The sequence below is a fragment of the Beta vulgaris genome, chromosome 8 (assembly GCF_026745355.1).
Source record: "Beta vulgaris subsp. vulgaris cultivar EL10 chromosome 8, EL10.2, whole genome shotgun sequence".
NCBI classification, from domain to species: Eukaryota; Viridiplantae; Streptophyta; class Magnoliopsida; order Caryophyllales; family Amaranthaceae; genus Beta; species Beta vulgaris.
In genome coordinates, this window is record NC_079209.1 from 56,007,849 (window position 1) to 56,061,762 (window position 53,914).

The 53,914-nt window shown below is 35.5% G+C and overlaps 5 protein-coding genes across 8 annotated transcripts; 3 read left to right on the forward strand and 2 right to left on the reverse strand.

Annotated features, from left to right (window-relative positions):
• The first annotated feature begins 6,418 nt into the window (after nucleotides 1-6,418).
• LOC104902017 (aspartyl protease UND) lies at nucleotides 6,419-7,618 on the forward strand. The gene has a single exon (XM_019251336.3). It carries the CDS (start codon nucleotides 6,539-6,541, stop codon nucleotides 7,607-7,609), a length of 1,071 nt encoding a protein of 356 aa, XP_019106881.3. The 5' UTR covers nucleotides 6,419-6,538; the 3' UTR covers nucleotides 7,610-7,618.
• Nucleotides 7,619-9,200: 1,582 nt separating this feature from the next.
• LOC104902016 (hypothetical protein) lies at nucleotides 9,201-10,679 on the forward strand. The gene has a single exon (XM_010689659.3). It carries the CDS (start codon nucleotides 9,446-9,448, stop codon nucleotides 10,589-10,591), a length of 1,146 nt encoding a protein of 381 aa, XP_010687961.2. The 5' UTR covers nucleotides 9,201-9,445; the 3' UTR covers nucleotides 10,592-10,679.
• Nucleotides 10,680-18,508: 7,829 nt separating this feature from the next.
• LOC104902018 (equilibrative nucleotide transporter 8) lies at nucleotides 18,509-20,491 on the forward strand. The gene is made up of 2 exons (XM_010689661.4): nucleotides 18,509-19,022; nucleotides 19,654-20,491. Exons 1-2 carry the CDS (start codon nucleotides 18,509-18,511, stop codon nucleotides 20,352-20,354), a joined length of 1,215 nt encoding a protein of 404 aa, XP_010687963.2. The 3' UTR covers nucleotides 20,355-20,491.
• A 1,060-nt stretch (nucleotides 20,492-21,551) lies between these two features.
• Nucleotides 21,552-32,225, reverse strand: LOC104902020 (CRM-domain containing factor CFM2, chloroplastic). Of its 4 annotated transcripts, none has more exons than XM_048634511.2 (15): nucleotides 30,990-32,225; nucleotides 29,673-30,192; nucleotides 28,967-29,097; nucleotides 27,803-28,114; nucleotides 27,572-27,728; nucleotides 26,630-26,922; nucleotides 26,294-26,353; nucleotides 26,170-26,211; nucleotides 25,387-25,617; nucleotides 24,967-25,285; nucleotides 24,075-24,205; nucleotides 23,139-23,983; nucleotides 22,930-23,027; nucleotides 22,129-22,389; nucleotides 21,552-21,790 (listed from the first exon to the last, which is right to left on the reverse strand). In XM_048634511.2, the coding sequence occupies exons 1-12, from the start codon at nucleotides 31,713-31,715 to the stop codon at nucleotides 23,789-23,791; spliced, it is 3,117 nt and encodes a 1,038-aa protein (XP_048490468.1). In that variant the 5' UTR covers nucleotides 31,716-32,225; the 3' UTR covers nucleotides 21,552-21,790; nucleotides 22,129-22,389; nucleotides 22,930-23,027; nucleotides 23,139-23,788. The 4 variants fall into 4 exon arrangements, with proteins under 4 accessions (XP_048490468.1, XP_048490467.1, XP_010687967.2 ...); XM_048634510.2 differs by having other exon boundaries at nucleotides 21,552-21,802; XM_010689665.4 differs by lacking the exon at nucleotides 21,552-21,790 and having other exon boundaries at nucleotides 21,812-22,389; nucleotides 23,511-23,983.
• A 1,330-nt stretch (nucleotides 32,226-33,555) lies between these two features.
• On the reverse strand, nucleotides 33,556-35,982 carry LOC104902021 (hypothetical protein). Its single transcript, XM_010689669.4, has 3 exons — nucleotides 35,330-35,982; nucleotides 34,162-34,334; nucleotides 33,556-33,943 (listed from the first exon to the last, which is right to left on the reverse strand). The coding sequence occupies exons 1-3, from the start codon at nucleotides 35,864-35,866 to the stop codon at nucleotides 33,799-33,801; spliced, it is 855 nt and encodes a 284-aa protein (XP_010687971.2). The 5' UTR covers nucleotides 35,867-35,982; the 3' UTR covers nucleotides 33,556-33,798.
• Nucleotides 35,983-53,914: the final 17,932 nt, after the last annotated feature.

The following is a 53,914-nucleotide window of genomic DNA, read 5'->3' on the forward strand; positions in this document are numbered from 1 at the left end:
ATTAGAGTAGTAGTATTCTTAAAGATCTCCACATTGACTTTTTTTTACACAAACATATTTCATTTTCATCATGAAGTATTTTTCAATAAGCCGTCTTGATTTTTGACGCTATTTATATACTGTATATGATTTTATGGGGGTGTTTGGGGGAGAGAGTTTTAGAGAGAGTTTTAGAGGTTTGGAGAGAGTTTAGAGTTTTGACCAATAAAAACTCTAATTTGGGTGTTTGGTGAGAGAGAGGATTAAATAGAGTTTTGTACCGAAAACTCTGATCAAAACTCTCTTTTGAAAAAGCTGGGTAGAGGAGCTTTTTCATGAGAGTTTTGAAGAGAGAAAAAACAAATGACTATTTTGTCCATATAATTAATACTAAAATTTGTTTTAAAAAAAACATATGTCCATAAATGTCATTTTACATGCTCTAAAAAGTACAAAACTCTAAACAATCAGCTAAGTGTTACCAAACACCTTTACACAACAATTATTTAAATCAGCAGTCAAATCCTCTGAACAAAAAAGTAATCATCTAACCACAAACTCTAAACTCTAAACTCTAATTACCAAACAGGGCCTATATGTTTCTTGTAATTTAAACTTAAAAGAAAAGATACAATTATAAGCATAAAGTTTTTATTAAATGTCACATTATTTATTAATTAACCTTTTAAAGTCAAATGTTGACTTTATTAATAAATTATTATCAAAATTAATTAATTTGTGTTTCTTATTAACTTTGGCTTATTTTAATTTGTGTTTCTTGAGAGGGTTTATGTTCATAAGGTCAAGGTGACGGTGTAGTTGGAAACCTTATGTTCAAGGAAGCTCTATTAATATAGCCCTTCTCTTTATTTGCTAAGGGAGGAAAACAACAGACAAAAAAGGAGTTGCTTTACAGTTTAGATACAAGCCCGGAGGAACTCATTCAAAAAAGTCAAATCATATTGCGAGATTGTCAAACTCAAGCTCGTGATATACACAATTATATTTCTCGAAGATCGAATCAGTGTATATACATTAGAGATTGTATTCAAATATTTATATTAATAAAGTTTGTATTTGTTTCATGTCTTTTGAATTTGTATCTTGTAGATATACAATTTGTGTTTATAATAGTCATATGGGATCTTGTTAGATTCGTCTCAATGTATATTTTCCAAATATCAACTTTTTGTAATTTTTGCTTATTGATAATTAAGATATAAATAAAGGTTCAAAATATATAATGTCTCGACAAGTATGGCTAAAGGAAATGGTTTAACTAAAAAAAACAGAAGAAGTAAGATGTTGTACGTTAAACTTGTGTTAATGTATTCAATATATCTATTTTTATAATTTTTTATTAATAAATAATTAGATACATTGATAATAAGAATTCCTATTGACAAGTATACAAGTCAAAATGATACTATAGTATCCATCTATAGGTGTAAAAAAATCTCATATATGGGTTTATGTTTTTTATTAATAGCAAATAATTGGAGTAATAACTTAGACGCGAATTAATGTGGACTTTAGTGGTCTTTGCCAAATGTCACACAATTAAATGATTCCACCACCAAAGTAACCTCATTATTTTTGTCCTACTACGAGGAGTTTTCCATCGCCTTTGACGAGTGCACTAATTTCCCGCGGGAGTTTATATGGGCAGCATCTCTTCCCGTTGGGATTATTTACATACCCAAGCCTCGAATCCGAAACCTTGATTAAGAAGTGAGAGGCTCTTAACCACTCACGCCAACACCAGTTGGTAACCTCATACTACCTCCGTATTTTTTTAGTTGCAACATTTGGTTTGTGACACTATTCATCAACCAACTTTAATGAACTATCTCGCATTATTATATAAGAAAAAACATAGTCAAGTGGGGTCTTGTTAGATTCGTCTCAATGCGACAACTCCAAATATCAAATTTTTATAATTTTTACTTACACCCAATAAGAGATATTAATGTTCAAAGAATCGTCTCGACAAATGTGAAAAAGCAAATTATGCAACTAAAAAAATACAGAGGTAGTATATACATCATCGATGACTCATTTGTATGTATAGAGAATCTCATATATGGATTAAAATATAAACTCATTATAAGGAATATTTTTTAGTAACACCATATATGAATTATTAACAACCTCGTTTATATCAATTGGTAAACCATGTCCATCATCAACTACTAAATTTTAGCACTCAATCGACAACAATATTAATTCTTCTTTGAAAGATCAAAAGGCATTTTTATTTATCAATGTACATACCCTGTCAAATTTTAGGAGTACATTCATTATATTGTACAGTGTCATATGCATAATATAGCCAGGATAAGACTTTTTTTATTTATTTAGAGCTATCTCCATTTGCTAATTTTGCGAATGTGAAATCTTCTTACAAACAAGCAAGAATATAGCCTTGATTGCAATATATTCGAGTTTATAATAAAAGTTGTATATTTCTTCATACAAACCTAATCTAATAGGTTATCATATGTCGTCGCGTTCCTTATGCTTCCAAAAAGTTAATCTTAAGTTTACTCTTGTTATTGTATTTTAATTGTTATATGCTCTTATTACATACTCCCACCATTCGCGCCATATCTCCGTGGACAAGAGAGTAATATGATTTACAGATTAGGTACACATCGGAAATTCTAGGTTGTTAACTGTTGGAATATATAGTTTTAGTTATTGTAGTTACTTAGTGTTAGTTTTATTACTAATTGTAAATAGTATAAATAAGATAGGTTGTACTATTCTACTTACTTTTATCAAAAACTATACAATGTAGTCTCTAACTTTCTTTCCTATTATCCTTCTCTCACCTCTCTTCCTCTCTCTACTGTTTCTTCCATTTCTTTATCTAAACTCCATTAATGGAGTTCAACCACAAAAGTTAACATGGTATCAGAGCAGGTCGATTCCTAGCTCATATATTCCGCGTTTTTTTTTTCTTCTCTTCAATTTCACGAATTTTCATCTTATTTTTCTGATTTTTTTTTGTTTGCAATTTCTTGCTCGTAATTTCCTTTATTCTTGCTCGAAATTCAGCAATTGGAGGATTAATTCACTTAATTGTCCTTTGTAATCACTCACAATTTGTTTTCCGGACCTTGAATCAAATAATTGTGGATTCTTCGATTTTCCCCAATTTCTAGGGTTCTTCCGGTTTCATTCTTTATTGCTCGAATTTCAGCAATTAGCCACAATTTGTGATCAATTAGAGTTTCTTGTTGCTCGGCCCTCTAAAATTGTGTAGTTCCGACAGTTTTTCCGGTAATTTTCATCGAAGTTTCTTGAAGAATTTTGAGCATTTTAATGTGTTCACAAGTTCTGGATTTTTAGAAAATGAATATTTCCTGGGTTTCTTGATCTTTTTCTGGGTATTTGGAAGTTCGGTTTCTCGAATTTACAATTTCGACATCTTCGGTTTTTTTGATACAAGGTTTCTTGAATTTTGCGTTCTTCGAAATCAGAGGTCAAACAGAGTTTATTCTTGAAGTTTCGATCAAGAATTTCTGGGTTTTTTTGGAGCTTCTGGGTATTGGAGGTACGAGCTGCTCCGAGGATTGCATTTGATCAGTCTACCTTGCTCTTCGATGGTTAATGTGGGTTTGATCTTCTGGGTATAATTTCTACCGAATTCTAGTCTATACTCTTGTTCTTGATTCTTGTTTGGAGTAGATTGCTCATGTTACATTATGATATTGTGGCTGCTTGATTGAGTTTAATGTTTGATGGTGGATAAATCTTGATAAGTTCTGTTGGGGTTTGTTGAATTTTATGGTTGCTTAATGATGTTGGATGTTAATGGAGATATTGTTGGCAGTGATGGTGTGTTGAAGTGTTCTTGAAAATTCTCTGAATTTTGTTCATGAATTCTTTTCTTCTTGGAATTTCTCTATCTCTTATGAGATTAGTTTCTCTTTATCCTGATATTTTCTCTGATAATTTTCAAATCCTCTGTGATCATTTTCCTTCTATTTTTTCAGCTTCTAAACACATTAATTTCTCTCTTTTATTCTTTCCATATTCCCTCTTCTTGATTGATTGCCCATAGTGGCTTGATTGATTACCCATAGAGGCTTGTTGATTGCCCATAGAGGCTTGATTTTGCCCATAGTGGCTTGTTGATTGCCCATAGAGGCTTGATTTTGCCCATAATGGCTCGTTATGACCCATAGTGGTCTGTTTTTGTGCCCATTAGAGGTTTTTCTTGGACCTATAAAGGTCATTTTTGGACCCATAGTGGTCATTGTTGAAGATCCATAGAGATCATTTGATAGTCTTATGACTTTAACCTCCAAATTTTGATAGTCTTATGACTTTAACCTCCTTGATAGTCTTATGACTTTAACCTCTAACCCATAGTGGTTTTGATAGATATTTCTCTTCTTACTCAAATCCTAAAGTTTGTTCTATAAGGATTATTAGTCAAATTGCCGAGGTTAAATTTCCAGAGAATTTGATGGATATCCTATTGTTAAACACAATCTTCTTTCACATTTTATTTTCTTTCTCATCTTAAAATCCGAGTCAGTTGGTGTACTTCTTTTTCATTCTCCTAGTTTGCCGCATATTCTTCCTATTAGAGCTACATTGGATTACAGTTGAGGTTGGTGTTGATGTTGAGGTTGTTGTGGTGATTGGTAAAGTGATGACAACCTCTGTCTCGGAACCATGTGGGGTTAGGAGTAAAGCATCCCGAGGTTGGCGCATCGCATCTAGCAAATTATGGTCTCTGATGTAGCAAACTTGCAGCAGCTAGCATGATGATTAAAGGAAGTTTCACAGTGCTTTACTGGTATTTTGGTGACGTAGTAGTTGCAGTTGTGATGTTTTTGGGGTAGCGAGATGCTGAACTTGATGCAATATGTGGTTCTACTCATGGTTCTTTTGTCTTTCTATTTCATCTTGGAGTTGTGGGCTTATGGCATATGGTTGTTGTACTGGTCGAGTTGGCATGATAGAGCAACGTTGATTGGTAGATCTCAGTTCACGTCGCATTGTATGATCTAATAATACTTCCCACTTCAAACTGGAAATACTTTTCACCATTTCCAGTTTGAGGGGGGGTGTTGGAATATATAGTTTTAGTTATTGTAGTTACTTAGTGTTAGTTTTATTACTAATTGTAAATAGTATAAATAAGATAGGTTGTACTATTCTACTTACTTTTATCAAAAACTATACAATGTAGTCTCTAACTTTTCTTTCCTATTATCCTTCTCTCACCTCTCTTCCTCTCTCTACTGTTTCTTCCATTTCTTTATCTAAACTCCATTAATGGAGTTCAACCACAAAAGTTAACATTAACTCATGTCTCATGGTCCTGGAGCTTAGAGGTGAGCATCAACATTAAAGGAGGTACAAGATTATTAGCAAAGTCTAACTATGCAAGTTGCGGCTCAATAGAAGAGTAAAGATACTAGGGATATTTTATGGGATAATAAGAGGGTGAAAATGAGCAAACATAAACTCAACCATAAGTGAATCTATTTTTACCATATTTATCTCTTCTACTTTGCAAATGTATAGATCTCGTTTGTTGTACATTAATAACCGTGTCCAATAAAAGCTCTTTTAGTATAACTTGACCTTTATCCTTACTAGACTACTACGTGCGCGTCTTATTCATTAACTAGTTTTATCTAGTCAAAATTAACTACTTAAAGAGGGGCTATAAAAGATGCGAATACGTTCTAAATACTAACGGTACACTTGTTAACAGCCATATGAAAAAGAAGGTGCCACAAACTTATATTTACAGGAAAATTCCGCTCACTTGTACAAACATCGACTAAAGACAGCTACAATGGTATAAATCAAATTACTCTTTTGTCAATGGAGATATGGCAAAGCACAAAAGTATAATCATGTAATCCCTCCGTTCCATAATATAGTGCTTGTTTCTTTTTTACACGGTCTTTAAGACGTAACTTTGACCTTTAATATCTTCAATTCCGTATTAATAAAAAATATAAAAAGTTGATATTATGAAACTACACATTGAGACGAATCTAACGATCCCACATGAATACGTTTTTTTATATATACAAATGAGAATATTCGGTCAAAAATTTTAAAGTTTGACCCACCAAAAATGAAGTGGGCACTATATTATGGGACGGAGGAAGTAACTAATTAACCCAAAAGCAAGTATATGAACCTGCACCTAACTTCTGGTGATGAATGCAAGTGTGAACTTTTATCCACACTTATAGAACTAATTAGTTGGATAGTGAAAATACCATGCTTATACTTGTATCCTTACTAGTTACTAATCCTATTACCAATTGTGAATTTTTAGCTCACATTCAAAACCACCATTAAGTAAACAAAAAAAATGACTTTCCCTACTTACATTTTCCTCCTACTCTTTCTATGTTCTACCATCTCTTCACATACAATCAAACCCTCCTACAAAACACCAATTTCTTTCTCCACAACCGTGTATAATCGCCACCGATATCGCCACCAACAACCATCACCGGAGACTTCGAAACAACGTCATGTAGATGTACACTCAAGCATCTACCGCATTGTAGTAATGGCAGTAGGTTTAGGTAGTAATAGTACATCAACTCCAATGTTAATGACCGAGCTAGCAGTTGATACTGGTAGTAGCTTCACATGGATCCAATCTTTTCCTTGTGACTCCTGTTATAGTCAAGGCAACTTCCCTTACTACAATCACACTGCATCCAAATCTTTTAACTATGTATACTGTGGAGACGAAATTTGTGAAACTTTACATGGTGATGTATACCCTGGATGTCGTGCCTTAAGAGGTTCCCTAGAGGAATTTTCGTGCTCGTATCGAATGAGATATCTTGATCAATCTAGCTCAAGTGGCATAGTTGGAACCGAGACATTTTACTTCCCTAAACAAAGGCCTATACTTGATGAGTATATGCCACTAGATGGAGTACCATTTGGTGTAGGAGTTTCGAATAACATCCCGGATAACTTGGTTGGATTCGCACCAGGAATGGCAGGGCTCTTACGTGAGGGAACGTTATTGAACAAGCTAGGGGTGAAGAGATTCTCTCATTGTTTTCCTCGCTTCGAAGATGATATTGGAATAATTGGTTTTGGTGAAGAAGCTAACATTACAGGGGTTAAGTTGGCCTTAAATCAGGAATCAACAAACTATGAGGCTCCCCTGACTAATGTGTTTGTGGCAGGGGAGCAAATTCTAGTGGCAGAGGAAGGATTGCCTGTTGATATGGTGTTTGACACGGGTACGAGTTGGAGTGTTCTTTCCTCACCACTAATGGACGCGTTTATGGCTGCTATCAATCGGACTAGTCTTAGAAAGTTCAGGCCTCAGAGATTGAATGGAAAAAGTGAGTTTTGTTATAAGACTACTGACTTGCTTACCATTGATTTGGACAAGGTTGCTAAGGTAACTTTTCAGTTTAGATACACTGCTAATATTGATTTGTTCTCTTTTCATATATGGACTCGAGTTGATGAATTTCTATGCTTAGCATTCATGAGAGGGGAACAAGGTGAAAATGTCTTTGGTAGTGATCTTATGAGGCATATGAATATAGGATATACACTCGATATAGATGACTTCGCTATGTATTTTTCTCATGAGCATTGTTGGATATGAGTCGTATGACATGAAGGTTCTACTTTATTCCATCTGTTTTTTTATTAGTTTACCCATTTGCATGTTCAATTCATCCCTTCGTTTTTTCAAATTCATTAATTTTTATTGTATTTTAATCATGTTAATATAATAATATGTGTGTTTTTCTTTTGGTGTAAATCATGTTACTGTATCGTGTGTGTTAGCTAATAGCTATAGTAATAATAGTGTAAGGTAAAGGCCCAATTTAACTGTCAATAACTCAGCATATACATTGCTAATAAACTTGGTATATATTGGCATAATATCATGAGTAGCCTTAGTAATATGAATGCATGACTCCGCATATGCATTATTAGTAATTACCCTCGCTTATTCCAATTAGTAACTCATATTGGACCATCAAGATTTAATTTCAAGGAAGTACTTTTTCAAGGACACCAAGTGTCTGATGTGGCATCCTTTAATGTTGGGCAAGGCTCAAATCCAATTCTTACTTCTATGGCAAAGATTGACTAAGCAAGAGATATTCAAAACTAATCTCCAATATTAAATTGTTCGATTAACTAGAAACAATGACAATAAATAGAAAAAACCACACATAGGCCAATAAAATTTTCTATATAACCTATATATATCCTATGTGGAGGTCTTTTAGCGTCTATCCTCTGGTGAATATTTCAAGTGACAATTAGTCAGGGCTTATTTTATTTTCAGTTCAATTCAATTCAGTTCTGGACATACTTTTACTCTCATATATCATTATTTATTTCAGTTCAATTCAGTTGTTTTGTGCCGAATAGAACAGACTCTTAGTAGTTTGTTTAGGTATAAAATCAAAAGTGCGTCAAAAATTTGTTACAAGTTATCTCCAACCGTTTCTTTAATCATGGACCATTATACGAACTATACGAACAACATGAGCACAAGATTTTTTTTCGAGGGGAAAAGACGATCGATATATTAATCAAATTAAATCAAGCTCCGTCAAAGTGGTTAGATTTTGGGAAAATCACCCAATATACACAGATTCTGAGTCCATAAAAATTTCCCATCTAGCTACAAAATAGACTACAATATTACCCTGTCTTTTAACTAGAGGTGATCATGGGCCGGGCCGGGTTCGGGCCGGGCCGCGGCCAAAAAATTTGCCCATTGGCCAGGCCGGGCCTAAATTCGGGGCGAATTTTTGTGTCCAAAGCCCGCTATTTCGGGCCGGGCTTAGCGGGTTTTTGCGGGCCAAAAAATAGACTAAAAAGTCGTTTTTAGCTTGCCCAAATCCCGCCCAAAAACCAAAAAAAACGACCAGGCCCGGCCGGGCCCGGCCCGCGGGCCGAAAAATTCTGCCCAAAACGGGCCGGGCCGGGCCAAAATGATCACCTCTACTTTTAACATAAAAACAAGAGAAAGAAGAAAAGAGACTACTAAAATCAAAAATATCTCTAAATAGATGAAAAATAGAAGATGCATCACGATAACGTTTCGTGATTGGTTGACCACACGTAGAGCGTAACTTTCAAGCCACACATGAGCACAAGATGATATACCACTACTATATACAAAATACTAAAATAGTCATTTATGTGCATAATAAGAAAATAAAAAAATTAAAAAGTCTTCCATTTCCCACCGTTTATGTTTTATGAGAATGAAATTTTTCAACAAAATTGGCAACTAACTTTTATTATGCCTAAAGAATAGGTAATAAAGAATATGAGATCCTAATTTCCTCCTCAATTTTCTCCTCCTCCAATAACTCCCATTCCCTCATCTCAACATTTCAAAAAATTCCTCAACACAAACAAAACATTTTCATAATCTCAATTTAATCACCTAATCCCAAAAAAAGACAAAAAAATGTCAACTCCTCCAAACTCCCACCCTTCCTCCCCTTCCACTTCTCCTACATCACATTCCTTAGAAAACACATTATCCTCTACACCACCTCAACCATCCACCCCCACCTCCACCTCCACCTCCACCTCCACCACCATCCCCACCTCCCCAACAAAGGTTCAAGCCGCCCTCGAATCGCTTATCTCTATCCTCCCCACCCCTCCTTCCTCCATCTCCTCCACCTCTCCTTCACCCCCAGCCTTCATCCTCCTCACTTCCCATGAAGTCTCCAACCAAATATCCTCCTTACTCCGCCAACCTTCCTCCGGCTCGGGCGATAACCACCTTTGTCGTTGGCTCTACGACACCTTTCACTCCTCCGATCCTTCCCTACAACTCATTGTCCTACGCTTTGTACCTCTTATAGCCGGCCTTTACCTCACCCGCATTACTCGTCGCCTACGCCAACCTTTAGCTGGCTTTGAAGCCATCCTTTTAGCTCTTTACGCCCACGAAACCACTGCGAGAAACAACCAGCCTATTACTGTCACTGTCCCTGACCTTTCTCACCCTAGTATATACCATGAAAGCTCCTCACCTCAACGTAACAACTCTACTGATCTTAACATTGCCGTCATTTCTCCTTCTCTTGAGCCACATGGTACTGTTCGATCTACTCGTAGGGCTAGGATCGTTGGGGTCGCCCTAGAGCTCTTTTTTAGTAAGATTTGGGTTATGCCTCTAGGGTCGAAACTCGACTTTTGCGAGTTCTTCGACCAATGGGCTGGACCACAAGTACTCCAGGATGACAATGACAATGACGATGACGACGATGATGGTGATAGTAATAGGAAAGTGCGTAGAAAACAAAGTGGTGATGATGATGATGAAGATAGTGAAGGGAAGATATTGTTACCATGGGAATTATTAGGACCTTGTCTTAGAATATTAGGGCATTGTTTGTTAGGAGTAGATAAAGGAAAAGAGTTATTGTTGCGTGAAAAAGCTTATAGAGCTTGTAAAAGTTTGTATGTTAGGGCTATGCATGATGTTAATTCTAAAGCTATTTTAGGTGCTGGTAGTTTGTTAAGACTTGTTAAGGTGGAGAAAGAGTTACATGAGGTTGATTATACTGAGATTACAAATACTAGGGTTATCTCCATTTAGATATATAGTATTCATTTTTGGTGGTTTTTGTCATTTCTTGGAGTTTTTTTTTTGTTAGGGTGTGTATATCATGATTATAAATAATCTTAAGTTTGCAATAAAAAAGATCATTTGAAAATATATAATATGGTGTTTTATTATCTATTGCTGTAGATGAGAGCTTCTTTAAAAACCAGATGATTAGGCTCTAAACTTGTGTTTTTTGAATGGAATTGTATTAACTATCATCCATTGGCTCTTGATAAATAATGGTCCGCCCAATAGAGTTACTTTTTGTGCTTAAAGAGTCATTATATTAGGGATATTTAACCATATGTTTGGGTTAGTGATGGCCACTGGTGCGGGCTGGGCTGGCCGGATCGGACCGTGGGCCGTAGTGGGTTGGGCTGAGATTTCACAGCCCAAGACCGGACCGTGAAATTCATGGGTTGGGCGGGCTGGTCCACGGGCTGAAAAATCTTGGCCCACACCGGTCTATTACCGGTTTTCACGGTTCATGGGCCTGGTGGGCTGAATCGGGCTGACGGACCGACATGAGATATTTTTTTTCAAAATTATTTAATAATTGAAATTATTCATTATTGTTACATAAAATCTTTAAAAAGAATTAAAAATATATACAAATATTAATATTAATAAATAAGTTAATTATTTTGAAATTTGATTGAACTATAATATATGCAATTTGATTAAAATATATATAAGTTGATTAAAATTTATACAATTTAGTTCAATATTTACTTGGATTGGGCTGGTCTGGTTCATGGGTCGGGCTGGACCAGTTCCATGGTCCGGGCTGGGCGATTTTAGTAGTGGGCTTTAGTGGGCTTGGCTCAAGAAATCTGACCCACGGTCCACCCACCAATTTCACGGTTTGAGCTGGGCTGGATCGGGCTTTTTGCTGGCCCGATCCACACAGCCCATGAGGTGGGCTGGGCTGAATGGGTTGGATTGTCCCGCACTATTGGCCATCTCTAGTTTGGGTACATGATCATACGAATACTACCTCCGTTTTCTAGTACTCGCAATATTTTCTTTTCCACAAGGGATTAAGTAGAGCATAGAGATATAAGAAAAAGAACCTCATGTGCTACGAGAGATGATAAGAGAATCACAAATTATTAGAATAGGTGGTCTTGTTAAAATTAGACGAATTTAAGATTGAATTTTTCTAACAAGTCCATTTCATTTCACTCTAATCCAACATTATCCTAGTCACCCCTTCTCTTCTCTTTCCTTTTTTTTTTGATTATCGAATTACAACAGATAATTTCAAAATAATAACTCATTAGTTTTACCGAGCGGATTAAACTAGTCACTCTATGGATTAAATTATTCACTAAATAGATTAAAGAATGTCATTACTGAATAAATTAAATTGGCCGCGAAATATATTAACTTGGTCCCTAAATAGATTAAATTAATTACTATATTAAAAAAAAGGTGACATGTTCTCCTTTTAATATTGGGTATGGGTGCCTAATTTTAAACTAAAATTAGACGGTCTCTTACAAGACCAACTGTAAGAGAATATATTACCAAAAAAGAAGCGTTGGAAGTAATAGAAAATTGCTAAAAATGAGGAACGTTGTAAGTAAAATAAAAACGGAGGAAGTATTACATGGTAAACAATAGAGGATTGTTGGGTTTGAAAAGGGATGTGGGAATATAAGCTTCTAATCTACTTGTATCTAGTCTGCAAACTTTAATCGTGATTGATGGAGAATTTTTTTTGATATTTTTGTCAAAGTAAATTTGTGGTACATTTATGATAAACTCATAAAGAGTGAAAAGCATATGATACTATTGATAGTACATGGTAAGGCATGCATCGAATAATAATGTGAAGTATACTCTGTTTCTCGATCTAGATTCCTTAAAGATCAATGCAAACTTTTGCGAAAGTGCAAACGCTAGTTCAAAAAGGTTTTGGTCTTTTGGACTATATAGCTAGTCCTCTTGAAATCAAAACCAGGTAACGTAGGTTGCGTAAATTCAGAATTGAGCGACTCTATAAAGATCATATATACCACCTCCGTTTCATATTAATAGTCACACTTACACTTTTTACGCATGTCGATCGTCGATTCACTACTTTGAGCCTTTATATCTCTAATTTTGTATTTGTAAAAAATATAAAAAGTCGATATTCTAAAACTACATATCAAGACGAATCAAACAAGACCTCACATGACTATATTTTCTCTTAACCATAACTCACAAATGATAGTCAAAAGAAAATTTGTGAATAGTGTCAAAAGTGAAAGTGTAACTATTAATATGAAACGGAGGTAGTATATATATAGACTAGTCGTATATCGATTATTGAGGTTCTTTATAGAAGAAATAATCTTTTTAAATTGAAATTGATCGATTTTTTTAGTGTTCAATACCGTCACTGAAAAAATTGATCGAGAATTTAATAATTCCTTGTCAACGGTTTATTATAATTCTTTAATGATTGTAAAACGATATTGTTTGAACTTTGTAAATACGAATTATTATGTTGTCAGGATACTCCCTCCGTTTCCTAAAGATCTTCCCACTTACTGTTCCTACAGATACCAAGGAAAATCAAGTTGTGTGGAGCATGGTATGAGAAAAGTAGGAGAGAGAAAGGGGTTAAGATAAATAAACAAATAAAAAGGGGTTAAAGTAGGAGAGAGAAAGGGAGTAAAATTGAATTAATAATGTAATGGTGGACCATATGATAGTGACATGAGAGGGTAAATAGGGAAATTTGTTTTGCCAAATAAGGAATAAAGCAAAAGAGGAAAGATCTTTTGGAAACACCCTTAAACGGAAAGAGGAAAGATCTTTAGGAAACGGAGGGAGTATATCACTAACTTTTTTATTGAAGATTCTAACTAATTTCGTGAATTGATTGTGTGACTTGTGTCAAGTTATTAATGGTGATTGCACATTCCATTTTTGACTTATTCTATATGGCAAGATGCATTGATTCTCATTTTTCATTTTTTTTATAAATAAAAAAAGGTTATTTTAAATGATCAAAGTTTATTCTAGTCATTTCAAAAGGGGATCACCTCCTTCCTTGCCTTATATAATAGAGATAAAAGTTATTGAGTTGTTTCTAGATCGGATCACACTATCTTATAATAGACATCCATCAATGTCAATCATTAGTTGCAAATTGCAAGTATAATTCAATTACCAAAACCTTAATTCATTAGTAACCACTCCTTCACGATGGGTGTATTAGTTTGGTTTCTTTATGTGTTAGTGGCGTTTGGACCCTGGCTCCAGCTGAAAGTTGATTTGTTGATAGGATTTTGTGCGGGATTGCAACGGACGGCAGTTAGTACTTCGTGTCAATCGATTGAATCACCTCTAGTTCTACATCAAAACTATATCAGGCTGTAAGACCCCCTCGCTGCATCAGACAATGATGTGATATAGGGTATTTGCCTATTTAAAAGGGTTATTTCTGCTCAACAATAATGGTTTTGCCATATTAGAATTGAATTTCTTTCAATTTGATTAGTAAATTTAGTTTCTAAATTCTATTATACATAACAAAAATCTTAAGAACCACACATGATATGGTGTCCTTTTATTTATTATTGGTACATGATGTGGTGCTATAAGTAACTCAACCAATAATTAGAAGTTTATAGTTCTTTTCATTTTTGTCCAATCAAAATATTTGGTCTCTACCCCCAAGACAGGCATATCAAGTTATCAACCCATCTCATTATGATTCGTGAACTTCTTACTTCCTCCGTTTCTTTTTACTCGCTACACTTTCCATTATGGGAAGTTTCACATTACTTGCTACACTTTTTTTTTGGACAATAAACTCTCTCCATCTCTCTCCTCCCACATGGGTCCCTTTTCTTTTTACTCTCTACCTCTTTCTTCTCCAAAAATTGTCTAGGAGTCCGTGAAATGAGAAGTGTAGCGAGTAAAAAGAAACGGAGGAAGTATTTTAGAACTTTTTCCCTATGTTAAATAGTTGTGGGAGAGTTACATATAGAAAGAGGAAAATTAGATGTGGACAAGGACAACCTAATATTTTCCAAGCATAGGTAAGAATTAAGATAGATGATGTTGTGTTACCATCATTGTCTCAAGACTCTCAACCGATCAAAAAAATTGTTCTTTTAATTCTCCAAACTTGCCCCCTTTATTTTAGGTAGTAGCATTGTCAATTATTCCAAACAAATTTGCTTGGGAAACAACCCTCAAAAATTTCTTATTAATAATACTAATAAAAGAATATTTGAAATTCTATAATTTTTTTAATTTTTTCTATACTTTTCTTATATCGTAAACTTCACTTTTTTAAAAAAATGTTTTTAGTCTCATCAAATGAAATTCTGATTCCGCCCCCGAAAGATTAAGAAACCGAAAATATAAAAGTAACACAACTTGGTGGAGTGAAGGGTACGGTGGAGGACGATATGAAAGAAAATGTAAGAACGTTATCAACTTGGTGGAGTCTATGTGATTGGCAATAGATATGTATGACAAAGATATCAACTTTAACGATGATTAATCAAATATCCCATGCCCATGTTCTTGATGTAGATAGTTAGATTCCCTAAAAATTGAATGAATGGCTAATGCTTCGAGCTATACAAATGAAGTCAGACACCTCTTTAGGCAATGTCCATGCACCTTAAAAGTCTAGTGTTTTCATGATTGGTTTCTCAAAAGTTTCGCTAAGATGAATGGGTACATATACTCTTCAATAATAGATGTTAAGTAATTTCACATTAAGAGTGTATTCTCTTCAAATTGAAAAACTAAATATAAGTTTTAATAAATCGACTAAATTTAGTTTAGATGATTAAGTTCAAAAAAATTAAGGTGAAATAAATGTATTTTAATCATCGTATATTCGTATCTATAGTGAATATAATGGAACATAATATAAATCTTCCATATCCTTAAAAGATTAATTTATCAAAATGACTAAAGATAGAGAAAATAAATTTGATTAATGATTATTATATTGTTGGTTTATTATATTTTTTTTGGGAAATTCCCACTGCTATACTCATACTTTCTCTTAATTCCAGTAGTACACATCAATTTTTAAAATTCTCAATGGCATATCCGAACTTCTTTCATCTTCCCATACGTGATTTTTTTTCATAAAAAGGTCGTTAGTTGTCGTTGCGTGTAAATCAAGATGTTTCTAGAACGCAAATCGAGGCGAATTTGATCGTTTTTACAAATTTCGATCTCAAATTTATACTAAGGGTTAAAATGATCCCTTAAACCTAGATCGAACTATTTTTTCGGCACGCAAACCGATTCACTCAAATCGAGCTTAATTCTTTTATTTATTTATTAACTAACGGAATACTCCACTACTTACTGGAATATTCCATGAAAAAATCATGGTTTGCAGCGTCAATAAAGTTCGGTATATTGGGAATTATGGAAAAGTACGGGTATACCAGTGGAAATTTTCCTAATTGTGTTTTCGTACTTAAAATTTAGATTAGGAGTGTGTTTGGTTGGAAACAAAGTATTTTCCAAGAAAATATTTTCCAAAAAAACTATACTCCTCACTTTCATGTATTTGATTTGGATGGAAGGGAAAATATAAGTTGAACTTCATTTTTCAAGGATGAAACTTTTTTTCTATAGGGAAGCTAGGTGTCACACTAGCTTTCCTCCACTCTATCAAACAATAACACAACACAAAGAAAGGAGAATGGTTTTAAAAAAAAAGTTAATTTCCTTGCAACCAAACAAAGAAAAATCATAAAATTGAGGTTTCCTCTAAAAGATGATTTTGCATCCAACCAAACACACTCTTGAGTGCTTGAATCACCAAGCAGGACACATATGTGCAAGTGATGACCTATTATAGAGGAAGTGTTGGTAAGTGGTAACTCATAGTGAAATACCAAGATGACGTTTCACACAAAATAGATGTACCAAATCTAAGTCAAAGAGGTATCAAAATGTAACTTTGGTACCAAGTAAGAGTTACTTTGATATTGATATCACAACGACGCTATTTTGATATCAAGTGACTCTATTTTAATACCAATTTAACTTAACTTTTATACCAAAAATTTTATTAAATGTTATTTTTACATTTAACCATGAAACGCCAATTCAAGCTCCTTAGAATACTTATCGCTGCCCAGTAGTCAGGAATATCGCACACAACTCACAAGGGTATTTCTAATATTACCCATCCGATGGCCGTCCCCACGAACGAGAAAAGAGGCCATGAAGTATGAAACATAGGCATTAGGCATACCTAATTTATACGAATTTCTTAGAATCCATCAATCAAATCTTAGAATAGAAAAGCAGAGTTGTCAAGCAATTAAATTGGCCATTCAATATGGGGAATATTTGCCATTTATGTGGGATCTCATCACCACAACAATTATCACTGAAAAACCAACGTCAAGATATTACATCTTCGTTCGTAACAATCAATAATCCACTTTATTATGATATTTACTTTTTTTCTTTTTGAGGAAATATATTTAACATTTTTCTGTTTATAGTTAATTTCCCTAATAGAGCTAAATTAAATTGTATGAATAAAAACAGTATATGTTATTGTTGTACAGCGCCTGAAAGGCTTGTTAGCTTTTCCCGTATATTATATAATCTTATGTCTCAAATCCAGAGCTTCAAATTCTGTTTGTGCTGAACCTTGTTTACATGGTATTTTATTACAATATGTGTTTATTAGGTGACCTAGACACCATAACATCAACGTGTTAATGGACTTAGTCACGTAACAATTAATCGAACCAGTAACATGAGTAGAAAGGTAACATGACAATTGATAATCATTAATTTTCATTGATCGGTTTTGTGATACATGGCCTAACTCAGCAAAAATATACTTCCTCCGTTTTTTATTGGATGACTCATTTTGACTTCGACACTATTCACATACATGATTTTGACCATCTATTTGTATTATGCAAAAGAATTAGGTGGGATCTTTGTTAAAATCGTCTCATATATGTTCAAAATATGAACTTTAGGTAATTTTTTATTAGTGATAGTTACATATATTAAGCTTCAAGTTAATGGATCGACAAGTGTGTCTAAAGATATGGGTCAACTAATAAAAACTGGAGGAAGTATATGATTGCAACGCTATCCTAATGTTTGATACTTCTTAGAGGTTTTTGAATTTTAAGTTTGTCGTTTTCCCAATTTGTATTAGTATCATCTAATGGGCTCAGGAGTCCAAAACGTGTTTATTAGATTGAATTGTCATCAAATCATCCGCCGGTGTTGACATCATAATATAACAATCAATATATAAAAATTCTAGTTATAACACAGGTGGTTCGAATATAGAGTTTGGAAAATCTGGTGTGATCCGACCCATTGTCATTTCTAACAATCCTATCTTAGGACTGATACTTGAACACCATTGCTTTAGTCATTTATACTCCACGCACTCGTGTTTAGGCTCCGTTTGGTAGGGCGTAAAATATTTTCAGTGTAAAATGATTTTCATGGAAAACAATTTACAATGGAAAACACAATTCCAAAATTAGTTTTCCGTTGTTTGGTTACATGTAAGAAAAATGAGGAAATGAAAGGAAAATGAAAGGGAAAGTAAGGAGGTAGTGAGAGGTGTGTACAAGAGAGATAAGGAAAAATAGTTTTCCCTTCATTTTGAAAGGAAAATGGTTTTCCATCATTGGGAGAGTAATTTTACCCCAAAGGAAAATGGTTTTACACTCTTTTGCCAACCAAACAATGTAAAACTAAAATAGAGGAAAATAGTTTTCCGGGAAAACGTTTTACGCCCTACCAAACGGAGCCTTAAACCCTGTCCAACACGAGACCTTTTAGTATGAAGTATCATTCCACAAGCACAGTATATAATATACTTAAAACTCATAAATTCACTTTCACCCCTAACTCAATAAAAAATACATAAAAGAATAGATGGAAGCTACAAAAAATGCTGATGAAGTACAAACAAATGAGCCAATAAAAGACACTTACAAAATTGCATACATCCTCCATTTCTTTCTAGGAGCTGGATATCTTCTTCCATGGAACACATTTATCACTGCCATAGATTACTTCGAGTATCTTTATCCATCAAAACACGTCGAACGAGTCTTCTCAGTTGCATACATGACTTCTTCACTAATCATCTTGTTGATGATGATTAAGACCCAAAAAGATAGCAGCATGATCATGAGAAGAAAAACAAGCTTTAAACTCAGGATGAATGTTGGTCTTTCTATGTTTGTGTTTTCTTTAATGGTAGCTCCGACAATCGACTGGGCTAATCGATCGTCTGTGAAGTCTAATGGGAGCTTTGTCATGACTGTGGCAGCTGTGGTTGTCTGTGGTTTAGCAGATGGGTTGATCGGAGGAAGCTTGATAGGTTCTGCAGGAAATTTACCCAAGGAGTATATGCAGGCAGTTTTTGCCGGAACTGCTTCTTCAGGTTAAAAAAATACTCCAACTCTTCCCTCCACCCCACAATGTATCTGTGTTTTTTTTTCTTTCCTGCACTGCTATGTTTTTGATAGTAAATAACAATGGGTAATGATGTAGACGAGATCTGATCCCAAGTCTTAGACGCCGACAACCCCCACAAGAGTTTACCAACTAAGATAGCTAGCATCCACTTTTACTGCGATGTTATTGAAGAATGAATATAGAGGATATAGGTCCTAAAATGAAAGTTACAACTTACAAGCAATGAAATCAGTTTTTATAGACAGTTTCCAAGAGGGAAAACAGAGGAAGTCATTCAGATCTGTATCAAATCAGTTGTTATACAGTTGAAAACTGATAATCATTTTAATCATTCTATTTGGTTGGTTTAAGTCTATCTAGTTTTGGTCACATTTGAGTCTTGTTAGATTCGTCAAAATTAGTCAATAATTTCATGGTTAAGAGGAAATGGAATTGTGTTGTGTTAAATCTGGTTTTGATCCAGTGATCACTTACCCACCTCAAATCCTCAATCATACACGACTCTAAGATTATTCGATGATTACAAGTTTACCTTCAAGTACAAAAATATATGACTATCTGATCTCATATAATTACATCCATGTATGAATGTGCAGGAGTTCTAGTCACAATGCTGAGGATCATAACAAAGGCATCACTTCCTGATAATCCGCAAGGCTTAAAAACAAGCGCGCATTTCTACTTCATTGTAAGTGCGGCCATCTTGTTAATCTGCACACTCTGCAGCAACCTGCTGTTCACACTTCCTGTAATGCAAGAACACTACAATAACCACCATCATCTCAGTCCTCCCACTTCAAACCTTAAACTTTGTCACACAGCTAAAAAGATCCTATTTCCATCATTCGGGATCCTATCACTCTATGTCGTTACACTATCAATTTTCCCGGGATTCATTTCAGATGACAATCAGAAATCTGAACTACTTAAAGACTGGTACCCAATTTTGCTCATAATGGTCTATAATATTTCTGACTTAGCTGGGAAATCCTTAACTGCTTTCATGATTCCGAGCAACATAAATAAAGTAACATGGGCATGTTTGTCTAGAGTCATGTTTTATCCTGCTTTCAGACTGATTCTTCATGGACCAAAGTGGCTTCAGACTGAAGTCAGTACACTGTTATTGACATTCATGCTTGGTATGAGTAATGGGTTTCTAACGAGTTCGCTTATGATTTTAACTCCGAAATCAGTGAGTGCGTTGGAGGCAGAGACGGCTGCTGTAGTCATGGCTGTGGCTCTTGGACTTGGCTTGGTTGGTGGTTCTGTTCTTGGTTGGCTTTGGATTATATGATATATGCCAGATTTAGTAGTAGTACATAGCTATTGTCAGCCATAGTAGCGTTAGACCTTAAAGTTATTCCTATATTGTACTGAAATTGATCAAATTTTGTTTTGGCTTTCTTATTAATTACATTATTTTGAAATTTATCCTTGGGTGAAAGGATGAACTTAACTGCACTTTTCCTTCCTGTCAAATAAATAATTAAAAAAAAAATTATACGATTATCATGAGACTGAAACCGAAGATAGGCCTAAAATCAAGTTTAACCTTGAACATTGTGATTCGGCAAAACTAGATGTAGAAGCTTTGAACTGTTCATGTCGTCGTTATAAGTTGTTTTACTACGTTAGACATTAGCTATTAGAGTTAAGTTGTTTTGTTATTTGTGACTTGAAATCTTGTGAAAATGGCATAAGGCTGACTTTGAATGGACATATCTCTCAATCTATAAATGGTTTTTACGTGATTCAAATTGGAGGTGATAGCTTGTTCCAAGAGCTTTCCAACAACAGGTCATATGCCCAATTCCGCTGAGAAACAAGAAAGTTATGGCTGTTTTACGAAGAACTGTAGAAAGGAATTTCGTTTCGCCTGTGGGTTTTGGTGATCATTGTTTGACATACTAAAAGCCTCTAGTATTTTAGGACTCCTTGTATTATTCTCTCTATTTTTCTCCATTACAGTGAAGAAACTCTCGAGTCCCCCACCTGTGAACGTAGGTTTATTTTGACAGAACCATGTAAATCCTCGTGTTCTTTTGTTTATCTTCTTTATTGTTTTTCCCAGTCTTATTATTTCATTGATTTGTTCCGCATTAATCAAACACTACAGCACCCTTTTGTAACACGTTTAATGCAAGAATTTGACATGGCTAGCTATCAAGCTCCGTTTTAACACATTATTCTATAATCATATTGATATTAGGTCTATTATGTTTATTCCAGTTCACCTTTTGATAGCTACAAATCTACAACACATGCTTTTGGGCAATCCAGTGTTACCAACTTTGGTTGTCTATTATAATCTTTATGTTTATTCTAACATGTGGAAATTAGTTGGGTTTTTTTAATGTATAATTTTTGGAATTTTTATTTTAATTAACACATAACTAATGATACAAATGGTCAAAAACATGTGCCTAAAAAACCAGTAAAGATCTTCACCAATCTTTGGTACCATATTTAAAGGAGAAGTTGGAACACAAGATAAACATAGAATAGAACATAGGATTTCAACTGCTTGACAACGCTGAAAAAACCAATATTGGAATCTTTCATTGAAAAAAATGGGGAGTACTAGGTTATAGATCTAGGTTGAGAAATTCATGTACATGCCTTTCTTGGTCGGACCAACCCAACCGGTGATTTCCGACAAGTCTTTCTTCATTTTTGAGCAAGAAGCGGAATATTGAACTAAGGTAAGCAATACAGTGATTGAGATCCATCCTGAACCCACAACTATAAAAGTAAATTAAACATCGCTACATTTCTATAGTCATCTTTAAGAAATCTATTTAAGAACTTTGATACGTTAGTGAATCATGCGTTTACAATACTGCTAGTATGCTAATCTATGAAAATAGACAAAAGCAAGCTATTCTGAAATAAATTTTAAACCAATACTCAATATCAAAACTATATACTTCCTCCGTTTCGTTTTAAATGTAACAAAGGAGTATTATTTGTGAGATATAAAATATTACTTTGTTGCGTTTAAAATGAAACGGAAGAAGTGTATCTATTTCCTATAATTCAAAGTCAGTGAAAAGGAGTAAAAGCATTACCAAAAAAAACAATATCTGCAGTTGAGCAGTTTTCCTTAATAATGCTAAAAAATTCCCGTTGCGCATGTCTTTGGATCATTCGAGCCAACATCATCCATCTAGGCTCAGGAGCAGCATATTTATTTCCTTTGTGTGTGTCTTGACCGAAAATGAAACCGCCACTTCAATTAGCAGTCTATGTGATTGTGCCGACGTAAAAGTGAGCATCAATGATATGCTGCCGTGGAACACCAATTTTTTTGAAGCAATTCATTTTCCTACCTGTTGTTGCAAAAGGCAGACCAACCAAGAGAGTAAAAGAAGATGAATGAGGAACACAATTGGTGATCAAGAGCTCATGATTCATGAAATTGGTAAAGTTTGTGGGAAAAATAGACTTGGATGTTATTAATATGTCAAAAATCTTATTCACACTCAAAAGGAATATGCAAAATTTCCAATCCAGAACTCACTAACTCTTTTCTAGGTACACTTCATTCGCAACTAGGATATTAAAGGGAGATTTCCTCGATCCTACATATGGGTTTTCTGAAGGTAATTATCTCCCATATTTGAGCTCCCTTGTCTATCTATTATGGTAAATTATCTTTAGAGTTCCCCAAAAATTTGATTGTTTTTTTCCCTCTGTACTTTTTCTTTATTTTCTTCGTTTTTCAAGTAACTGGATGGTCCCCTAATTGGAGACAATCCTTCCTTTACATGATTCGCCCAACATGAATCGAAAGATCAAGCAGCAGGCAAGTGCAAGGTTGAATCTGTCCATCTATTCCCATAACTGCAAGCATCATTTAAAGAACATACCTGATGGCTTCTTGTCCATGGTGGTGAAGGATGCTGAAAAACCAATGATCCTTATTCGTATTCATCAGCTCATGCTAGAACCCAGTTCAGTGAGATATCTGCATTTTTTGCAATATATTACACAAGGCAATGAAGACATAATATCTACTGTATTGTCAGTCTATTGACATTACAACTATCTTGTATCCTAACTGCATAACTCAAATCACCTTTCGTCCTAGGAAACTGACGAGGGCTCATAGTGACAGCGAAAAACATTTCAACCATATATACTTCTTCCGTTCGTTGTTAGTTGCAACTTGCAGCAATTTCCTCTTTAGAAAGTTTTAAAATGATTGCAACTTTACACTTTTTGTTTTTGGGTTCTCTCTCCCTCTCTCCTCATCACATGGGCTCCTTGAAAAAGGTATGCCTCCCAACCATGATGCAACTAAAAAGAACGAAGGAAGTAAAAGACTCTCTCTCCTCCTATCTCTTGTTACTCCTTCCATCCTAGAGCTAATTACTTTTACCTTCGTCCTAATTCACAATAAGAAATAATTAGAATGGTAATTAAGTAGAGGGAAAATAATTATTTTTACCTTATAGATGAGAAATATTTGCTTTCTTCACAAGATATGCATGGAATTTCTTGGCCACTAATGCCTAAATGCACTCCAAATGAATCTGAACTTACACATTCCGACAGAAATGGGGAATGATTGACAATTGCTAGTCCAAATTGTGCCCAATTTGACCTCGGATCTATTTTAATAGAGAACACAGATTTGTGATTAGATCTTGCAAGTTGCAAGGCAATTACGAAGAGAATGTCGTATTCATATAGGATCAGAACAAGGATAAGCTCTGTCTCTTCTGTTTAGTTGCTTGACAATCCACATTCAAGTCTCATTGCTGCCAACAGCTCTGGAGAGACAGATGGTGAAGGTAAGCTGGCTCCTTTATCATTAACCTCCTTATTACGAGCACGGCGATTTTCCACTCCAGCACCCCAACCTCTGTAAAGTATGATTTTACTTGGCTCCTGGGATACCAAAACTCCACCTGTTTCTTGCTGCAAGGAGTTAATTGGAGGAGATGTGCTTGTTAAGCAAAAAGGGTGATCAATCAGCATAAACCAAACTTCAGTGCACAACTGCACATACCTCCAATATGTGAACCACCTCCTGAACTGAGGTCCCTTTAGCCCTCCCCTTGACATTGACAATAGCTAGAGGATATTTCTGAAAATGGTCCTTAATTGCTTTTGCAACACCAGAAACCACATTGCTCCTGCCTGCAAGATAGTAAACAGCAAAAGTCTGAGTCAAAAGTTTTGGGGAAAAAAAGATTTTGAAACGGTGAGCAGAATATCAGGATAATCTTAGTTAAGAAAACTGTAGAATGAACGACAAGGACATTCAACCAAAGAACATATGCATGGTGACATCTTATCCACTAGTTTCCAACAAAAGAAAGAATACTGATGTCCACATTCCTTTCCCCCCTCATTATGTTTGTGCCATTCTTAAACCTCATACTCCTATGTTTCAGTTCAAGGAGAGCATTCACCAAATCAAATCTCATCACTCAAAGTAATATACTACTTTTACCCACTTTTTTTCTCTCTATTTTCTGTCCCTCTTTGATCTATGTTACCAATTTCAACCCTGAACTGTGATGGAAGGAGTAGATGCTTATTGCTTATTTGACACGGTACGTTTCGTACATTGCAGAAGTAATTGAACCACAAACTACAAGGAAAAACTTCTCTCACTACCTATATATGAACCACATACAACTGAAAGTAGCTGCACACATTCCTAACCTGAGTACATGGCGCATTTAACATATAGCATGCCCATCACATCTTAAAGGACCTCTCGGGAAGACTTACAATCACGTGAAGGCCTGTATCTTTTCCAGCTAGGTTGGACATAGCACTAGCCATTTTGACATAATCATGGTCTCAAATTTGGTAAAGCGAGATTCCTATCAAAAACTACTACTTCATAAGGGGGAAGTAAACACTTAAAAAATTGGTACACTTCATCTCACCAACAGCTAGTACAGGACGCCTCTTCATTGTGAGGGCTTGCTTTCTCAAAAGAAGTCTCTCTCGATTCGTAAGTGGTTTAGCTCTAGCTTGTACTGCATCGGAGCTGCTCGCCGCTGCCTTGCGGAAAGACAGAGGAACTACGGCTTTGTTATCTGATTCTTGAGAAGGCTCCGATTTCCCATCTTTAACAATACGATGCTCAGAATCGTTTTCTGACAATGACATAATATTTGGTTCTGACTCATATTTGGTTGAATGAAACATTACAGCATTGCCAGGATCATTTGAGGCAACATCGATTTTCTCTGAGCAACTTGCCTGAAATTTGGCCAAAAATCAACAGTAGGACCAATAAAAAGAATTCAGCACGGTTTATAATCAATTAAACACCAAATCAAAGCTTAAAAATCCAACTCAACCTCAGTATCATCATCATATAGAGAGACATCTGCACTGGTCTTTTCCTTCATGACTGCATTTGAGTTGATTTTTTGACAAACTGATCCAGCTGAAATTTTATCTGCAGCTTCATGCATTTCATCGGATGATGAGGGAAAATTAACATGCTTCTCCCCTTTGATAGAAGGAATATCCTCTTGAGAGTCCTTGTGACGATTTGAAATGTTCAAATTTACATTCTCCTCCAGTTCCTTCAGTAAAAACAACATAAAGCACATATTTAGAGACTGAGGGTAAAAACATATCAACTATTAGCAGCTAAAACCTATCTTTGGTTACTTGAAAAGGTTGACAATCACCTATTATAGACATAACAGCAACTAAGATCAAGGGTAGTATCACCAGCAACTTCAATTTGGCCTTAAAAAAAATAGAGCTGACAATAATTCTAACAATGTACACTCAGCCATGGGAGGAAGCTAATTATTGTGTGATTGTTTGGTATAGCTTATAGAAAGCTTCAATTTTGGGGTCTATAGTCATCCATCATCCCCTAGGGTAATGTATTATTCCATAATGAGGGTAATATTTCCCTCTTTTCTTTCTCCCTCTTTGAATTGTCTACATCATATGTTCTAAAAATAAATTTATCTTCACTCTTTATATAATCTCCATTAGCCCCTTAATGCATTACCCTCAAACCAAGCATGCCCTACTTTAAAAGAGGTTGCGACTGATAAAATCATGACGAGTGGAAACATGAAAATCGACAAATGTAGTCTACTCAACATATGAGATTTCACCTGTTCACCTGCTTTGTTATCCAAAGCCTCCTTATCTTCCACCTGTGTGGAGCACACAAGTATTATCTCATGATATGTATAAGTTATAAAACCCATGAAAATATGTATATATGAGAGAACTCACCAACTTAAGTTTCATTTGGTCTATGTTTCTTGCTAGCTTCAGCACATTAAGTTTTAAGGACTGCATCAAGAATGCAAGATGTCACTATGATGTCACCAACGTAATTGCATGAATATAGAAGCAATAAAACAGGTTGTCAACTACCATTATAGATAATTCTAGTCGAATAATGTTGTAGAGTAATTAACAAGGAAAACGATGTCATGCTTATACATCAATCAAGGGAACATTACGCAGACACAAGGACCAATCTGGGGCTTCCAAGTATCATACCCCGCTGGTCGGCACCTAACCCCTTCTCTCGTTATTCAGAAAAAGGGAATAAATTCACTTTACCTTACGGCGCTGGGCTTCTATAGAGCGTTTCATTGCTTCTTTCTTGTTTAGAAGTGTCTCCGGTCTCAAGCTGGCTGGACGCTGGTAGTTCTTGCCACGGTATACAATGATTGCAGTAGCTCTCTTGACTTTCTCAACAGCCACTAGAATTCCACCACTTTCTGCCTCTAGTATACGTGCTATGTCGTGGATCTCGCTAATGTCCCTTCCTCCACACATAATCTTTACCAGTTCCCGGTACTTCCAGTGCAGATGCATGTTCTCAATTGTGCCATCAAAAACACCACGTCTACCTGAAAAAGAAAGGCAAAGCTAAGAGATAACATAATGAACCATATCCATGTGGTTAGGCTTTCTAAATAATTTGACCTGTAGTTCAGATTGGGGTTTACTATTTACCGCTTGTATTTTAATACGTATTTTGTTTCTTTTTTTTACTCCAAAAATTTTAGAATTTTTTAGTAGGAACCGAACTTTTTTTTCTCCACCATGGTGGAACCGAGTAACCGACAATTTTTTTCAGGGGCTGGGTTGGTGTTAAGGGGAGATGCAAGGGGGAAAGGGGGGGGGGGGGGTTGGGCTGGAAGGGTAGGCGGCGGGGGGGGAGGGGGTGAGGGGGCCAGGAAGGAGGGAGGTGAAGGGTGGGGTGGGGGACTGGCCGCCTGCGGAATGGGGGGGGACTGTAGGAGGGCTGGGTGGGGGGATTGCTGTGGGGCTGGGAGGGGGGGGGGGCTGCAGGGATGGAGTGCAGGGGTGGGATGGGAGCTGGCAGGGGTAGTGGTAGTGGTGGTGATTATGGAATGAAGAAGAAATAGAGGGAGAAAAAAGAAAAAAAAACGTATAAATACGGGCGATATACGGTAAATACTGGCGGCAAATAACATGCCATTGCAGGTTAACGGTTTTGCTATTAATAACTCTAATGCGTGTATCATTACTCACCCAGCAACAGGAAAGGCTTCATTCTCAAGCCAACTTTCCTAAGCATGTATCTCTCTTCTTCCGTGATGCCTTCCTTATCCACCTCTACTTGCTGGGAAATCTCAGCCTGCTCCAGATCAGAAAGAAGCTTCTCTGTCCTTTCTTTCTCTTCTAGAGCCTGTAACAGTAAAATCCAAGTGCAGCTGAGGAGGAGAAACCTCTAATGAAAAGTACATCTTCTAATATGCTTACCATTGACAGCTTTCTGCTAGTTCTTGCAATAGTTGTTTGAATGGACCTTACTTTCCGCTCTTGAGACACATTCCTCACTTTTTGGACCTTGCCTGTCTCACTTGTACTGGCATCCGCACACTCTTCAGTATCCAAAACAATGTTCTCGGTCCTTTTTGGTGAAGAATCATTAGCCAATTTTTTTTCTCTGTGCATTCGGTTTCGTCGCCTCTCTTCGATAGCGGTAGAAACTGCTGATGGAAGGAAATCTTTTCCCCGGTAGAACACTATGTACTCTTTATCTCGGGACAATAGGATACCACAAGTCAGACGCTGCAAAATATGATTACCAAGATAAGATAACATTAAAAAATGGTCCACTCATATTTATAAAACCATACATAACGAAAGGTAAAAGCCAACTAGCCAATTCCAAGAATTTGCAAGTTACTTCCCAAAGGTAACCCACGAAATGAGATACATACAGACTTTAGACAAAAACAACTCTCTAGAAAGGTTTATAGACTTGTATATCCAAGAGTTATTCGTATAAGAGTTATTCGTATAGAAAATGCTTCATTAAGATATATCCATTAGTACGCAGGATAAGGATTACAATGAACTGATGAAGCAATAAAATGTATTCCACCATCTAAAATGACTTGAGTATGAATTGAAGAGACTGATGTGAAAGGTTCTTTAAAATGAGATACAGTCCATATGGATACTCGACGACAAGTGTCATAAGTTACAAATATGGGCAGACAAGGAAACTATTAATTATGGGCTTTTGGCCAAACTTGAAGTGTGCATATTTGTTTGGTTGTCAAGTATCCAGCAATGAAAATATGCCAAAATAAAGAGTGTGAACATGGAAGTTCCACATAAATTTGCCATCTTACACAGAACAACCTCAACAAGATTGGCAATTTTTAATTTTGAGGGTTTTCACTTGTAACAGAGTCTGGAAGTAACAGGTATGAGGCATCTGGTATAGTCATACACATATGGACTAGTTAAGTTGCAACTCCTACATCCGTTCCATATACCAAAGTGTCCCACTTTTCAAATAATATTGCATCAATTATATCAGCTCAAGGTACTTATAACACCAATTCACTTTTGATAATTAACCCGTAAATTCATCAGCTTCTATAGAATTCTAACATGCAAACTATCACTAACCTTTAACTCATCAGCCATCAGCTCACTGTTAGTGTTCTGAACTCCTCTTTTAACAGCAACCTTAGCAATCTCACATTTCTCCCATAGCTTAAGAATTGCAGCAGCCAATCCCTGAAGGTTCCTGTTTCTCCCTAAAAGATGAATAACTTTAGCAGAAAGTTGGATGAAAAACAAAAGATTTTTTTAGGATCATGCAAAACTTGGATAAGTAGCATCAAATACTTCGGTCTACAATATGGGCGGGTAGCTAGAGTGCAAGTGATAGATATGTGGGTGCTCGTACAATAGGGACATGGGAAAACAAGCCCAAAATTATAGAACACAAACATAAGCAAAAACATATTCACTAAATCTATAATAACGAACACAATCTTACAAATTTTTTGACAATTAACTTTAAAGGATATTTTTCAATAAACTATATCGACTTAGACAGTATATTTCTCTGTCAGTTTAAGCACACAATCAAGTACAATATTTTAACAAGACACTACTACAGATCAACTATACAGATCTTAGATCTGTTTAAGCCTCAAGACATGTCCAAAGTGTGTCAATATATGATACCTACTAGAGGTTTCCGGCTTACCTAGGTGAATAATCACCATTTCCTAGCCTTTATGCATATGTTGGCAGGCAACAAGAGTAAACAAAATTCAGACAGCAAAACAAGAAAAAGCCAAGAGAAGGAAAAATCTAATCTCACCCAAAGCAAAATGGCAAGGAAGGGGTCGCCCAAGTCTCTTAAGTGTTGTCATCTCATCGTTAGTTAGTTGAGATTTCACTCCGTAAGGAAGCAGGCGAAAGGGTCGCCTATACCCAGGAACAACAGCTGGTAAAAGGTCTGCATCAATAGGTAACGGCTCACATCCCCACCAATCCGTAAATCGTGGACCTAATCCATCCAAAAGGCGGTCAGCTTCCTCCATTAGTTGGCTTTCACCAGGCAGCAAGAATCGCACCCTGTTTGGACTACCTACACCTGGTACCAAGGAAGACTGGCTCAGAATTCTCGTCAAACTTTGTCCACCAGATTCTATGACAACTGTAGAAGATGACGGCTTTTCTTCTCCGGCTTGCATCCTGTCATCAACTTCCATGGCATTCTCAGATATGATATTGCTAGGGGCTTCATCCAGTGAGAAGTAAGGATACTTGTAATCGACCCCTCTATACAAAACAATTTTGCTTCCAGTCCTCCAGACAACCATTCCTCCAGTTTTTTTCTAGGGACATCAAATGAAAGAATCTAAACTCAAACAATGCAAAATCTAACAACCCAGAATTTGAGGGGGATGGGAGGGAGATCAAAGAAGATCCAAGTACAACTGCATCACCTTGATTCTAAATTCACATAATTTGGTCTTTTATAAATTCATTCTCGAAAAACAAAAGAGCATATCTCTCAGAGTCCATATTGAGTGAAATGTTGCATTGGAATGCAAAGATAATATAACACCAGTCCTATCAACCCATTTGAATCACCTTTGAGCACCAATCCTAATATTAAATATATCAACTCAACACAGTCTAATCATGGCCTAATAACTAGTAACTCGATCTCCCCTTACCACAACAGCAAGACCCCATAATCGTTAGGAATCAGGATCATTTCCTGTCACTTCATTGTTGATATAGAGCTATGCTATCTACAGTTACCATCTATGACGGTAATCTTATACAGTTTGGAAGCCACCCTTATACTGCTTAAAGATCTCAATTGTTACACATAACATAATCAACTAAACCAAACCCTTTTTGTTACTACATTGTCAACCAATTCTACATGTATATGATGCTCCATACTTCGAATTTCATAAAATCATGCTATTAATCCAATAAACAACAATTTCATGACACAAATATTCTCCTTCATTCAACATAACTAGCACAAAATCACAGTAAAAAATGCATATCAATAAAAATACATCATGCCAAAAATGCAATTAGAATTCACAAACTTCCATCACATAATCCAACATAATAAATGAACAAATTAATTTCCTTTCTTATGCCTCATTACCTCTAATAAATCATGGGTTCTCTTCATATTAAGCCTACAAATATCCTCACAAACAATCTTAACCACCTCACAACTCCTCCACCTCTCATGAATCCCATTCACAATCCCCTCAGTAATCCCAGCCTTCCCTAGCTTCATCTTCTGCTTCATCTTGATCCCTATTGTGGTCAATCTCCGGAGTTCCGAACCCGACAATTTCAGCTCCGCCAAGCTCGGAACTGTCCCTTTCTCTTCCCTTTCTCTCTTCTCCTCCTTCCTAAACTCCCTCCTCTCCCTCCTAACAACCCCACTCAATCCATGTAGCTTAACAATGGCGTCTCCCGAACCCGGTTCAGGAACCGGGTTCTGAGGCGTAGACCAACTAGAATCAAGAGTATGCCCAACTCGAATTTTAGGGATTTGGCGGGAATTTGGGACATAAATTTCCCCAATTTTGGAGTCATTCTCAGATTCTAACAACTGGGTGTTATTTTTACTTTCTTCTACGAACCCTATTGCTCGTAATTTCTCTGCAATTCGTTGAATTGCGGATTTTGGGAGGGTTTTTTCTTGGTCGACGGAAGTGGGTCGGAGCTGAGAAATTAGGGTTCTTTTGATGGTTTTAATGGGGGGTTTTTTATTGGGATAGTGAATAGAGATATAATGGTGCTTATGGTAGTGATGGTGGTGCTGAAATGGGGTTTTGGAGGAGAGAGAAAAATGGTGGAAAGATAAGAGAAGTGACATTACTGTTGTTCAACTCAAGTTTTTTCCTCCGATTGAAAGCGGGAAAAGATAACGGTGCCTATATTATCAATGTCCAATTGTCCACAAGGGCGGGACCCAGAGTTTTTTTTTTTTTTTTTTTGTGTGTTTGATCATTGCAAATTTGGTAGGTTAAGTGACATTTTCGTATATAAAATGTTACTGATATTAAGTTATAGAGATCAAATATAAAGTCGTTATTTTTCACTATTTAAAAAAAATAAAAAAAAGGCAAATTACAACTTAATATTAATAATATTTATTTATGAAATATCACTTGGTTTTCATCTCTCTTGTTCATTAATCAAAAAGTACTAATCAACGTGTTCTCTAATTAATCTTAAAATGGAAGATGTAGTAAATTAGTAATATGTGGTTTTTAGCATGTACCATAGTTGCATTTGTAGTCTGGATCAGAGTTTGTTGCTTATGTTATTTCTGTTGGAGTGATCCAAAACTCTGTAACTACGTTTCGTATACCGCATTATGTAAGCTTTTACCCCCTATAAAGAGCTATTCTAACTGTAGTCATATATGCAACTGACTTCAAAATGCTAAGTCTTATCTTATGTTGTGGCCTTTTGGCCTTTGGGTATGAGTCATCCAGGTGTGATCACTTTGACCCCTTTATGAGGAACACCTCTTCTCACAAAGCCATGACTTACGAGTCTAGTCTGTCGAGGGCCTGAGTTCCTTGGAGAGGGTGGTTGCTAGTTCTATGCATATTTTTCACATCAGTCCTCCTTTAGTCAAGCTAATTTGGAATGAGAAAGGGTTGTGGTCTTGTGACGAGTTTAGTGAAGATAAGCTTGCATAATCAGGTAAACATGGCACCGTTATTAACAACGACATTGTCCATTGATTATATTCGATAAGAAAAATGGCATGCATCGGAGGGTTCGATCTTTGCTTAGAGGAGTAGATTGACGTGCCCTTTCCCAGTCTCATGGGTATCATAAGATGTGAAGGACTTAAGAGTTTTGGATGGATGTGTATATCTGATGTCTGATAGTTCTCCATGACTTTGATAATGCGAACATGTGGGTCATGAAAGAGTGTGACGTTTGAAAGAGTATTGTGTTCTCCATGACTTTGTTAATTTGCTCATCCTCTATCGTCTATTCGAATGAATGAGACGAATTTCTGGCGAGAAAAGGAGATTCAAGTAGCTTTTACCGGTTCAATCTGAAAAAATAATCTCTTGATCATGTGGTTGTGTACTTGTGTCTCTTGATGTCGTGTTTCGTATCGAAGCCTTGTTTTTGTTCCAAAGAGAGATGGATGATGAAGGGCCAAAGGAAATTTTGTGTGAAGATAATCGTCAAGCCTCACCATTAATGAGAACCTACACCATTGTTTTCTTCATCAGCTTACTATAAAGCTATTATGCATATTCTATTAAAATACCCCCAGATGCTGTCATTATTCTTAATTTTGGAAGACAAATGAGATCCTTTGCTGACCTTTTTAGTTTGAAATTCTGCTCAGAATTTGACTTGACATGTAGACATGTAGTTCCAGGAGCATTGTTGGTTTATGTTCTAATAGTGTAGAGTTCCCCTTATAGAAGTGTAAGCCATTGATAAGCTTCATCTATAATAAACTAGTCACGCTGAACCCCAACATAGCTCACTCAGTACGTAGGCTTGAGCTCGAACTACACAGATCAGCCTTGCCTTGAGCTTGGCTCGGATTCTAGATTTGGATTCGAGCTCGAGCAGCTCAACTGTATACTTCCTTAATTATGAGAAGTTCAAACAATAGTAACAAGAGTGCTTGCTTCAAAATTCATATAATCAATCCACAAAAGAGGAAGATAGAGTTACAAGAAATGATTTTTATTTATAATCACAAGATTCATATATAATACATTCATGTACTTATTACATGATTTTGGTTAACATCAAGGGAAGACTGAAGGGCGACCTAAAACTATGGGTTAATAATAATGGTCAAACAAACTCTAAGGAATTTTTTTAAGGGTTAGCAAAACTAAGGGGTAGAACAGAAGACTGAAGAGTAGAGTTTACTAGTACAGGCAAGGAGAAGTGCTCAAAATCCATCTTTAAGAAACTGCTAAAGGAGGCGGAGGAGGAGGAACCCCTTGGAAGAACCTCAAAGGCATTGGACTGTTAGACTCGTTCGTTTCTTCCTCGTCTTCCTCTTCCTCGGCATCCCAAAGGAAGTGTGCATACGATGCTAGAACGAAACTGCACGACAAAATTCAATATACTTTTAGCTCACACAAATCACTCTAAAAAAGTTCTTAAAATACAGAAATCACATAATGCAATTTTGGGTTATCTAGTTTAAATAAGGACATGATCATCACAAGTATGGTTAATATGACTCGCAGTGATACCAAACGAACCCTTAATTGCTTAGGAGAACATAATCAGAAGTTGAAGAATGCGAATTGCAAGCTTACCAGTCATCAGGGGCTGCTTTGACTGCTTGATCAAAGTAACTTTCAGCCCTTGAAGAGTCTTTCTGAGTTTTCCATATCAAATCTGCATAGAGCGATAGAACGTTCCCATCCCCGGGATTGGCAAGTATTGCTCTCCCACAATACTCTTCTGCTTTCGCATAATCGCCTCGAACCTGTTTCCAATTATATGTTAGTATCAGACAACATAACCATAATAAGCTTATGATATACACATTTCTACAAGTCAGATTTAGTAGATCACAAAGAAGAGGACCATAACCACAGTCCACAACAAACTCACAAACCAGAAAAATGACCATAACCTTAACAAGCTCATAACTCACATACTTATGCAAAGTTGATTTTGTTAAAATGCATTCGAATTTAATTTCGAACTAGTGTCGATTAAATAAATGTCAATTTCTTACAGTCAAACTTCTCGTGATCAACCAAACAACTGTCTAACTACAAGGAACAAACAATTTTCCTAACAAATATTACTTTCTATGTTCAACCAAACAACCAATCGACTGTCATGTTGACTTGTCACATGCCAAATTATACGGTTAAAGTTACGTATGTTCGACCCCATGACCCCATTATACGGTTATAGGCACGATGACTTAGATAAAGGGACATGACTCATTTTGAAGAAAAAATGCAATCTTTCCAAAGGCGAAACACGTTACTTACTCCTATAATCTATGTAACATGAAAACTCCTCCTAGTTCACGTACTCATACCCGTTCCATACCCAATACTCCGTACGTATCATGTATGATACACGTACCCTCTCCTAAAAATTCAAAATCTTGCCGTTCTGTGTCTCCATACCCAAATCGGCACCCGCATCCGTCGTATCCGTCTATGTGCAACCTAGATATAATTCTTAAACCAGATCTCTTTAACCAAATTAACAAAATTAACTTGCATAATTCTCATAAAATCCAAGTTAATCCAACTAACTTTGACAACATATCAATCAAACTTATAATCACTTACAATATAATACTCCCTCTATCCCATACTATAACATACTATAATTTTGTTATATTCGCCTCAATGTTAGAGATCGTGCAAAAAACAAACAAAAATATATTATAAGACGGAAGTAACATTTAAATATTTCACCAAATAAATTTGTGGGATCTAACAAAAAAAAAAGTACCTCTTTTAAGAACCTGGCATAATTACCCAAAAGAAGTGAATTTCCAGGATTAGCCTCAATCATTTTCTGATAATACAAATCCGTACTCTCCCCACTCTCATAATTCGAATCCCAATTTCCAAAACCAAACCCAAACCCATCTCCATTACCCGACCCACCACCTTCATATCCATCATCAAAACTCAACCTACCTCTTTCTCTCTCCTCCACGTCACACTCTTCCTCTTCTTCTTCTTCCTCAACCACTCTCTCCCTTACACCCAACCCACTATTCGTCAACACTCTCGCACCCGACCCGGAATCAGGCCCGATACCCGACCCGAAAAGGTTGGGTTTGGGAGAAACTGCTGTCAGATGGCGGAGATCTGAATCGGAAGAAGCGCGGATGAGTTTAGAAGGGTAAGACGACGTCGTATTCGTAAGAGAGATGGATGGTTTGTGATCTGGAGAAGAAGATGATGAAGTGGGTGTTGTGGGATTTGTGTGAGATGGGATCCATGAGTTTAGTAGTGGAGTTGATGCACTGCGTAGTAGCATACTTCTGTCAGTTTCGAGAATTGGAGAATTGGAGATGGTGTTTTCTGAGTTTTGAGTGGGTTTTTTTAATGGGGTTTAGTTGGGTTGGTGGAGAAATGAGGAGAGAGAATGGTTGGGGTTATATAAAGGAGATGATAGATTTTTGGGTCGTTGATTTAGGAGGTACGCGGTAGGAGGGGAAAGGACGGTGATGACTGATGAAAAGCATGGAAAATTGGCTACTTGCCGAGATTTTTGTTGTAAGGGTTGTTTCTCGCAAAAATTTGTATTTAAAATATATAGGTTGTTTTGACAAATTTTTTTAAATAATATTGTTATTAAATATTTGTTTTTTTAGTTAAGTTGAACGGAACTAAATTAAATTGAATTAAGTATTGAATTGAATTAAAGAATTGAAAATTTTAAAATAATATATACAATACAATAGTAATAATGGTAATTTAAACATAATAATTACAATGAATATATGATATATAACAATGATGATAATAATTTCAACATATTAATAATTATTATTTTCATACCAAGTATTATTATAATTTAATTGATAACAATAATAATATAGTAATCAAATAATAATATAATAATTATAATATAGTAATCAAATAATAATAATAATAATAATAATTATAGTTATTATTATTATTATGTAAGAAATGACATGACATGACAATACGACCATAACTCGATATGAAATAAATGGATTCAGGTCAAATTTTGTGACACATTTTAAGTAAATGGGTCAACATGACACGACTCGTTTATTAGATATGCTTACCTATATTTTATATTTAAAAAATTAAAACTAAGTCATTAATTTAAAGAAGCATTGCAAAATCATAATGCAAGTTGTCTTGAAGAGTTGAAGCCACCTAATATATTTCTTTCGTATGTTCTCTTTCCTTCTTTAATTGCGATTATTGTTGTTTTTTGTTGGTTACAATTTTTTTATTATTATTTACTTTTATTAGTAGTAAAAAGTAGGTAATGCTACAATAGGGTTGTTGTAAGTGTTGGAGTTGTAAATTTTAATGATATTGACAAAAAGTTTGCAATTGAATAATAATAATAATAATAATAATCTCTTGGACGTTAATAATAATAAGAATTACCGAATAGAAAATTCAGATGAGAACAAATTAGAAAATTTCAGATCAGATCAGACCAAATCAAAAAAAGTTCAGATTAGATTAGACCAAATCAGAAAAGTTCAAATCAGATCAAATTAGAAAAATTCAGATAATACCAGACGAAAAGAACATAGCCTAACTATTACGGGCATAATTGCAAACCTAACATGATTCATAGGCCATAGCAACAATTTGTAATTTGCTTTTGCATTACTCAAAATACATTGAATTAAATATTAATATATATATATAATTATGTATTAGACTCATAAATTACTTTTATGTTAAATATTTATATTGAGATAAATTTAATGAAATCTTACATGATTATATAAATTCTATATATGCTTACGAAATAAAATTTTTTATATATATTGGTAGAGATGGTCAACACTGCGGGTCAATCCAGTCCATCCAGCCTAACCCACCTCGTGGGACAGCAAAAAGTCGGGTCCAACCGGGCTAGAACCGTGAAATTGGTGGGTGGGCCGTGTGCCAAATTTCTGGAGCCCAGCCAACTAAACCCACTACTAAAACCGCCCAGCCCAGACCATGAAACTGGTCCAACCCGACCCATGAACCAAACCAGCCCAATCTAAGTAAATATTGAACCAAATTGTATATATTTTAATCAAATTGTATATATTCTAATCAAATTGCATATATTATAATTCAATCAAATTTAAAAATAATGAAATTATTCATTAATATTAATATTTGTATATATTTTTAATTCATTTTAAAGATTTTATGTAACAATAATGAATAATTTCAATGATTAAATATTTTTGAAAAAAAAACTTCTCATGCCGGCCCGTCAGCACGGTCCAGCCCACTAGACTCACGAACCGTGAAAACCGGTAACAGACCGGTGTGAGCCAAGATTTTTCCAGCCTGCATGCCAGCCTGCCCAACCCATGAATTTCATGGATCGGTCCTGAGCCGTGAAATTTCAGTCCAACCCACTACGGCCTACGGTCCAACCCGCCTAACCCGCACCATTGGCTATCACTATATATTGGTAACAATTTATTGTCAAATTCAACAAGATTGAACTTTAAAAAAGCAAATATAAAGTTTATTATGAGACCAATCATATGGAGTTGTACTGATAACTGAACGATCAAATAGAAGTACTTCATTGAACAATAATTTAGGGTAGCATTATTTTACAATATCTTTTGAATTATAATTTTTTGGAGTATCTAGATGTTAGAAATACTAGATGATGAAGATGTACGATGGGGGGTTCAATATGCACGTGTTTGGTTTGGAAAGACGGAAGAAGAGCACCATTTTGCCTTCTTGGTGGCATGTTCCTGTTGCATACTTGTGGACGTGGAGTAGTACACTAGTACTACTGTAGTCTGCTGTTTTTTTTTTTTTATAAGGAAAGAAAACTTAGGCGACCCCGTTAATCCGGAGGCCAACCTAAAACATCCTTACAGATGTGGAGGGAAAAATCAAAATCAAACTGCGGATGGATCAACTGCAGATCAGGACATGAGACTGTAGTCTGCGGTTTAATTTGTATTTAGGAGAGCTTTAAAACTCGTACACGGTTTTGACTAACCCTATGTTTCATCCGATTGTATGAGTTGGACATTGACAAATTAGAGAGAAGAGATGTATTATTGTGTTTTCATAAACTACAAATTACCTTACTTATATATAGAACATAACATAAACTTAACCTAATTAATTTAACCTAATGGGTCTTGCCCGTAGATATAGACCTATGGTCCAATATCCTCTAACACCCTCCCGCAATTGTAACGGCAGTAAAACGAACGTTACAATTGGACAAATAACAATAAAAAAAAGACCACTAAAAATAGAATCGAACTCAAATTCTTCAATTCGTCGATTCTTAAAATCTTCAAATCTTCAATTCTTCAATGAACAAACCTCGTCTCAAGGTACAAGGAGAACCCATAAACCGTGTCTCACGACACACGGAGAGCCAAATCATGTCTCACAATCTGTTTTGAAACAGATCTGAAATTGAGACCAAAGAATCATTTTTTTATGTGAAAGTTGTGATGGAATGATCATCATCACAGAAACAAAAGAACAATTTTTCGATGGAATGAACATCATCGACATTGTTTAAAAAAGAAACTGATCTGTTTTGAAACAGATTTGAAATGAAGATTAAAGGAAATAATACCACCAAAGTGGTGTGTTTTTTTTTTTGATGGATATTGCTTTAGAAGATAACTTAGGCTTGTTCATTTTTCACCTTTAGACTACTCTATTTCATGATCTGATCATTACCCTCTCGAAATAGAGGTGGTCTTCCTTCCTCCCCCGTATTCAATTACTTTGTTGTTGCATCATGCGGGTGTGATTCTTGTTTTGAAAATCATTTGCGCGGGCGGTGTTACGATGGTATCATTATGCATGCCAAGTAGAGATGTAAATGGATCGGGTTCGGGGCGGGTGGAGCGTCACCCGCATCCATCACCCGCATCCACCCACTCCACCCGATCCATCCATCACCCGCATCCATCTCCACCCGAATCCATTCATCCATTTATAACTGGGTTGAACGGATGGATCGGGTGATTAACGGGTGAAATCAAGTAGTATTAGGAGAAGAAAGAAAAATTACTAACAAGAACCACTAATCCATTTATATAATTCTACTTACTATGTAAAATCGTCTCCAAACTAACCCTAATCCACATTATTAACATTTATATCTTATAATATCATCTTGTAACTTTTGGGCTATAGATTAATAAAGCTATAAAAATGAAAAAGCCAAAAAATTTAAAAATTATATATTTTTTACTTTAAACGGGTTATGGATCGGGTGGTAGACGGATGATGGGTCGGGTGATGGATGAAAAAATATCACCCGAACCCGACCCGCATCCATCACCCGATTATCCGTCACCCGGCTATCATCCGTTTAAATCGGATTTTTCACCCACTTAATAAACCGGGTCGAGCGGATAGTCGGGTGATCCACTGGATATTGCCATCTCTAATGCCAAGGAGTTAGAATAATTACGGTACATCTTCAACAAGATGAGAACTTTTTTTTTTTTGGATAAAAAAAAAATGATTAAGAAGATCAGAGATAAAAGCACGGATGAAGAGCACTGCGGAAATAACAAGTCCAACCGGTGAGGGTAATTAAACAGACAGACACCCTCCCACCGGCGGTGGAATTTTTTATTTTGAAAGAACCCAAGATCAGAAACCTGCTCTTGATAAGTTGATACCATGACAAATTATAGAGAAGAGATGTATTATTGTGTCTCCATAAACTACAATTACATTACTTATATATAAAACATAACATAAACTTAACCTAATAAATTTAACCTAATGGGCATTGCCCGTAGATATAGACCTATGGTCCAATATCCTCTAACAGACATACCGATGTAAAAGATTGCAAATATTAATCAAGTAGAACAGATTGTGATATGTTCAATGACTTGCGAAAGAAAAAAAAATGGATAGGGTGCAACTTCAAATAGCTAGAGAGATTTTGGAATTCGATAGGAAGAGGTATACCGAATCTAAATTTATAATTTGTATCTCGTACTTAGTTTATTTTGAAATGTAACCCGAACTTAGTAGTTTCGTTATCATGAATTTGAGCCATCATATTTTATATATTTCTTATTTTTGCGTCAATCTTATGTTCTTAACACGTGACTTTTAATTTTCTATTATTTAATAACAACAGAATAACTTAAAATAATGACAAAAATGACATTTGTAATGATAACAACGAGATTAATAATAATTACCAATATTAATAATTAACAAGTACAACAACAATAATAATCCTTTTGAACAAATATATTAGTAAATAATAGTATTAATAGTAATAATGAGTTTTTAAATATAAGCATGATCTGATATGAACTTATCTGATTTGAAATTATTTTTTCTGATCTGAACTTACTTTTTCTGATCTGATATGAAATAAGCAAAAATAAAATGAAATGAACATAGCCTTAATTGGTTCAATTTGGTGAATAATTAATAATGAATTTAATTATTATATAAAACTAGATCTTAGTGATGAGGGATACTACAGAAGAGTTGGGCTGTCTTTTATGACTATTTCAAAATAAATCCTTATCTTAGGACCTAGAGAGGTGTTCATGGAAACAAAAAGAAGAATAAAGGATCTATAGATTTTAGACTATGGCACAATTGAAACATAGACCAAGTTTCGAGTTTCACCCCATGCAAGGAAGGATCCTCCAATTTCTCCCCTAGTTACGTTGTATGAGATTTCAACTTACCTTATTCAAAGAAAAATATTAGTACAAGAAATAACTTAAGTTATGAGTTCTGACAAGTCAAGATTAAATCAATTGAATTGAACACATTATTAGATACAAAAAAAAAATAGTAAAATGTAGTTTTATTTACTAATCTATTTTCCAGCCCAACGTCGATACACCATTAAACTATCACATGTTGCTCATTATTTGTAATAATTTGTATATAGTTGAAAGTGTCATATTTGATGGTAACCTAATGAATTCGACACACCATTATCCCAATATTTCCTAATGTCGCAACGAAAGTTGGAAAAAAGACCGGAAGAGGCTTCATTCAAATTAAAAAATTTACATTTGGCTTCCATAAACCAACAAAGAATTATACTACCTCCATTTCTTAATAAGTGCAATATTTCCATTATTTGGAATAGTCACAATAAGTGCAACCAAGCTCAAAATGGTATAAAAAAGTTCAATATTATTACAAATATGCCACCAAAAAGCAAGAGGGACCACAACTTTTTTGTTTCATCACTTGAATTACTCTACTTTATTGTGGTCCCAACTTTCTCTCTCTACATTCCTTGGTATTCCCCCACTTTCTCTATGTTGCACTTATTAAGAGACGGAGGAAGTATTTTTTTTGGTGCAGCAACTATGAACTAGGAGCTTTTTTCGAAATATGTAATATTCTTCCAAATATTCTAGATTATTATTGAAAAGTTGCACATACAAAGGTCCTGTTTGGCACTAGCGTTTGAGGTAGCGGTTGGACAAGATTAAAACGCTACCTAAGAAAATTACGAATGTTTGGTAAGGTAGTGGTAGTGGTTGTAGTAGCGGGTAGTGGTTGTAGTAGCGGGTAGCAGTTGGAGTATACAATGAGTAGCGATTGTGGAACGTTATTACAAGTACCGTTTGAGATATAGAGGTAGCGGTCTAGTAAATAAACACTATATAATAGCATAAGATAGAATTATTAACCAGTATTTTTTTTATTTCTTTTTCCTTTTATCGTTTATTAATTATTTTATTTTATGGCAATTCAATGTTTATTTTACAATAGCAGAGATGTTATTTAAATATTTTTTTTTAAAGATAAGATATTTTACAAGTATTTTAGTTAAAATTAGTAATATAAATATTTTTAGGGTTGAATATTTTCTTAGATTTATACATTTCTTTGAGTAGCTAAAAAGTTGTATACTCCTTTTTGTGTAACTTATTTGAAAAAATAAATATTGAATTTAACTATTGAGCGAACATATGAAATTGTTTTAGTTCATTTCATATTAGAATAAATGTTATCTATTGTCTTTTACAAGTTTAACAGCTACTTTTACCAAATACTTCTAATTAAAAACAATTAATTTAATCGTTCATAGCTGATAGCTATTAGTAGACAGCTAGCACCTACCTCCAACAGCTACCGCTAACCGCTACTAGAACCGCTAGTTTTGCCAAGCATATCCTAGTATGTTAATCATACATTTATATAGTAATAATAAATAAAAGAAATTGCAATAGAATAATACAAGGTCAAATTTAATCCCATTCCAGAAAAAGGTCAAATTTAATTTCATCTATCTATACAAATATAAAAAAATTAAGAAATTGTATAGTATAGGATTTGATCTCAAGACCTCAATAACATATACTAAAGTTTAACCACTAGGTTAGTTGTATTTAGTGTTATTATCATAAAGTACTATATTAATAAATGAAATGTTTTCTTACCCAAAGCATAGGCTGAAATCTATTACTTGTTGTTCAATTAATTATGAGGGATTATGCCTAAGATTTGTCCTCAGAATAATCTTTGCATATCCCCCCAATCCCAATATTCAAGTCAACATCGAATTTGTTCCAATCAATTTAAGCAAGCACCAACGATGGAAAAATGCCAAATTAAATGGGAATGGTCTATTATTTTCAGGACATGGCCCTCCATAGCCAAGTTTCTTCACGTGAACCTAACAAATATTCACCGTCAGATCTTCTCCATTATATTAGCACACCATGTGAAAATCCTATCCAACGGTCCTTATTTTACTATCTTATCACACCATGTGATATTTTATCTCCCCCCAAAAGAAAAATAATAAAAATAAGTAATCACTTTCAATCTCTCATTTCATGGTTGTTTCTTTCACTTTTGCATGATTGAATCCTAAGAAAAAAAGTTCTTGAAATGATAGAACTTTTGTACTAGTTTAATACTTGAATTAGTATTTCATTTTTGAATAAAAGAAACCTATAAATTCATCACGGACAATTATTTGTTTGATTTTTCTATGTTATATCCTTGTGTTTTTTTTTCTAGGATAAATCTTTACCTTTTAAAAAAATTTCATATAATACCCTTTTTAGTTTATATTTAGTAATGCACAATGCCTCTACCATTAAATATGTGATTAATTTTGTTTACTTTTAAAATTTAGTGGAACTAGTATAGTCCATAAGTATATCCTACAAGAGCAAAACTATGTATAACTTATGTTAATTAGTTTTACTAGATTTTAAAAAAGTAACGAAATTATTAATGATATCTAATTAACGTCTAAGGTATTGTGTAGTAAAATTTTTACGTTAAAAGGTAATGTGTGGAATTTTGAAAAGTTTGAGGTGCAAGTATAGGGATGCTAATCGAGTTTAGTAGCTCGCAAGCAGCTTGAACTCAACTTGATCAAAGTTAGACTCGAGTTAGCTCGAAACTCGATAATTTTCGCGTAACACAATTGTTTTCAATTAATTTCTCTTTGAAATAAAGAAATATATTAACACTACTCAATAAAAACATATTGGTCTAGTATAAAAGAAAAAAAAATTATAAAAAAAGAATATATAATAATAATATGCCTAGAATTAGGTGAACCAAAACTCTAAAAGAGTTGCTCGTGAACAACTCGACTCAAAATTTAGTGAGCACGAGTCGAGCAAGCCTTTGCTTGTGATCGACTCGCTCGATTAGCACTCCTAGGTATAACATATAGATATTGAAAAAACATAGTGGTATGACAAAGAAAATCCCGTTTTCTTTGTGAGTAGATGCATAGTTGTGATTTTGTATCACATATTTAAATGTTTTTTTTCTTTTCTTTTTAAGATAAAATATTAATATACACATAACTTTATGTTATTTGTTTTTCCGTAATACTTCCTCCGTTTAGAAATAGTTACACCATTTGAATAGTGTTTACCATTCACATCTTACACTTTGATTGTCTTTGGTGATTTATATTTTAGAAAAAAATACGACCATATAGGATTTTGCTAGATGCGTCTTTTTTATTATCAACTTTTCATAATTTTTACTTAAAGACAACTAAAAATATCAATGTATGAAAACATGCATCGGCAAAGCGTGAAAATATGAAATGGTGCAGTAATTTTTAAACTAATAAAGTATAAAATATATTGTTCTTTTGTCTCAAAGTTAAATTATAATTAATAAAAACAATAACAATATTACAATATCAAACTAAGTATATTTAAGTTGGATTATAATTTGATGAGTTGGACTATTTGGCTAAATTTTACCCTGAACTAAATTTTTGTCTCATGAATATGTAAATTATTATGTATATATAGGTACTTTTTATGTTGCCCATACCTATTCTATTCTGTATCCAACTAGGTAAAAAAAGTGATCCTTTCACAATTCACATGGACCACCTCAATGTTCAATGGGTCCAAGTGGTACTAGATGGTTCACTTACAGGCTACAAATTACAATCTTGAGAAGACCAAACAACTTTCCCGTCCCTTTCTCTATATTAGTGTTGGCGGGCTATTAGGTGCGAAAAGATGGGAGATTTTCCCGCAACTTGTAGGGCAAAAGTACTAACTCACTCTCTAATTCATTGTAACTACCAGTATTGCCAATTTGCCATTATGTATCTGTCAAAAATAAGTATAGTGTTGAGAGTCTTGAAATTTCGAGAAGGTTTGAAGAGTTAAGGAAAAAGTTTCCGATAATCCTGCAAAATACAATGAAAAACTGGCCTGGAGTGATCCTGGGAAAGCCCTTCCGACGCTCAAGTCAGTTGAAATTGAGTTAGAGGGAGAAAGTGAGTAACATCTTGTTTGGTAGAAAGAATTTGGAAGGAAAGTAAAGGAAATGGAAGAAAATTTGTTACTTTCCAATGTTTGGTTCGTTAAAAAAAAAAATTAAGTGAAAGAAAATGGGAGGAATTGGAAGGAAAGACTCTTTAATAAAATTTTACTTTCCTTTCCTCCCAAAAGCGGGGGAATTTGGGAGGAAAGAGAAAATTTATACCAAACATGGGAAGTTAAGGTTTTTTTCCTTTCTCTTCCATTCTTTTCTCTTCCCTTCCTTTCTCTTCTCTTCCTTTCATTTACTAAAAATGAACCAAACACACTGTAAATGTAGAGAGATGCTCTGGTTCTTTATAAGTGAGAATTGGATACCTTTGTCTAATGAGACAACCCCTATTTATAGAGGATGATACCTCTAATAAATGAGGGCATTTTAATCAGCTCCAACTGATGGAAGAGTATGTTTCTTAGAATTAGGGATATTTTAGTAACTTCGTCATAAATGGACCAGTCCAGAAAATGAGCCCAAACAGTATCTGTTGTGCCACGATTCAGCCGCTACGCTGGAATCCCGGTGGTAGTTAGAGTCAAGGGTTGAGCAAGCTTAAATAGTGGGAGTTGTTGAAGAAATGGTGTTCCCATTGCGGAGAATCCAAGGCATCGTTGGACCGAATTGAGAAAGCAATACAAGACTAATTCAAGGTATTAGAATCTGCGGTGTAAACGGTTGAGGAGAATAAGGAGTAAAGACCAAGTATATCGGAGGTGCCAAACGGCCCATAATCTAAGGAACGGCAACGGCATTGAACAGTATATAAAGGCAGCAGACTATTCACCAGAAGATTACCACCTAGCATACATTACAACTACTATTATTTATTGATGTCTAAGTATGATAATGCCTCCATCATTCTCATTCAGTTGCCAACTCCACGTATGAGCCCCAAATGCTTCCATTGTAACCATTATACCAAAACTACTATATTATATGTAATAGATAGACAAGTACAAATAGCCTATAGTATTACCTTCTAATAGAATAAGTTTATTCCCTAGTTAAGAATAGTTCTACATACGACCCTATTGTACATATTATCAAAGAAGCCAGTTCAAGGCCAAAGTTCATAGTGGATTGGTAGCCTCATTGCTACCCGCGGTTTTTACCCTTTTTCTTGGGGTTTTCCGCGTCACCATTTCTTGGTGTCTTGTTCTTTTCTGCCTTTGTTTATTTTCGTAGCTAGCATCTTTTGTTGTTCGTAGCTGCATCTCCATTAGCTGTAGATCCTCAGCTAAGTTCTGCCTGATCAGAATTTGGCATAAACAGTTTGGCGCCCACCGTGGGGCTCTACAGCTTGGTTCTTCAGGAAAAGAAAGGGAGAGGCGGAGTTAGATGCCACCATGGTCAGTACATTAACTTCCAGCAAAGAAGCTTATAAAGCCTCATTCGGAAGCGAAACACTAAATAAGATAAGTGGAGTCTAACTTGTTGATTTGCTATTTTTCATACATCTCACTATCTCAGCAACAAGCTAAAACTTGGAAGTGTTGGTTTACTCTAAAAGAAAAAAATAAGCAGTATGAAGCAATAATATGAGAGTGTGAATAATGAGTAATTAGTCACATAAATTTCCTTTATTTCGGAAAGGGTATAAATGCTATAAAAACAAGTACTTCTTTTTGCTTTGTTGAAGTATAAGTGCTGAGTGAATACAACGTTTAGCTTTCTAAGTGGTAATGCCACCCCAGGGAAATTAATCATTTAAAATTAGTCAAAGCATAATTGGTAATGGCTTTGTATGAAGTACTCATGTAACCATTCTGATCAATTGTTATGTAAGAAGTCCTCCAGCTAGCGTTTACTACATGCTTATATTACTAGCAACTAAAGTTCTTTATTTCCAATTTTTATGTTTTGATTACTCCTTTCTTCCATGCTAGAAGGAAAATTATCATTTGGGGGCTTATAGCAAAGTTCAAATTGTTCCGTCAAAGTATTCAATTCTGACTTAGAAGCATCGATCGCCGACAACGAAGACATGTTGTCACTTAAGCAGCTTATTTGGAAAGAGTAACGATAACACAGAAATAGTATTGAAAAGTGGTGGTTGCAGTGGGTTTACCAGGTTCACAATGAATTGTTCACGGCAACGAATAATGACAAGTAAGCTATAAATCATTACTATTGATAGCATCGCATAATTCCAATACATGCTTAAGTGTTCTTTTAATTTTCCCCCATCTAGCTATCATATCACACCTTGCAGAATGTAGAATATGTTCTTCGTATTATTCTCTGCTTATAAGGAATTGGTTCTATAAATCTACAACTTCCTGTACTTAGCCCCAAAGTTCATTAGTAAACTTCCTGTACTTAGTTTTCTCGTATTATTCTACACTTGCATTCATTAGTATCTCCATAAAGTTCATTCCCAAGCTTGTCTTTTAATGGTTAATGCATAAACTATTATTATCATTTCTCCATAAACTAACAAAGAGTGCAGTACAAAAATCCTTCGGCAAAGTTGAGATCAATATACTATGATGTAGCAAAGCTGGATCGAGTTATAACAGGTCTTACAAATGCGGCTATTAAGACACATGATGTCAACAGATCAAAGCAGAAACCCAGCAGCCAGCTAAAATCGCTAAGTAACTTCTAACCTTTCGTTGCTAAATTCATTTGCTTCACTCTATTATTATACAACGTCTCAAATACATGGCTTAACAAATCGTACATGTATAATACGTGTTTGTGCATGATGTCCTTCGTCCAATGTATATAAATCTTTGTGGCCACTTTTCTCCAAAACTTAGAAATTGCTATGTTGTGGACTAACTGACATCACTTTTGCCAACAAAGCTAATAAGCGTAAGCTAGAAAAACACCAGGTTTGACAAGTAAACACTTTTACTTTGTTTTTTCCTAAAGTCGCCACAAGGGGGGCAAGGTAGTATAATCTAATTATTGTTACTTGCTTTAAATTGTGACTTAAGCGTGATAACACAATGTCTTTTTTCCGCGAGTCTAAAAAAGTTTTTTTCATAAATGTATGTAGAATATTAAAAGCACGTTAATGCCTTGGGGGCTTAACTCCAACAATAATGTAGTAATGCCACTAAAGCGATCAGAATTGATAATCTAGTCTCAGCTAGAATTCGTAATTTAATTGAGGCTAGCCCCTAGTACCACCAAGATAAAGCTAGGTGGCAAGTACGGATTAGAATGTCAAAGCTATCAGCGAGGAACTATTTTGTGTCGAACATGAGTAAAAGATAAACAAAGGTAAAAGTAGTGACGGCTGCACACGCACATTCTTTGATAGCTTTTGCTTTGTAAGCTTGTCACAGGACTTTACAAAAATCTTTAATGAATCGATCGGAGATAAATTGGATAGAAAAGCCGCACAGTATAATGAAAAGGTCATTGTTAAAGGAAAATTGTTATGGGATTTTCTACGACCACAGCTTCTATAGTTCACGTTTATTACTCGCAGCTTCCTAACTAGGCTGTGCAGGTTTCCTTGTAACAGCGCAACTTCCTGACTAAGTTGTGCAGGTTCTTCAGTGGCGGTATAGCTTCTGATCGATGCTGCATAGCTTCCTACGTGGCAAGCTGGCTTCCGATTGAAGTGGGTCAACTTCACCAGTTCCAGATGGCTTCTTGGTTATTGTGAGTGCTAGGTCAGAAAGATTTTTCTTTCGATATTCAACGGCGACAAGTAAGATAAATTTATATTACAAATGAAGTTTAAACATGTTTTTAAATCGGTGAAAAACGTATCTCGTAGCACATATGACACACAGTTGTTTATTGTTACTCATGGTCATCATAAAGTATCTATACACCTGCATTTCTCACCGTGATCATTTTATTAAAAAGCTTCTAAGTTGTTATTGCTTATATCTAACATTAATTACAACTCCATTATGAAGATAGTTCATAGCAACTACATTAGAGTTCGAAAATGCAACTACAGCTACGCGAAAATAGCACCAAGTCAAGATGTGTGACGTATCTTATCGCAAAGGACAATCTTGTGACGACAGAGTTTCTCACAAAAAGCACCTTAGAGAAAGCAAGAGCCGCTCATACATGTGTCCGTTGGTGTTAAGCATAACGAGGATCGCATGCTAGATGCTAGATTGCAGATGCAAGTAGCAGGTGTTAGATGCTAGCTAGGCTAGCTGCCAAATATGCAGAAGAAATTTGCCGAGTTAAAATACCAGGTGTCATACAACATGCACTAGATGCCAAAAGGGAATTGCCTAACTATCTTGTATTAAATGTTTAATCAGCAGGTTTCATGTTTTAGACGTGATGTGCCATCTACCAAGGTTCATATATCAAACGCCCAAAGTTGAATGTCAAATGTCAGCTGCCACGATAAGATGTCAACTGTTAACTAAAGCCATGATCCACCTATAAAGCTAAAACTTGAAAAGTACAGCGTATTCCAGTTTACCCAAGACTTATGACAGGTCGTAGATGCCAGATTACAAGTCCAGAGGTTAGCTGCATGACAGCTTGCCACCAACGACCAAGCACCTATGGTAATGCACAAGTCTAAGATTTTCTAGCTATTGCTACCTTTAAGTTCCCATACGTGATTCACACGAAGCTTCATAATAATGAGCAACACGTCAAGTAAGTAACACTAGTTGGCGTTGATAGACATTATTTACTATTGTAACATATCGACCTGCAAAGGTATATACTCCCAAATTTAAAAATACATCATTTACCAAGACTTCTAAGCTTAATGTGCACATCAATGTTCACTTATGTTTATCTACTCATTCACCTAAGTTAGGACACACATGATCAAACTCTCGAAGTGTCTACTTGTACAAAGATATGCATACTTGCTTTATATTCTATGACATTATATCTTCACCAAGTTATAACAAGGTGAAATCGCTGTATGGTAACTTACAAAATGGTCTAGCGTCAGCTTGCAAACGGCCCTGACGCCAGCTTACATACGTGCCCATGACGCCAGCTTACATACATGCCCCTGACGCCAGCTTACAAAATGGTCCTGTCTGTCGCCAGCTACTCAAAGGTGGTCCTAACACTAGAATACCCTAAGTTCAAATTGACAAATAACTAAAGGCTCACATGCCAGAAACACGAGGCAAATCCGAAACAAATCAAAGCAAAAACGAAATGGCTCAAGCGCCAGCCTATGAAATGGTCTAGGTGCCAGCTTACGAATTATATGGCCTAGGTGCCGGCTTGAAAAAACCAGTTCAATTGCCAAGTTAATCAAATCAACCAGAATCTCATTATCTAAGTGACCTACACATCAAAATGTAAGTGCCAACGCTAAACCATCAAATAGTGGCCCGCAACTTCAACAAGAGTGTAAAAGCCAAAGTGTTTAAGGTAAGAGACTAGGTTCTTAGGAAGGTATTCCAGAGCACCCAAGAGCTGAATGCTGGCAAGCTAGAGAGTAGCTGGGAGGGTCCTTGTCTAATTAAACGAGTGGTTGGAAAAGGTGTGTATTACCTAGTTACCAAGGAAGGAAAAGTCGTACCTAGAAGCTAGAATGCTTCGCATCTCAAGTTGTATTATCTTTAACCTAGGTTAAGAACCATGTTGTCTACCGGCTGCAAACGCCAGAATACCAAACAAAGGTAACCACATTGGTCACCAGGTAACGCAAGAGGGTCGCAGCACCTAGTCGCGAGCTAAAGGTCGAAGCGCCTAGTCTCAGATAAAGGTCGAAGCGCCTAGTCACAAGCTAAAGGTCGAAGCACCTGAGTTTAGCTATATGGTCGTAGCACCAAGGAAACGGGCCCAACCAAAGGAAAACTCGAGTACACCAAGTAAGAACATCACCAAAGCTAGCAAATATGAACGTGCATACAAAAGAGATGTTTCTTAAAATCAAAAGTCAAAAGTTAAAAGGATCCAAAGATCAAAAGCAAAGTTCAAAGAGTCAGATCAACTTAAGCAAACGAAGCATAGCTAAGGACAACGTGCAAAGACGCAATACAACATAAACGTGAATTCAATGGATGATTGGCTGAATGAAACTAACACACGAAGTCCTCTTGAGTTATAGATACAAAGTTACTTCTAAAGGACCAAAGCGTCAGGACCTAAGCATTGGTGCTAGCTAGCCAGCCAGCTAGATAGTCATCTAGCTAGCTACAATTGTTGAATTGCCTAAAGTTTCAAATGTAATGGCTACCCGCAACCATTGCGAGCCAACCAAGCTATGAGAAGCGCTGAAAAAGCACAAAAGCAAGGCAATGAGCTGTTGAAATCGTAGCTACCATAGTGTGTATATCTTAAGTTTATTGTACATCCTAAGTTTTCAAAGTACTATCTCAAGTTGTCAAAGTATTATCATAAGTTTTCAAAGAATTACTCGAAATTGTTCTCAAGCTGTATGTTACATATTGAATGCTTTTGAAGCCACCTAAGCTAAGTGCAGGTTTATCAAAGAGAATCAAGGTGTCAGCCACGGAGATGACAGCTAAGCTATCTGAAGACAAAGCCATGTATAGCAACCAAGCAAGACACTAGTTTAGCTGGCAAGCAGGTATGAATAGAGCAATTGACATGATGCGAAGCTGCAGTTTATTTTCCTAATCTACGACAAGCTTCGATTAGAAAAATGGGGGCTATTGTTGTGCCACGATTCAGCCGCTACGCTGGAATCCCGGTGGTAGTTAGAGTCAAGGGTTGAGCAAGCTTAAATAGTGGGAGTTGTTGAAGAAATGGTGTTCCCATTGCGGAGAATCCAAGGCATCGTTGGACCGAATTGAGAAAGCAATACAAGACTAATTCAAGGTATTAGAATCTGCGGTGTAAACGGTTGAGGAGAATAAGGAGTAAAGACCAAGTATATCGGAGGTGCCAAACGGCCCATAATCTAAGGAACGGCAACGGCATTGAACAGTATATAAAGGCAGCAGACTATTCACCAGAAGATTACCACCTAGCATACATTACAACTACTATTATTTATTGATGTCTAAGTATGATAATGCCTCCATCATTCTCATTCAGTTGCCAACTCCACGTATGAGCCCCAAATGCTTCCATTGTAACCATTATACCAAAACTACTATATTATATGTAATAGATAGACAAGTACAAATAGCCTATAGTATACCTTCTAATAGAATAAGTTTATTCCCTAGTTAAGAATAGTTCTACATACGACCCTATTGACATATTATCAAAGAAGCCAGTTCAAGGCCAAAGTTCATAGTGGATTGGTAGCCTCATTGCTACCCGCGGTTTTTACCCTTTTTCTTGGGGTTTTCCGCGTCACCATTTCTTGGTGTCTTGTTCTTTTCTGCCTTTGTTTATTTTCGTAGCTAGCATCTTTTGTTGTTCGTAGCTGCATCTCCATTAGCTGTAGATCCTCAGCTAAGTTCTGCCTGATCAGAATTTGGCATAAACAGTATCTATTTGTATCACCGTACTTAAAAAATGATAAATCTCTAACAGTCAGATGTAAGAAATGTAGTATATCTAATACATAAGTGAACGACTAACATTGCCTTGTGTTTATACACCTCATATCCCCTTTAGCTTCCTTTTCCCTCCCACCTTTACCGTCATTTCCCTTACAATGTCACTTCTTGTAAGTTGTACCTACCATTGGAACTAACAACCACTCCTTCCCCACCATTGTTGCTCACAAAAGCTCCGGCCACCATTGAAACTAGAAATTCTATCCACCATCATTCCAAGCCTCACCCACACCCATTCATCCCGACTTCTAGCGGAATTAAACCTTAAGCAACCATTCAAAGCCCTCTATATCTAGGTGTTTATGTATTCCTATACAATGTTTGTGTTCGTAACATATATTATTACAAACAACAAGAAAATTCTTAAGAAATTGACGTTGATTAATGTGCTGAACTTTTTCGTCTTTCCTATTTAAAAAGGGTTATAGGTGTTTGATTATAACAAACTTTTGGATGGAGGCTCAATGTAAAAACCGTCCAAAAAATTTCTTCTTACTATTTTATTTTTGAAGAAAAACAAGAACAAAAATTTCTTTGGAGTTTTGGGTAAGTCCTTTTGGGCCAGCTTAATTGACTTTTGACTATGGTAGAGTTGTAACTTGTAAGATGTACACTGTGGTTTGTTTTGAGAATTTGTAGAGTCCAACAGTAATACAGCTGGCTTATTTGTTTGCAATCGCATAGTGGGCCCTATCTACAATCAATTATAGTGATCTCAACCCAGAATCAAATTATGGGCTAGGATCAATTATTGGGGGGCAGGAGGCAACACCTTTTGTACGGACATTCATACGTGTGCGCGGACCTGATACACAATAATATTATTATGGACCAAAATTATATTTTTTTATAATTAACCAAAACTACTTATTTAACCTAGTGACCGTTATTTTCAATACAGTAACATTTTAAAATCGTAAGTTATACTATACAGTTATTATCTACAATAGTGACCTTTTTAAAAAAAAAAAATATAGTCACTCTTTCTTACATTAGTTTATCATAATGAAAATTTCACTTTGTGACAGTAACTCATCTTTTATGCCTATTTTTTTTATACATATTAACCCTTTTTTTTTCTTCATAAATCACATGAATTAGCATTAGGT

Coding starts and splice junctions, on each gene's coding strand:
- LOC104902021 (XM_010689669.4), bottom strand. CDS start 35,866: ATGCTACTACGCAGTGCATCAACTCCACTACTAAACTCATGGATCCCA. Junction 34,335..35,329: donor ATGCCAGGTTCTTAAAAGAG/GTACTTTTTTTT, acceptor AATTGGAAACAG/GTTCGAGGCGATTATGCGAA. Junction 33,944..34,161: donor AAAGCAGCCCCTGATGACTG/GTAAGCTTGCAA, acceptor TTTGTCGTGCAG/TTTCGTTCTAGCATCGTATG.
- LOC104902016 (XM_010689659.3), top strand. CDS start 9,446: ATGTCAACTCCTCCAAACTCCCACCCTTCCTCCCCTTCCACTTCTCCT.
- LOC104902020 (XM_048634511.2), bottom strand. CDS start 31,715: ATGTCACTTCTCTTATCTTTCCACCATTTTTCTCTCTCCTCCAAAACC. Junction 26,354..26,629: donor TAGAAGCCCAGCGCCGTAAG/GTAAAGTGAATT, acceptor TTCTTGATGCAG/TCCTTAAAACTTAATGTGCT. Junction 25,618..26,169: donor ATAACAAAGCAGGTGAACAG/GTGAAATCTCAT, acceptor TTTTTACTGAAG/GAACTGGAGGAGAATGTAAA.
- LOC104902017 (XM_019251336.3), top strand. CDS start 6,539: ATGGCAGTAGGTTTAGGTAGTAATAGTACATCAACTCCAATGTTAATG.
- LOC104902018 (XM_010689661.4), top strand. CDS start 18,509: ATGGAAGCTACAAAAAATGCTGATGAAGTACAAACAAATGAGCCAATA. Junction 19,023..19,653: donor TGCCGGAACTGCTTCTTCAG/GTTAAAAAAATA, acceptor ATGAATGTGCAG/GAGTTCTAGTCACAATGCTG.